The sequence below is a fragment of the Populus trichocarpa genome, chromosome 7 (assembly GCF_000002775.5).
Source record: "Populus trichocarpa isolate Nisqually-1 chromosome 7, P.trichocarpa_v4.1, whole genome shotgun sequence".
Classification (NCBI taxonomy): Eukaryota; Viridiplantae; Streptophyta; class Magnoliopsida; order Malpighiales; family Salicaceae; genus Populus; species Populus trichocarpa.
The window spans coordinates 4,460,350-4,532,438 of record NC_037291.2 but is presented as its reverse complement, the minus strand read 5'-3'; the positions used below and the strand labels follow the sequence as shown (position 1 = coordinate 4,532,438).

Below are 72,089 nucleotides of genomic sequence, written 5' to 3'. Positions count from 1 at the left end.
TGTCTTGATTTGGTTGGTCTTTTTTCATGCTATGTAGTTTGGGTTTTTTTGGGTGTTAGCAAGTGTGTGTTCTGGTTCCATTTTCAAATGTTGCTGATGCTATCTTTGGTGTGTGTTTGTCTTGCTGCGGAGTGTGCTTGAGATCTGTCGGTTGCTGCAGTGCTTCAGTTGGCAAGGATCTTTGTACTGCCCATGTTGATTGTCTATGCACTTCAAGTTTCTTTGGCTTTGCTGAATTCTTGTTTGTTTTATTGGTTTTTTTTTGAAGAACTTAAATGTTGTTTTTGTGATTGGAGAGCATGATTTTAATTCTGGATTTATGAAGACCATTTACATTGTCTGGCATCTGCATTTGTTTGGTTATTTTTATGTCTTGGTTCCCTAATCTTTCTAGGTTTCAATTGCTTGAAGTTTGTCTTTTTCTTTTTCTTTTTTACTATTGCTGTGTTTTTTGAGGCACTGGTTTGCCATGTTTTTTTTTTTTCAGCTTGTGTTTTGTGTTTGCCAGTGTTCAAAGTTTTTAATCTTCTATTGGGGACAGTTCATCGCTGGAGAAGTTGTTTTGGTGTTTGGCTATGCATCAACCTCATCACTTAGCTGGTTTGTTTACACTGTCTTTCATTAATCATATAGTTCATGAGGCGTGAATACACAAGAGCCTGGAATTTCCTTAAGCATCTTATAATAGACTGTATCATCATATTGTTGTGTATATATCAGAATTTTCCACTCATTTTTACTGTATAGCAAAGAGGAACAACCACAACTAAGTTTCAATCCTTAACTTGATTATGTGGTTATTATGTGTTTTCTTGGATTTATATTTTGCTATCATTTGGATGCTTGATTCTGGTTTTGGTTCTGTTGGGATATTTCATGGCGATTGCCTGCTGCGTGTTGATTCTGAGTTGGATTTGTTGGTTTTGTCAAATTTTTTGGATGTTCTTGAATTTTTTCCACGTTCATAAAAGGACCTCAATGCATGCATGGATTGTGTTTCAATCCTGTAGTTTCTCTCCCTGTTCCTCTCCTGTTTTGAATTGGGCTATCAAACTTGAAAAAATCACAAAACACATCATGATCAGCTCTTGCATCACGCTGACCAGCCATATTATGATAAAAGTTTGATGGGAGGAAGGCAAATAGAGTACTCTTAGCTCAGTGTAATGTAACTACTCTTAAAGGAAAAGGAAAGTAATTGTGTTAGGTTGCTCTGATATTTCAAGTGCTGAAAAAATTAAAGCACAGTGAATGGCTAGGCATAACTTAAAGCTCTCTGATATTTCAAGTGCTGGAAAAATTAAAGGACAGTGATTGGCTAAGCATAACTTAAAGCTTAAGTTTTGGGCTGGGTGAACCTATTTGAAAATGATTTTTATATTAATTTTTTCTCATAATCTCACCATTTTTATATTAAATCAATGCCTCAAAAATTTTATATTGATGAAGTATTAGAGATATATTGAAATAAAGGTAAAAAAAACAAGTACATGTCATGAACATCCATTTTCAACAACAAAAGATTGTGCTCCATAGGCTGTAAAATCACATATGCCAAATAAAGACATGTTTGTGATTTAAATATTACTTTTTCCATACAAAATTAATGTAACCCATCATTATATAAAAACACCAACTCTATACTGGAACCCATCATTATTTAAATATTACTTTGTCCATGCAATTTTTTAAAGATTCTGGGTCCATGTTTTTTATAGTTGAGAGTTCTTTACTTTAATCTATGTGGTCTTTTTAATTGGCAAGGGCTGTCATGTGGGATTGCTGTTTGTCATTTTAGTAACTACAGTTCCCCTTATTGTTTTCATTTGCCTCTGCAGTTTTGTTTGTATTTTTTACTTTTCTTGGCATCTTATCTGTATGCCTTTGAATGGGTTCCGTGTTTTTTTTTTCCAGTTTGTTGGGTAATGTGTGAGTTGTATTGTGTTATCTCATTTCTTTGCAACATGAACAGCATAATGCATACATTATCTAATAACAATATTCCTTTTCTGCACTAGGTTCGCACAAAGCCTTAGGTTGCTTCATGTTTGCACTATTTAATTAACTCATGGTTTTGTCTCATTTTAGGCTGGAAGCATGGTTTTTTCTAACATTGTGAGGGCATGTTTTGATATTGTATATGGTATATATTTGTCGTGGTGGTTTAGGTTTGGGTGTATTGGTTCCTAATTTTTTCCCGGTGTTCTGCTAGGATAGAGGTCAGTTTTTTGAGGTCATTCTCTGCTTTTCCTCAGTTTTAGTTTCAAATCAATTTGGGTTGCAAGTTTTTAACTTGGTACAGAGAGGGTTGTTTAAACATCTCAATGCTTATTTCCAACCTATTCCTTTCATGTGAAAGCCAAATTTGTTCATTGTCATTTACTGTTTTTTAAGATTTAGCTCATTTTAGTTGTCTCTAATTTTTTTGCTTTTATTGAACGATCATTTGTAGCATTGTTTGGTGCCCTTTTTTTTGTTAGTATTGTTGTTAGAGTTCACGTTGTTTTGTTCCCTATTAAAAAAATTGTTATTTGAGATGAGGCATTTGAAGTTCATTGGTGCTTGAGATATAAGAAAAACAATTTGTTTGTGGTTTTTTTCCATCTGAATTTTAGGTGCTAATTTGGCTAATTAGTGGATTTATGCATATGAAAATGTTTGTTTTACATGTTGCTTTATCTTTTGTGGACCTTCTCAGAATCTTTAATCGTGTAAGCTATTGGTTTTGCTATCCACTTTCAAGCAATGTTTAACAAGGTATTTTCATGCCTTTTTTTTTATTAGATAGTGTTTTGGTTCTTAGTTGTTTCGTTCTTTCTTTTAAGCTATTTTCTACTAATTTTTTTTAAATATCTTTGTTGTTGTAGAAGGAGCTTAAATTGAATTAATCAATGTTTATTCTTTGTTTGAATGATAGCTTGAGATTGGGGTATTGTTTTGCTTTGCTGGAAAATATATGTTTGCTGATATGTGTATTTTTTAAAAGGTGTTGCTTGAACTCATGCTTAGTGATATGTGTTTTAAAATAGAGCTGATTGAACTCATGTTAGAGGTTATTTAAAGAGATACATTCCAAAATGAAAGATGCTTAAGAATAAGAAATAACATAATGTTGAATATTTTTCCATTTTGATGTTAATTGCTAGGTTAGCTAATGAAATAATTAAGGCAATCAAGGTTATTACTTCAATGCTTGGAAACAGAGAATTAAACTTCTATGCTTGGAAACAGAGAATTAAATTGTTTATTGGTTCGACATGGTTATTTAAGATGCTACATGTTGAATGAAGAATTTTTGACATGTTGTTTTATTTTCCCTTGGCCTTCGCATTAAATTATATATAATTACAATTGAACACATGATTTGTGCCTAAAATGTCTTACAACTTTATGCTTAACCATTATTGTTTTATTGGGTTTTATTTTCTCTCAACGAATATACATTGCTCATATCAAGATCTTTCAATTTAATTACATGTGATTGTTGGCTACTTTTGTTTTCAACAACACTTGCATAAAGAAAATTCTCTTTCTGAAATTATGCTGTTAATTGCCATGACTTTAATCAATTTCAGTTGTATGTAATTGGTGGCTGAATTGTCGCTTTGAAGTGGATTGCCTATAATTAGTCGTTGAATTAGTTTACAACAAGATTTTGGTCGAAAAAAAATTGTTTATTTGGTATCACCTTTGTTTATTGCAACAAATTCTATTCAATTTCTTTATTGTTGCATTTGCTTCTTTCCATTGCAACAACTATTATTTTTGCAGCAGACTGAACACATTTTTCATAATTATTTGCTTTTGATTTTCATAATAACATATCGTTTTCAATTGTTGTTATTGTCCATCTCTAAAGTTCAAATTTCCTTGGTGACTTTCTATTTTTCACCATATGTTACAGGCATGTTATTTCAATTGGTGTTGAACTATCTCCAGGTTGCAGGGAGCTGAAACACCACATTTTTCCTGTCTCACTCAAGTTATAGGTACATTTTTATTTTCAAACTTGACTTGTTTTTTCCCTGCAACTTTGTCACTGGATTTTTCTTTTCCATCCTGTGCTTGCTTTTTTATGAATTAATTTGGATTTTTTCATATGTTCAGGTTTCTTTTATTTCATAATTAACTATTTTGTTGACTTTTTTATTCTTCTTCTTTCATTAAATAATATACTTTTTATTGTTTTCCATTGAAATTTTCAATTTTAGCCATATTATTAAAATTGGCTTGATTGGAAAATTAGAAACCATTTCCTTACGATTTAGTTTTAATTAGATTTTGAATTTAATTGTATATAAGTGGCAGTTGAATTATCACTTTAGATTTGATTACATGTAATATGGTTGAAATGATTGACAACATTATGCTTATTTTTTGTTCTATTTTCTCCACAACAATATACATTGCTCATGTCAAGGCTTTTTCATTCAATTACATATAATAACTGGCTAATTTTGTTTTCAACAATGCTTGTATGAAGAAAATTTTCTTTGTTAAAATTATATTGTTAATTCCCATGATTTTAATTTGAACATGTAATTGGTGGCTGAATTAATGCTTTTAATTCCATTGCATATAATTAGTGACTAAATTGGTTTACCGCAAGAATTTGGTGAGAAAAAAATTTGTTCATTTCTTAGCACCTCTGTTTATTGCAACAAGTTCCACTGACTTTTTTTCTTTTGTTGCATTTCCTTCTTTCTATTGCAACATCTCTAAATTTTACGGCACAATGAAGACATTTTTCACTTTGAATTGAATTGCATATAATTTGTGGCTAAATTGGTTTACAATAAGAATTTGGTGAGAAAAAAAAAGTTCATTTTATACCACCTTTGTTTATTGCAACAAATGCCACACACTTTCTTTATTATTGCATTTGCTTCTTTCCATTGCAACAACTCTGAATTTTGCAGCATAATGAACATATTTTTATAATTGTTTGCTTGTGATTTTTGTAGTCACATGTATTTTTTTACTGTTGTTATTGTCCACCTCTCAAATTCAAATTTGCTTCATGACTTTCTATTTTTCACCATTTATTGCAGGCTAGTTATTTCAATTGTTGTTCAACTATCTCCACGTTACAGGAAGCTGAAACACCACATTTTTCCTGTCTCACTTGAGCTATAGGTGCACCTTTATTTTCAAACTTGGCTTGCTTTTTCTATACTTTCTTTGTTGCTATATTTGTCTTTTCCATTCTATGCTTTATTTATTTCAAATCAATGCGAATTTTTTCATGTGTTCATGTTTCCTCTATTTCATGATTAGGTTTTCTGTTCGATTTCTTATTCTTTCATGGAATTTTTATTTCTTTTCCATTTATATTCTCAATTCTAACCATGTTATTAAAATTGCCTTGATTGACTATTTTTGACCATTTAAATTTATCTTTTAACTTTTAGAAGCAACGACTTTATGACTAGCAAACGACAAAGATTACAACCATTCCATGATGTTGGACCTGTTGTTTCTTCACCATACAACTCAACAATCCATATTTATAGTGAAGGAAATTTGGGTGACAAAAATTTTTCATTAACGCAAGCAACACCATACAACTCTGATCATCTAATCAGTGATCACTCGCTTTTACATACAACTGATGATGGTGCATCATGTTCTACTTCCTTACAAGCAAATTGTTTAATCTCAAATAATAGTACCTCTTCATCAATAGCATCAACAAGTCAGGCACATTTTGCATATGGATTGCCCATCGATGAAAATGTCAATAACAATACTAGCTTTAAGACTAACACCACACATGGACCAATTGCTTATCTAAGCCTATTGGTTGGCCAATCTGAATACCAAAAAAAAAAAAGGTGAGTTTACCTTGAAATTTCCCCAACTCTCATTCATTTTTTTATACCTTATACCATCCATATTCTCTTTTTTTCATTATATTTCATTTTCTTTGTAATTTCTAGGGGAAACATGCGAGTATGTTGACTTTGGTGATAAGACTTTTACATGTCGCCATTGTAATGCGCTTTTTTGGCTCCAAAAACATCTTGCACGTTCATCCAAAAAGAATCCATCTTTCTCACTTTGTTGTCTTAATGGTCGAGTTTCCCTTTCAGCTATGCAACCAACTCCTCCAATTCTTGATTTTCTTCTTGATCCCAACAATGGCTCTGCCTCAAAATTTTTTTGAGACAATATACGAGCTTTTAACTCTATGTTTGCTTTCACATCAATGGGCGCAAAGAATAATACTTCTGTTAATGATCAACCAGCTCCATATGTGTTCAAGATAAGCGGTCATTGTCATCATTTAATGGGCTCCCTCTTACCTGTTGATGGAGAATCACCAAAGTTTGCACAGCTCTATGTGTTTGACACTACTCACGAAGTTGCAAATAGACTTTTACCATTTACAAGAGACTCCAAATCATCATCTCTGGATGAGAATATTGTTGTGGATCTTTTAAGAATGTTTGATGAAACAAACGAGCTTGCCAAATTGTTTCACAAAGCTAGAGACAAAACTCAAAATATTCAATCTGTTGATTATAAACTTCGCTTACTTGGAAAGCAAAACCATGATTCACGAAAATATGATGATCCTACATCAAATGACATTGGTGGATTAGTTGTTAGAGATATTGGAGATTTTTTCTCGGAACGAGATATAATTATTGAATGCTTTTCAGGTTCTTTAAAAAGGATCTCAAAATTACATCCAAAATTCATGGCATTACAGTATCCACTTTTGTTTCCTTATGGTGAAGATGGCTACTCCTGTAATATTATGTTTGCTGATCATAGACATGAAAAAACAAGGAAAAGGTCAAGAGTTCTGATGCGAGCTTATTATGCTTACCTTATCAATGAAAGGCCTGGGTGCGATAATACCATCATTAAAGGAGGTCGTTTATACCAACAATTCTTGGTCGATGCATTTGTTAATGTTGAAGAAAATCGTCTTGATTATATCAGAGCTAATCAAAAAGATTTACATACAGAAGTTTATAAAGGTATCCATGAAGCTGTGCTTAATGGGGATGTTGAAGGTTTCTCAGCTGGGAAAATCATTGTTCCATCTTCTTTAACTGGTGGCCCATGTTATATGATCAATAATTACCAGGATGCAATGGTTATATGTAGAGCCTATGGAAATCCTGACCTATTTATTACATTCACATGTAATGTTAAGTGGCCTGAGATACGAAGGGAGCTTACAAAAGGTCAAATTTACAAACATGAAGACAAGCCTGATATCATTACACGTGTTTTTAGATCGAAGGTTATTAATATGTTAGCCTTCATAAAATCAGGCAAGCCTTTTGGTCAGATAATTGCAGGTGCCTTATCTTTTATCTCATTTCTTCTAAACATTACAACTTTCTATTCTTATTATGATTGTTTGTCTTAGTTTTCTTTTTATTTTGTAGATGTTTGTGCAATTGAATTTCAAAAGAGGGGTTTGCCACACACTCATATATTGATTTGGCTACACTCAAATTTTAAATGCCGTACACCTGAAGATATGTTGATTCCATTGTTTCAGCTGAAATCCCTGACAAATTTACAGATCCAAAATGCTATGAAATTGTTTCAAGATTCATGATGCATGGTCATGTGGTCTTGCAAATCCAAAATCTCAGTGTATGAATGAGGGAGTTTGCTCAAAAAGATTCCCAAAAAAATTCAAGACACAAACTGTTTTTGATGATAATGGCTTTGTTTATTATAGACGTCGTGATCTTAAAGACAATTTTGTTATAAAAAATGGCATTCAGCTCAATAACAGATATGTTGTTCCATATAATATGGAACTCTTATTACGATACAATGCCCATATAAATATTAAGATCTGTTGTCAGTCAATGTTAATTAAGTATCTTTTTAAGTACGTAAGCAAGGGCTCTGACAGATGTAGAGTTGTTGTTGAAAAAGATCGTGCTGATGAGATCCATACATATATGAATTGTCATTTTATATGCCCATATGAAGTGGTCTGGCATCTTCTATAATTTCCAATACATTCAAGATCACCTCCTATTGAGCGACTTCAAATCCATTTGCCATTGCATCAAAATGTTGTTTACTCAAAAATGAAAGTCTACCATCAATACTTAAAAAACCAGGTATTGAAAAAACAATGCTCACATAATGGTTCACACGTAATAGAATTGATCATGAAGCACGTCAACTTTACTACTCAGAATTTCCACATAAATATATTTAGGATCCTGGTAAAAAAGAATGGATTCCAAGATCAAAAGGTTTTAGTCTTGGTCGATTAACATATGTTCACCTTGCTTCAGGAGAGCTCTATTTTCTAAGACTACTCCTTAACCATGTAAGAGAAGCGCTGAGCTTTGATTATCTAAAAAATGTTTCGGGTGTTGTGCATCCAACATTTCAACTTGCTTGCAAGACCTTGGGACTTTTAAGGGATGATAAAGAATGGGAAGACGTCTTTTATGAGGCCATGACTGCTGCAACATCTCCTCAAATTAGGAATCTCTTTGTCAGCGTTATTCTTTTCTGTGATGTTGCTGATCCAGAAGTTTTGTTCAATAAATTCTAGCGCTCAATGTATGATGATATTATCACCCGTTTCAAATCCAGCTTTGCCATGTCTAATCTTAAATTATTCCATGACGAGCTTAAAAACTATGTTCTATATGAGCTTGAGCTTCTCTTCAATGTTGCTGGCACATCTCTTGAAAAACACAAGCTTCCAATGCATGATGGGCGTTTATTGTCAAAAATAAAGAGTAAACTTTTGAGAGAAGAACTTAACTACGATATTGCAGATCTTATATATCAATATTCATCAACTTTCCCACAACTCAATCAATGTCAACTAAATGTTTATGATTGTGTTGTTAAATCTGTCTTTGAAAAAAGACAAGAATTAATTTTTGTTCATGGCCATGGAGGAATTGGGAAAACATTTTTGTGGCATACAATAATTAATCGGTTGAGATCAGATGGTTTGATTGTCCTTGTTGTTGCATCATCGGGTATCGCATCACTTTTGCTTCCTGGTGGTCGCATAGCTCATTCAAGATTTAAGATCCCCTTTACTATTTCTGATACTTCATTGTGCGAGATTAAAAAAAAAACCGATCTTGCACGACTTCTAGAAATGACCTCTCTAATTGTATGGGATGAGGCTCCAATGAATAATCGGTGTTGCTTTGAAGCATTGGACCGTTCGCTTCTTGATGTCCTAACAAATGGTAACGACTTGCCCAATGATAAACCATTCGGTGGGAAATCAATTTTGTTAGGAGGAGATTTCAGACAAATTTTACCTATTATTCCTGGAGGAATAAAGGAAGACATTGTTCATGCATCTCTATGCAGCTCTGTTTTGTGGTCTAAATTTAAAGTTCTCACTCTTACAAAGAACATGAGGCTATCGTCCAATGGACTTTCAAATGATCAAAAGAAAGAACTTGCTATTTTTGCCAACTGGATTCTTGCAATTGGTGATGGAACTCAATGGGATGCTTTATTCCCTGATGATTATGATGCATCCATGATTAAAATACGACAAGATCTTTTGCTTGAAGTTGGATCCAACCCCATATTAGCAATTGTTTCAGCAGTGTATCCCTCTATTCGTGATATCAATATTGATCCATGCTATTTTAGAGATAGAGCAATTGTAACTCCAAGAAATGCTACAGTTTCTAAAATCAACAATTTTATCTTACACATGTTGCCAGGAATGAAGCGGATTTACCTAAGTACTGATACTATTTGCAAAACATCGAGTGATGGTGATAATGCAGATATTTTGTATCTTGTTGAATTTATCAATCAACTTGAGTTCAATGGAGTGTCATCCCACATAATTTCCTTGAGAATTGGCACACCAATAATGCTTTTACGCAATCTTAATTTATCAATCAACTTGAGTTCAAGGGAGTGCCATCCCACACAATTTCCTTGAGAATTGGCACACCAATAATGCTTTTACGCAATCTTAATTTATCAGTTGGTTTATGTAACGGAACAAGACTTATTGTTACGCAACTTGCTGAGAGGGTCATAGAAGCTCAAATAATAATAGGCTCTTTTATTGGCAATCGTGTATTTATTCCCAGGATTGTTTTTCCAATAAATGATGCAAAATGTCCATTCACAATTAAACGAAGACAATTTCCTATAAGACCGTGTTATGCTATGACAATAAATAAAAGTCAAGGACAATCGTTTAAAGTTGTTGGGGTTTTTCTCAAGGATCAAGTTTTCACTCATGGACAATTGTATGTTGCTCTTTCACGGGTTACATCAAGACAAGGACTAAAGATTATCACATGCGATGCTGAAGGAAATCATTCAATCTATGCGAAAAACATTGTGTATAAAGATGTTCTTAGCTCTCTATCAGTGTCTTGATCTCTCGGAACCACATGTTATTTATTTGTCAATCTTTTGCTCCTTGTCTTTTTTTTCTTTTCTAAGGTGATGCTTTTTACAAAAGAAAAAAATTATTTGATTTATCATTTTTAATTTGGACATGTTTCCATTTGTTGTTTTTCCCCATTCATTTTAAATGAAATATTTGCAATACATGTCATTCTTTTAATTAATATTAGTTTTGCTGTTTTTATCATTGCTCCTAATATTTTTTTTATTAATCATTTGCAGGACAATGGCTCTGCCTATAAAAGAGATTAAAAAATACAACTTCTACCCTTCATTACGAGCTAGGGCATGTCGTGTTTGGATTGCTAAATTTAATGGTCAGCCAAGCAGTTTTAATTGTGTTTTTGTTGACAATCAGGTATACTTTATCATGAAAATATAACCACTAATTAATCTTATTTTCTATATATTTAAATTTTTGAATAATACATGTCCACTCATTTCTGAATATTTTCTTTACTTTGGCAATTTAACATTTTTTTTTATTTAACCAAAGGTACTTATTTGCTCTTAAGATTCCCCATGGAAAACCAAGTTTCCTTTCCTTTTTAATTCGTTACTATAGCGCTATAGTTAAACCAACAATTGCTTATTCAACTTATGGAAAAAAAAATTTCATTATTGAAATTGTAAAAAAATATTAACATAACGAATTTTTAGCATCCATTTATAATTTACAATCAACTTTGTTTTCTACATGCTTAAAAAACCAGACAAGCCCCAAGCATTGCATTTACTTTATATAATCCATAGAAAATTTTATGCAGGTGAGGCAAGTTTCATATATTCTATTACTTGACATGATTTAATATAAGAGTTTGAGAAATTTTATGATGCATTCACTGTTAACTACACCAATTCACCATAAAAATTTCAGTTACAATTCCACACTAGAGCAATGGTTTACCAGGTATATTACACCCAATTATAGACAAGCATTGAGAAGTAACAAAGAAGTACATTTATCTTTTATTCTATACATCTTTTATATACAGCTTTCATTTATACAATAGTCTACAATAATTAATTATAATATATCTGCATCCTGCTAGAAATAATGTTTTACCTTCACCTCAAGACACGTTTGTTAACTTAGAAAATCTTCCTTCAAATTCATAGACTTTATACGTAACAACCAATTTACACATTCTAAGAAATATTAAGACATAAAATCTCTTAAATTCATTATTAAAACCAGTCTTTTAACTTAATGTTCCAGTGGTATCAATACCTCACTTCCAATGTCATCAAAACTCTTCTTTAAATAATTTACAAAACCTTGTTACATATTGCATTCAAAATTCTAAACCTTATTGCATATTGCATTAAAATTATAATCAATTTGATTGTTGGCATGGTGAACAATTATTTTTTTTCATTCCAACATTAATCTTTTTTTTATATAGGGTGGAGCTATTCAAGCTTTAGCTAAAACAAGGGATCTCCCAACATTTGCAGCAACAATTATTGAAGGAAATCACTATGAAATCAAAGTATTCTATACTTATGAAAATAGAGCAGTAAACACAGTTGCTGCCCATGATGCTGTAATTGATCTCAAATCTAACACAAAAATTATAGGCATTGAAGCTATTACACCTTATGTTCCTAGATACTACTTCAATTTTATTGACTATACACATATTCTGACCAAGTCAAAAGTCTCCAGAACTCTTACAGGTTTACCATCTACTTCATTCATTTAGCCTATTATAAAACATTTCTATTATTGAACTCAACTTGATAACATCACTTAAAAACATTCATTCATGTTTTTTAAGATGTTCTTGGAAGACTTAAAGCATTACAGCCACTCGAACAAGTTATGGTTCGTGGACAGACACTCGAAAATAAGAGAGAATTCATGCTTGAGAACATTCGGTGAGTTAAAAAATTAAATGCAAATTACCTTACCATTATCAAGCTTATTGATCAAATTTGTTTTGTATTTTCTTTCAAAGTGGTAAGGAGCTTCGCATAACTCTTTGGGGTGATAGTGCCAGAGATTTTGATGAACTCGCTCTTCATAACCTACCATCTCCAGTTATCATTGCGTTTGCTGGATTTCGTGTCACAGAATTTAAGGGTAATTTTAACTTCCATTTATTTATTTTTTTTTCTAAAAATAAAAACTTTAAGATTTTTATTGTCATTCTGATCCAACTAATTCCCCTTTCATTTTATTACAAAAAATTATTTTGTTCACAAGGAAAACCAAATCTTAACAGTACAACCGCCTCTCTTTGGTACTTCAATCTAGACATACTAGAATGCGTAGCATATAAACATTTGTAAGTTATTCCAACATCAACCATCTCTCATATGCTTTACCATTATCAATTTTTTTCTAACTAATTATTTTTTCACCATCTTTTTGAATCAATTGTACACGCAACTTTGCATAACTACCCGTTGAAATACAACAACTCCCTTCATCATCAAATGTTGTTTTATCGAAAGAGGAACAAATCAAAGAAAATAGGAGAACAATACATGAGATTCTTTGCATGAATCCTTATGAGCACAAGGTTATTTTTTAAACCCTTTTATTATTAGCTTTGATAACATGCTTTACCTTTTTCATATAATTAGTTTTTTTAATTTCATTTAACCACACTCCTAAAACATATATTTCCTTTCTATTACCAGCATCTAAGATTCACCTGTCAAGCTTTGATTGTTGACTTTGATTTTGCCAATGGCTGGTGGTATCCAAGCTGTCCAAATACAACAAAAAACTTAGTGGGGGCGAAAACAATTACACATGCATGGATCATGATGCTATCACCTCTCTTCTAGTTCCATGGTAACTCATCTAATTTCACAACTAAAGCAATATTAAGTTGTTAAATAAAAAAACTATGTTCCTCAGATATATTATCATACACTTCTCATTAATGAACATGTCATCAATTTTATATTATAGGTTTTGCTTAGAATGCATTCTTACCGATGGAGAAGATGTCACTAATTTTTTTCTATTTGGGAAAACTGCTGCTAACTTTTTTGGATCATCAGCCCAACATTATGTCTATGATAAAAATTTTATTGATCCCTCAGTTATTCCTCCTACCATGGCTACAAAGTTAAACAAAAGCATGATTTTTCAGCTTCGATTTGGTGCTTTCAGATCCACCACCAACAGATATGAGATTATCATTACAAATATCTTTGACAACACCACAAATAAGAGCATCCATCCTCTAGAAACACCAACTACAGAAGCTAAATCAACTGCTACATCCAAGACATCTACTCCATTATGCTCTATAAAACAGCTTCTCATAGCTCCATCAACTCCACAAAATACTGTCACACAACTCAGGATTGCTCCTAATTCCTTGGAGACACCACCTCAGAACATATCACCAAGCAAGGAAACAAGCAAAAATAGTGAAGCACGACGTGCACTTGATTTTGAAGCTACAACACAACAACTTAGGCAAGTTTACATTTCCCCACACTTTCTTTACACTTTTTTTTTTCCTTGACACATGCTAAATTAGATGCTTCTTAACCTATGATTCTTCTACCATGCATCTCTTTAACTTCTTTGATTACAATAGTCATGAAGATGAGCATGGCAAAGCAATTGAAGTCCAAGGAAACCTGGGAAACATAGCTACATCTGAGACATTTGATCACTCACTTCCACCTTTGAAAAAACTACGGACAACATCCTCATCATCCTCAAAGGTTTGATTTTTAACCTCACATTCTTATAAATCATTGTCCATTTTGTCCAACATGCCTTTTATTTGTTATTTATTTTCTAATTTTATTTCTCTTTTATTATTTTACATTTACCTGTTTCTCTTCACTTCACAGCCTATAATTGATGAGTTCTTCTCTTCTTTACATGCTAATTATAACATTGAATACAATTCTTAAAAGAGAAAAAATCATTCCCTGGCTAATTTATATATCAATATTAATAATTTTCATTAAAACCAATGAATTAGTAAAGGATATATGTATATTAACAAGAATATGATATTAAAAAAAACATAATTATTATGTGCACACAATAAATACTCAGATAAAGAAGAAACCATTACAATTATATATGTGCATATGTTACTTAAACAATTGCAACAAATATGGTTACTTTCTTGGTGAATGCTGTAAAACTTGAAATCAAAAGGGCTTTAAAAAAGGTTTTATAATGACTACATAAACTGTATATACAGTAATGTGAAAAAAAAAACATGGTCAATTTTTATATCTTGCTTCATCCACACATTTAACTTCATCTAATACACAAATGTTGACAAAATGTTCAACCTTCAATTGCATCTATAACACAAAACAAAAAAACCAAAAACATTTTTGTGAAAGCTATTTAACATGTCTAAAAATACAAACAACAATGACTTGGATTTATTGTCTTTACATAATTTATTTTATTGTCTTTACATCGTAGGAAAACTAGCAATTTCTCTACGAATGACTTGGATTTGGATTTCTACAGCAAGAACATGACTGCTACCTCTGTAATTTTGATATATTTGCAAACAACAATGTCCTTTAAGTGCTCAGCAATCTGGCAGCTTATTTCCACTTTTGATGTTGTTTATAACTTAATCTATATTATCAAACTTTTGATACTAGACTTGGCTTTAATTCTCTTCATCATTACCTAGCAATCACTTCTTTCCAACAGATGTTATTTTCATTCTTGCAAAAAAATTACGTCTCCATACACGTAACCTAAAATCGCCCGCAGCAAAGCGCAAGGGCTCTACAATGTGTTCAATTTTTTTCTTTTCTATCATTGGTTCGTTATGCTTGCAAGCTTTAGTTTGGCTCATGAACATGTTGCCGATGTTGTTGCATGTGGAGCTTGCATTTTTCTCTTCTCTATCAACTTTGCTTTGCTTTGACTGTGCTGTTGATTTTTTTCTTGCCTAATACGCTCTTTTGGGTTATGTCAATTTGTCTTTGTTGGAGTTATGTTCATTGCTGATTTGGATCTTTGTGATCTTGGATTTAAGGCTTTTTCATGTTCTGTCAATGAACTACCAGAAATTCGCTTAATACCAACGGAATTGCCAACGGAATAATTCTGTCGGTAATTTGGGGTCGCCATTACCGACAAAATTTACTCCTTCGGTAATTTCATCGGTCGATACCGACGAACAATTTCCGTCGGTATATACGGACGGAATTACGGACGGAATGTTGAGAATTAAAAAAAAGAGGGCGGTTCGCTGACGTGGAGGTTATTGCGAGTATTTTTTACTGACGGAATCACCGAGAGATTCAAAACATCAGCTCCGTACGGTGACGTGATCAATTCACCGATGAAAATGCCGATGGAATCACCGAAGGATTCAAAAAGTCAGCTTCGTCCGGTGATGTGATCGATTCACTGATAAAAATGCTGACGGAATCATCGAGGGATTGAAAACGGCAGCTCCGTACGGTGACGTGCCCTGTTTGCCGTCAGACGAGCCGACGGAATCACAGACAGAATAGGTCCGTCGGTGAAGCTGTTGGCAAAAGTTAATATATCCCCTCTTAATCGACCCTCTCCTCCCCTATTTCTCCTTCTTCTTCCTCATCTCAACTCTCCCCAACTGCAAACAACCAGCGCCCCCCCCCCAAAAAAAAATCTCCCTCTTCTCAGCACAACAAGTCAGATATCTTGAAGTCTTCTTGTCAAAGCATCCGTGTTCTGATTTACCGACAGATTTTTATCAGTTTTTGCAAGTAATTCTATCTTTTTAAATTTTAACATTTAAATGTGAATTTTTTTTTAGTATATGTATTTTGTTAGTAGATGTACATGTTTTATTGTTATTTCTCAAACAAACTTGCAGTATATGAATGTATAATTTTATACTTGTTATGGTTTGTTTCAGATTTTGTAAGATTATATTTGTTTGTAAATTGTTGAAAATTTATTGAATTACCGAATTACATGTGTTATTTTGAAATAATTAATAGCTTGTTTAATGGGTCCGTTTTAATTTTTATCATCAATGGTATTGTGGAGTTGTAATTTTCATAAATTGATATATATGTATTAATTTGTATGGACGTTGATAATTGATAATGAATATTTAATATTTATGAGAAGTTGTAATTGGTTTGTTGGATAATCTCAAGGTAAACTAATATTTTTGCAAATTTATTTACCTAACATAGTTAATTAATACATGTTGTCATGATAATTTTATAGAGGTTTGATAGAAGTCATGGATGATCGTTCATGGATGTATCGAGATTCACCCCAAGGATTGTGGAAGATGGATTATTGTAATGGGGTTCAGGGTTTTATTAATTTCGCAACATCTATTCCCAGAAATTTTACTGGAGGCGGTATTAGGTGTCCGTGCAGGAAGTGTCAAAATAAAAAGTATCTGCATCCAGATGTTGTAACGATGCATCTTCTACACAAAGGGTTTATGAAGAATTATCAGTGTTGATATGTACACGGAGAAGTATTTGTTAGTAAGAGGAGAATGGAAGAAAGGGTGGTTGGGTCAACTTCTAGTGCTAGCAACGTGCATGAAGCAGCAAATAACAACACTAATCCTTACAGGAATATGGTTATGGATGCAATGAGAATGAATCAAGGTAATGTCAGTCAATGTCCAATTATAAAAGAAGAACCTAATGGAGATGCAACTAGGTTTTTTGATTTGTTGAAAGATTCTGACGAACTATTATGGGATGGTTGCACGAACCACAGTAAATTATTGGTCGTAGCATAGGTGTTCACCATCAAGTCAGATCACGGGTTGAGTGAGGTCGGGTATGAGAAGATTATTGAATGGGCGAGAAGCATTTTACCTAAAGGGAACAGGCTGAAAGAGAACTTCTATGCGGCGAAGTCCATGATGAAACCCCCCGGTTTAGGATACCAGAAAATTGACATGTGCCCTAACTTCTGCATGTTATACTACCTTGAAAATGCTGAGATGACCGAGTGCATGACATGCATGCATTCCCATTACAAACCCAGAACTGGTAGGGGAAAGACTCTAGTGGCATATAAAAAACTTAGATACTTCTCAATCACATCTAGACTACAGAGGTTATTCATATCACCAAGGACTGCTGAGCACATGACATGGCACCAATCACATGATGCGGTTGATGGAGTGATGGTGCATCCTTCTGACGGCGAAACGTGGAAACACTTTAACAGTGTGCATCCTCACTTTTCAGTTGAATCAAGGAACGTGCATCTTGGGTTGTGTACAGACGGATTCAACCCATTCGGGTCATTTGTTGCTCCTTATTCTTGTTGGCCGGTCATACTGACGGTTTATAACTTGCCACCGGGGATGTGTATGAGGCCGGAGTTCATGTTTTTATCTATGGTCATACCAGGTCCGAGCAGCTCGGTCTGGAATATAGATGTTTTTCTTCGACCATTGATTGATGAGTTGGCGCAGTTGTGGTCCTCTAGAGCTTTGACTTATGATATATTGAGGAAACAAAATTTCCTTATAAGGGCGGCTTTGATGTGGACTATCAATGATTTTCCAGCTTATGGAATGCTTTCTGGTTGGAGCACGCATGAGAAACTAACATGTCTATACTGTATGGAAAACAATAAGGCATTCACGCTAACACACGGAGGTAAAGCTTCTTTTTTTTACTGTCACCGTCGTTTCTTGCCACATAATCATAGGTACAGAAAGAACAAAAAAGATTTTTTTGTTGGCAGAGTTGAAAAGGATGTTAAACCCCCGCGTCTTTCAGGTGAAGAATTGTATGATGTTGTATCAGAGTACGGTGACATTGTGATTGGTCTCCAATCAGGTAAGCAGAAGTTTCCTGGTTTTAGTTTGACCCATAATTGGGTAAAGCGAAGTATCTTTTGGGAGCTTCCTTATTGGAAGACCAATCTTCTTCGCCATAACCTTGACGTCATGCACATTGAAAAGAACGTATTTGAGAACATTTTCAACACCGTCATGGATGTGAAGGGGAAGACAAAGGACAACATCAAGGCTAGATTGGATGTAGCTTTGTTCTGTAACCGTCAAAATATGGAGTTGGTTTGTGATGAGTCACGGGTCGCAAAACCAAGAGCAAACTTCGTGTTAGAGAAAAACGCACAACTACTAGTCTACAAATGGCTTAAGAGTCTACGTTTTCCGGATGGACATGCCTCAAACATATCAAGGCTGGTTAATATGGAGGAATGCAGATTGTATGGAATGAAGAGTCATGACTGCCACGTGTTTATGCAAACACTCATCCCATTAGCTATTCGTGATTTGTTGCCAAAGGGGAAATGGGATGCACTCACGGAGATCAGTCATTTCTTTATAGATATATGTTCCATCAAGTTGAATGTTGATCACATTGAGAGGCTTGAAACGAATATCGTCGAGGCACTATGCAAACTTGAGATGATATTCCCTCTATTATTTTTTGACTCAATGGAGCATCTTCCCATACATCTACCGTTCGAGGCAAAAGTTAGAGGACCAGTCCAGTATAGATGGATGTACCCATTCGAACGGTTAGAAATTACAGTTGCAATGTAATTCATATATAAAAGTATTTTATTTGTTTTTCTTAATTGAAAATATTTGATTAATTCAATGCAGGTACTTGTTCAATCTCAAGAAAAAGGTTAAGAAAAAAGGCGCATGTTGAGGCTTCGATATGTGAGGCCTATATTGTTGAGGAGATCTCAACATTTATCTCGTACTATTTTGAACCTCATCTGAGAACGAGAATCAATCGCATTCCACGGCATGATGATGGCGGTGAAGTGTCTTCCAATGGGAACTTGTCAATATTCTCCAATCCTGGACAACCCACACATAAAAATACCGTAAGAGAAAGATATTTGTCAGAAATAAAGTTCAAACAAGCACACAATTATATTCTATTTAACTGTGATGAGCTGAGACCTTTTATTCAGTAAGTGTATATATGTGTAATACTAATTAAACTTTGTCAATAATATACTGTTAATTATATATTGTAATATAATACACTCATTACCACTTGCAGGGAACATCGACAATATTTGTTATCCAATAACTCACAGCTGACCGAATCCCAGATCTTTCAATTACAAGATGAACAATTTGCCACATGTTTCAGAACACATGTAAGCACTATCACAAACTCATTTTCACTTGCAAAATTATTGTATGCATGTCATTACGTGATTCTCGTTTCCTGTTCATTGATGTACATTATATACAAGGTTTATCAAATGAGAAGAAGTGTTGTTAAGTCATTGTCTTCATTAAGCCTGGGCCGTGAAAGAAAAGTTAAGTGCTACAACGGGTATTTTGTCAATGGATATGTTTTCCATACTGAAGAATACGGGAATGGAAGAAAGACATACAACAACGGTGTTTGTGTTAAGGGATCGACTAGTAATGAGTTAGAAGTTGACTACTATGGTAGATTAGAAGAGGTCGTCGAACTGCAATATCATAGCGAGCAGAATATAATGTTTTTATTCAAATGCTATTGGTATGACACGACTAACAGAGGAATCAGAGTTGATCCGCACTATGGTCTGGTCGAAATCAACTCAAAAGCTAGACTCCGCAACATAAACGATGTCTTTGTTTTCACAAAGCAATGTCAACAAGTTTATTACACATACACACTTTCTTTTAGAAAGAATCGATCAAGAGTAGATTGGTTGTCCGTTTTAAAAACAAAACCCAGGGGTTGTGTCGAGCTTGTTCAGGATGAGAACGAAGACACAAGTGTGCGAGATGAAGTCTTTCAAGTTAGTGAGTTGGTTGAACCATATCGAGTTGCTCCTTCGATTGACTTGGAAGAAAATTCAAATTTTCGTGTTTTCGATGATAGTCTTGTTGATGTTAACACAGAGGAGTTGAATGTTGTTTTGAGCTCTAGCGGACAAGCAAATGTCGATGAAGATGATGATATCCATATTGAAGATTGTGATGAAGGTGATGACTATTCAATTGACGAGGAAGAAGAAAATTCGGACTAATTATCAGAATGAAGCCCTATGTAAAAAAAGAAATTTCATGTAATAAATATTATGGATGATATATTTTGTAACATGAAATATTTATTTTATAAGTTTATGTATTGTTTAAGCACTGTTGTTATTGTTTTGTGCGATGGACAGTTTCGCAATCAAAATAATTACTTGAAATGCCACTATCACCGACATCCATACCGACGGACAAACATCCGTCGGCATTTCACAGAGAGTTGAAAAATAATTACTTGAAATGCCACTATCATCGACGTCCATACTGACAGATTCTAGTCCGTCGGTATGTTGTCAGCGGGTCACTATTACCGACAACATCACCGACGGACTATGCAAATTCCAAAGAGCGGTGCATTAAATGCATCTCTGACCGCGTCATTTTGCCGATGGAATTACTGACGGATTGCGAAAATTATGGAGGGTAATACAAAACATTGGTGCGAAATTCAAAAATTACCGACAGATTTTCAAAACTTCACCGACGGAATAAATTAAATAACATTATTTTTAATTTTCGTCTATGAATCCGTCGGTAAAACTACCCTATAAATGCCAGCGACCGCCCCTTCAGTTCATATTTCATCTCCTCTGTTCTTAATTTCCCCTCTTCTTTGATTTTTTTTCCTCTCATTTCGTTCAAGATTTCTGCAAAAGTTACTAGTTTTATTTTTGAATCTTCATCAAATTAAAAGTTAAGTGTTTCCTCTATTTCATTTTACTTTAAGGATTTTTTTTTATTTTAGCTATTTTTATTTTTGTTATGTTTTTTGTTTTGGTGTATTTTTATAATGTAGATAAAGTCTTGAAATAAACACATTATTAAGGTATGCATATTTCATTCCTAAAGTCTATAGTTTTTTTTTTTTGAATTTATTGAATATATTTTATTGTTGTATTGGCATAATTATTGAATAATTTGTTGAATTATAATTGTTAATGTTGAATTTACCTTAGAATAAGTAATTGAATATGTTGGAATAATTAGTAATTTTACTACATTATTGCATGATTTGTGTTTAATTATTTGCATTAATTTTAATTGTTAGTCTAGATTTTTTTTTGAATTTATTGAATATTTTTTATTGTTTGTATTTATATAATGATTGAATAATTTGTTGAATTGTAATTGTTAATATTGAATTTACCTTAGAATAAGTAATTGAATATGTTGGAATAATTAGTAATCTTACTACATTATTGTATGATTTGTGTTTAATTATTTGCATTAATTTTAATTGTTAGTCTAGAGTTTTTTTAGAATTTATTGAATATTTTTTATTGTTTGTATTTATATAATGATTGAATATGTTGTTAATGTTGAATTTACCTTGTAATTAGTATGAATGTTATATGTATAGATGTTATGTTATATACAATATTAGTATAGATGGAGTCAATTGGTTGTGGATTTGGGTAGTATCTAGTATAGGGGAGGTGCTATCAAAATTTTTTTAACATTCGAATTTAATTATATAATTATTCGTATACAATTGTGTAGATGTGTAGAACGAAAACCACAGCTCGTCGCTCACATATGGTCGCAGTTAGTTCTTCTAGCAGCGAGGATGACGTATCCTTAGGTGCCTCTCAAAAAGAGGCACCTACGCCACCTGCGCCGTCAACTGATGCTGCCTCTTCCAGCACGGGTTCACAGCGCAGAGGTGACGTGCCTTCACAGCAGAATCAATTCACCCGCAAGTACGAGGCACAGTGGAAGGACGACCTTTCAATGTAAGCTTGTTAAGGTTTTAGTTTTTTCTTTTAAATTATAACATAATTTATGAACAACTAATCAATATTTCATTAATTTAATTTATTTTCAGGTTCACAAACATTGAAGCCTCCCGAGTAATATCATCGGTGTTTAAATCGTCGATGGAGATTCCATTATTTCAATGGAGTCAGGTATCCAGACATCCTGAATGGATATCTCAAATCGATGCATGGTTTAACAGATTTGAGGTTGGTGTTAATTTCTAATTTCCAGCTTATTTCTAATAATTTATTAATATAATTGTAAATTGACACGACCAAAAGATTGATGTCTTCTCCCAAGTGCAGGAGTGTCGAAGTAATAAATAACCCGGCAAGACCGGGGTCGAACCACAGGGAGGTTAATTGTATAAATTATAGATAACAATAATACAACAACAACAATAACAACAATAATAATAATAGTGAAGAAGAAGAGGAAGAAGTTGATGAGGACTTTGAGATGGAAGATTAACGTAAGGATTAAACAATGATAACAACAAATGTCAAGGTTAGAGGATCCACTAATGGTATTTCAAACAAGTATAGTATAAACTCTTTTTATTCAATTGGAAACCACACATAAAGGAGGTTCCAATCAGATTATAAATTGTTAACATTATTACATTAGTTATCTTATTCGAATAATGCTAATACTTGTAAATGTTGTCAGGCATTCATGATTATAACTTATGTTAACAACAAATCAAGTTCCTTTCATAGCTCAGGTGTCGGTTATACCATACAGTATGGGCTATGAAAGTGCCAAGTATTTGTTGTACCAAGTGTTATACAACATAAATCTAGATTAACCATTTAACAAGCAAAGTATTAAAAGTGAACAAGATAACAAATATAGACCATGTTAGTATCCAACATTAAGGTCCATGTTAAGTTTATATTATACTTATTCTTACACCATTAGTGTACCCTTTTCACCTTGACATAATTAACTTAGCAACACATAATGAAAGAAAGAAACATAAATAAACAAGGAAAGGAAATGAAAAGCATAAGCAAGAAATTAATATAAGCAAAACTTAAGCATTACAAAATATAAAGAGAGAGCAAGAGCATGATCTTGATCTGAACACCAAGATCCTTAATACATGGCAAATGCCTCCTTTTATAGGCCAAAATTCAGAACTATTGATTTGTTGACTAATTGATGAGTGGGTGGCCACATCTTGACTTGGTGACAATCCTTATCTTCTTGTCTGCCAAAAACGTCATTGATGACATCATAATTTGAACAAACTTAAATCATGAAAGTTCTAGAGAATTGTCTCATCTTTCCAGGGTAAAAATTTGAGATCATTTGGACTTCTAGAACTCGAGATATGGGCTGAACACTAAACAGTGTCTGGGCTGTAGGACAGATTCGGACTTCTTTGTTGCTGCTGCAATTTGGACTTGAAAACGGCCTTTTTAAATCTTGGGCTTCACATGAAAGTTGTAGGCCTATGTCTTATCTTTCCATCCATATAAAATGGACCTAAATCCAAGATCTACAGCTCCAGATATGACGCAATTACCGAACAGTGTTCCAGTTTGGACTGCACCAGCATCTCTTTTCTAAGTTTGGCCATCTATTTGTCCTTTCAATTTCAGTACTTCAACTCATCAATCAATTCTTTCATCTATGTGATAGGCCTGCATTTAAGATGAACATTTACCATAAATTAAAGGTATCTTATATTATTAGATATGTTATTATAAAACATGCTTTAGTTAAGGAGTTATTGATACTTCAAGTGCAAAATGATGATATAAAACCTTGATAAAAATGCACTTTTAAGTACTAATCACACCCCCCAACCAGCTTATTACTAGTCCCTAGTAATCAAAGTGTTAAAATAGAAAAACTATTTGCAAGTTCCACAAAGCAAGGCATTCATCATTCAACTTCCATTAATCTATCCAGATAAACAAACTCTCATTAAATTTATATATCTGCTCAATACCTCTTAAACAAGATATTAATAAACCTTCCTTTTTATGTGTTCAATGTATGAAAACATAGATGATGAGGCTTTTATTGGAAGAAAACAATATTATGTTCTAATGTTTAAGGTTAACTTCCTTGGGTTGGGATTATTATCTTCTTTTTTTTTTCTTTTTTTTTTTTAATATATATATATACACAATGCATCTTTAACCCATGTAACGAGCTTTCGGCTAATGACTCCCAGACCAGTTGGTCTTAGGGCATTAGGTGTTGAGACACCCTTACGAGCTTAGTAACTCGGGTTGCAGATACTGATACGTAGATAGTGCAATGTTTGATTCCCATAAGCTTTTCTCCTTAACCCATGTAACAAGCTTTGGGCCAATAGCTCCCAAGTCAGTTGACTTTAGGGTATTAGGTGTTAAAACACCCCTTCGGGCTTAATTGCTTAGGTTAGGGAGGCTACGAAATCAAACTTATCTACGTTTTTATTATCATCATTTTCTTTTTTTTCTTTTTTTCTTTTTTTTTTTCTTTTTTTTTTTCTTTTTTTTTTTGTTTTGCAAATTATAGACTATCCCTATCCCTTAGTTGTTACCTTTAACAAAAGAACATAAATAATGTAATAATCCAATGTGCAACCCACAATCATATGTTAAAGTGTGTGTGTGAAAATGAAGGTTTAAGAATACTTGTTAAATGAGTATATGAGCAGAATCAAGTGATAATAATGCGAGAGTTTGTAAACCTGAATATTTCAAGAAGTATTCTAATAGGCCTTGTTATGAATATTGCAAATGACCATTAGAAAATGTTTACTAAGATGCGTCTCAAGAGTCAATAAAATTCCTCCTTACTCTGCCATCCTAGTAAGAACAGTTTAGCCAAATGGTTTTTTTTTTTTTTAAAAAAAAAAAATACTACTACCCTCTCCCCCCAACCAAAACGAGACATTGTCCTCAATGTCCTAAGGTAGAAAGATAGAGTATAGAAGACATCACCTGAAACAACGAACACTGACAAACCTGAAACATACTTAAACAAATATAAGAAATAACAAAACAAAATAATTTGCTAATAATAAAACCAAAAGACACAAGGATTCACAAACGAAGGCTCAAATCCAATCTAAGCTTTTTACGGCTTTCTGTAGTTGACCAATTTATGCGACTCATGGAAGGATCAATTACAGGGGTGAAAGATTGTAGTTTGTCGATCAATTGTTCAGCAGTAGCAGCAGAGATTATGATTTGTCGTGCCGAAGATGTTAGAAATTCCTGTTCCACAACTTGATCAAGAAAAGACAACAAATTATCATAAAAACCATTAACATTGAGCAAACCTATAGGTTTATGGTGAATGTGAAGTTGGGCCCAAGAGGAAATATGAAAGATCTCTTCCAATGTGCCCAAACCACCTGGTAAGGCAATGAAGGCATCAGCATGGTTAAACATTGCATTCAATCGATCAGACATTGTGGAGACCTGTAGTTCCTCTCCAATTGTTCTGCCAATGATGTCCCCTTTTGTTAAAGCTTCGGGGACGACCCCCAAAACTTGACTACCTCCTAAAAATGCAGCTATTGCCACACCCCCCCATTAACCCAAGGCTGCCTCCCCCATACACTAAATGAATCTTTTTCTCAGCTAGTACCTGACCAAGATGATTTGCTGCTTCCAAAAAAGCTATTTCCTTCCCAGGACTGGATCCACCGAAAACACAAATATTTTTTATGTGATAACTTGAGGGACCTGCCATTTCTACACACTTCTATATCTGTCTAATGTAAGGGTTGAGTAGAAATGAGGGGAAGGAAGAGAAGATTTTATAGATGAGGATTTGAAAATGCAATCATATCACCTAGATATAGGCCAGCTGGAGTCTCACACTCTCTCTCTCTCTTTATGTATTTATTTATTTATTTATTTTGAAAAGCATGTGTATGTACAGGTAGTTGTGATTGTGGCTCACATCTTCCCTTGGTTTTACGTCCAAGAACGGCTTAAACGCCCTCTATGGGTCGGGGATAGGCTTCCCATCCAGTTTTCTTAAAAACTGGCAAACAGGGTCTTTTTTAGTCAGATTCCCAAGACTAAGTCGATCATGTTCTTTATGGAATTGTGGCCATAAATCATGAATAGCACGATGCACATCTCCACTAGGATGCGTCTCAAGGGTTAATAGAAGATTATCTAAAGACCCCTTACTCAGGCCATCCTTAATGAATTGTATTTTATCTTCACGATTTATAGATACCATTCCTAAAGAACGACATGTTGCATTACAAGTCCATCTGGCACATCGGTGACAGACTTTCAGTCGTTTTGCACGACGTTTCTTTGCAAAAGTGCTTTTACCTGTTCCAGGCATGTGTGAAATGAAAGAATTAGAGGACTCACCTGATAATCGGACCTTTGCTTCAATCAGCCAACGAATATCTTCAGGAATTCCATGATTCATTAACAACCTTAATCTTGCACACCTAGCAAGGTAAATTTTTGTAATCGCATTCTGAGGCAGAGCGGGAAAGTACTTTTTCAATTTTTCAAGAGTGGTGTCCATTTTCAATGAGAATTGGAGAAGAGAGTCAAAGAAGAGAGAAAGAACCAAGAATTGCACAATATATACAAATATCAGTTATTATGGGAAACTGAAAGAACCGACTGAAGTCACGGAGTACCGTTATCCGCCATTTGACCGGGGTGAGAGAGACTAGCAAAACAAAATTCACACCAAAACAAAACACAAAAACAATGTGAGAAAAACAAAATAATCAACCTTTATCTACAGGATCATTCAAACCAATGGATTCATTTTCACTAGGAAAATTATCAAAGTAAGCTTTTAAACGATGTCCATTTCCCTTAGAAACATTGTCATTCTTTGGATTCTCAATATCAAAGGCCCCATAAGGATACACATGTTTCTTAATAAATGGACCGCTCCATCTTGATCTTAGCTTTCCAGGACATAAATGGAGTCGAGAATTATAAAGCAAAACTTTTTGACCAGTATCAACTTTTTGACAATTTTCACAAGTTTTGCAGAATGCATGTGTGTCCTTGAACATGGTGGGCCAATAAAATCCATTTTGTAAAATTTTCGCAGCTGTCTTTTTTGACGAGAAATGACTCCCACATGCTTCAGAATGACAAAGTTTAATGACATTACTTACCTCATTGTCAGGAATGCATATTCGAAATATTTGATCAGGACAATATTCGAATAAGTAAGGGTCATCCCAATAAAATTTCTTCACTTCGTTCAAAAACTTACCTTTGTCTTCGGTACTCCAATGAGTTGGCAAATCTCCTGTAGCAAGAAAATTGATATTTTTAGCAAACCAAGGCATTGAACTAAGAGAAAGTAAGGATTCATCAGGAAAGTAATCATCGATTGGTGTGATGTCGGATGTCGAATCTGTTGTCACTTTTGACAAAAGATCCGCATCAACATTTTCGGTGTCTTTTTCATCCGTGATTTCTTCCTGAGAATAAATCATTTGCAAATCTTCAGATTCATCCAATTCAATTTTACTCAAAGTAGATTCAAGTTGATCATAAACTAATTCTTCAATAGAATCTACTTCTTGTAAATCATTATCATCTCCAGGTTGCTTGCAAATGTTGAAAATATTCATCTCCAATGTCATGTTTCCAAAAGATAGCTTCATCAGTCCATTCCTACAATTAATCAATGCATTAGAAGTTGCAAGAAACGGACGTCCTAAAATAACAGGAAATGAATTACATGCTTCAACAGGTTGTGTGTCCAAGACAATAAAATCTACAGGGTAAATGAATTTATCGACTTGTACTAACACATCTTCAACTATTCCTCTAGGCACTTTTACAGATCTATCGGCAAGTAAAAGAGTCACAGAAGTTGGTTTTAACTCACCTAGATTGAGACTTTGAAAAACTGAATATGGAAGTAAATTCACACTAGCTCCAAGATCAAGTAAGGCTCTTTCAATTTTATGTTCTCCAATAAAGCAAGAAATTGTAGGACAACCAGGGTCTTTATATTTCAATGCATTATTGTTCTGAAGAATGGCACTTACTTGTTCGGCTAAAAAGGCTTTCTTTTTCACATTCAATTTTCTCTTCACAGTGCACAGATCTTTCAAAAATTTAGCATAAGAAGGAACCTGTTTAATAGCATCCAACAAAGGTATATTGATCCTTACCTGTTTGAAAGTTTCAAAGATTTCAGAGTTGTGATTAACTTTTCTTTGTTTGGTCATGGCATGAGGAAATGGAAGTGCTGGCGGAGAATCAGTCTTTTCTTTGCAATGATCAGATTCAACCCCTTCCTTACCCTCAGAGATTGACTCATCATCATTCTCACAAGGTTCAAGAATGGGTTTTTCAATAACCTTACCACTGCGAAGAGTGATGACTGATTTTACGTGATCCATGTGTTGGCTTCCCGAACTACTTGCATTTGCATGGTACTTCCCCTTGGGATTTTATTGTGGTTGAGATGGAAACTTACCTTTCTCTTGGAAACTGAGAGCAGATGTGAACTTTGCAAGAGTATCTTTAAAATCTGTCATGCTTTAAGCAAGTTGAGTGTTAATTGCCTCTTGCTTTTCCATAAATGCATGCAATGTTTCCTCAATATTTCTTCTAGGAGGCGGAGCATAAGGAGGTGCATATCCATGAGAATTTTGGAAATTATGGTGTGCTTGAAACGGTGGCTGTGAAGTTTGAGCATTATTGTTCTCACTCTTCCAATTGAAATTTGGGTGATTTCTCCAACCAGGGTTGTATGTTTGCGAGTATGGGTTATGATTGGGCCTTTGGAAACTGTTTAATGCGTGGGCTTGTTCATGGAGACATTCTTTAAAAGAAGGCAAGGTTGGACAGTCATTGGTTGAATGTTCGTTGGTTTCACAGATTTGACACGCAATGTCTTGAACAGATTTTAATTGACCACTCTTTTTCAATTCTAGTGCCTCGACTTTTCTAGCTAAGGATGCAAACTTGGCTTGGAGGTCATGATCTTCCCAAAGGTTGTACATACCCCCACTAGATGTATGAGGTTGGGTTTTACTTGGTGCCTCATAAGTACCTGTGGTGTCCCAATTTTGTGCATTTTCAGCTAGCAAATCTAAGTACTCCATTGCTTCATTAGGGTCTTTATCTTCAAAAGTTCCATTGCACATCAATTCAACCATTTGCCTATCTCTAGGTGTTAATCCTTCATAGAAATGTGAAACTAATCTCCATGTTTCAAAACCATGATGGGGGCAAGTATTAAGCAAGTCTCGATATCTATCCCAACATTGGTAAAATGTTTCTCCTGGTTTTTGAGTGAAAGTGATGATTTGTCTTTTGAAAGAGTTTGTTCTGTGGGACGGAAAAAACTTCTTTAAAAATTGTTGTTGCATTTCATCCCAAGCACGAATGGATCCAGGTCTCAAATTTTGTAGCCATGTTTTAGCTTTATCTTTTAGTGAAAAAGGAAAAAGCTTTAACCTAATGGTGTTCATGCTACAATTTGAGTCATTATACGTGTTGCAAACCTCCTCAAATTCCCTTAAATGCAAGTATGGATTTTCTAAATCTAAGCCATGAAAAGATGGTAAAAGTTGAATAATGCCTGTCTTAAAATTAAAATGAGATGCATCAGGAGGAAAAACTATGCATGAAGGTGCACTTGTTCTTGTGGGATTCATGTGGTCTCTAAGAGTTCTAACCCGAATATTCTCATTATTCTCATTGTGAAGCGATTGGTTATCTTCTTCGGCCATATTTTCTGAAAATGATGAGGATACCCTACAAAGTCTACCACTTAATGTACGTGACCACACTCTCATGCACGTGCAGGAAGAGAATAAAAGAAAGAAAAGAAAAACAATAGAAAAAGAAACAAAGTTAAATACAAGAAAAGTAAAAAGAGAAAATAAAATAAACACTATAATTTGTACAAGAATTTACCTCCCCGGCAACGGCGCCAAAAACTTGACACGACCAAAAGATTGATGTCTTCTCCCAAGTGCAGGAGTGTCGAAGTAATAAATAACCCGGCAAGACCGGGGTCGAACCATAGGGAGGTTAATTGTATAAATTATAGATAACAATAATACAACAACAACAATAACAACAATAATAATAATAGTGAAGAAGAAGAGGAAGAAGTTGATGAGGACTTTGAGATGGAAGATTAACGTAAGGATTAAACAATGATAACAACAAATGTCAAGGTTAGAGGATCCACTAATGGTATTTCAAACAAGTATAGTATAAACTCTTTTTATTCAATTGGAAACCACACATAAAGGAGGTTCCAATCAGATTATAAATTGTTAACATTATTACATTAGTTATCTTATTCGAATAATGCTAATACTTGTAAATGTTGTCAGGCATTCATGATTATAACTTATGTTAACAACAAATCAAGTTCCTTTCATAGCTCAGGTGTCGGTTATACCATACAGTATGGGCTATGAAAGTGCCAAGTATTTGTTGTACCAAGTGTTATACAACATAAATCTAGATTAACCATTTAACAAGCAAAGTATTAAAAGTGAACAAGATAACAAATATAGACCATGTTAGTATCCAACATTAAGGTCCATGTTAAGTTTATATTATACTTATTCTTACACCATTAGTGTACCCTTTTCACCTTGACATAATTAACTTAGCAACACATAATGAAAGAAAGAAACATAAATAAACAAGGAAAGGAAATGAAAAGCATAAGCAAGAAATTAATATAAGCAAAACTTAAGCATTACAAAATATAAAGAGAGAGCAAGAGCATGATCTTGATCTGAACACCAAGATCCTTAATACATGGCAAATGCCTCCTTTTATAGGCCAAAATTCAGAACTATTGATTTGTTGACTAATTGATGAGTGGGTGGCCACATCTTGACTTGGTGACAATCCTTATCTTCTTGTCTGCCAAAAACGTCATTGATGACGTCATAATTTGAACAAACTTAAATCATGAAAGTTCTAGAGAATTGTCTCATCTTTCCAGGGTAAAAATTTGAGATCATTTGGACTTTTAGAACTCGAGATATGGGCTGAACACTAAACAGTGTCTGGGCTGCAGGACAGATTCGGACTTCTTTGTTGTTGCTGCAATTTGGACTTGAAAACGGCCTTTTTAAATCTTGGGCTTCACATGAAAGTTGTAGGCCTATGTCTTATCTTTCCATCCATATAAAATGGACCTAAATCCAAGATCTACAGCTCCAGATATGATGCAATTACCGAACAGTGTTCCAGTTTGGACTGCACCAGCATCTCTTTTCTAAGTTTGGCCATCTCTTTGTCCTTTCAATTTCAGTACTTCAACTCATCAATCAATTCTTTCATCTATGTGATAGGCCTGCATTTAAGATGAACATTTACCATAAATTAAAGGTATCTTATATTATTAGATATGTTATTATAAAACATGCTTTAGTTAAGGAGTTATTGATACTTCAAGTGCAAAATGATGATATAAAACCTTGATAAAAATGCACTTTTAAGTACTAATCATAAATAAATTATTATTTTTATTTATCTAATTATTTATACACAGCACAAATTCGCCTCGGACAGGGCACACGACAAAGTTGTGAGGAGGGTATGGAAAAATCACGCGGCAACTAGGTAACATCGAAAACAATACAAGATTGTTTTAGAAAAAAATTTATGTTTCAACTTCTAATTTCTCGCTATGGAAGTAGGTTGCATGATTTTTGGTATGAATCACAAAAAAAGGCAAAAAAAACCGCGAGAGATAGGGGTCTCCAAGGTTGGAACGACTTGGCAATTTGGACGGATTTCAAACCGATATACATCCCGGAAGATATATGGCCGCACTATCATGAGCACGTGACGTCTGAGCGGTTCACACGACGCTCACAGTCCGGTGTTGGCAACCGGAATCTGCCAATTCATGGCTCGGTGACAACGCACACCAGCCGCTCCGTTCCGTTTGCTGCACATGCGAAACGGATGGTAAGATTAATTTAAATGAAATATATTGTTAAATTAATTTGTTGTTAATTAATCTTTTTTCATTATAGGCTACGTCTCTTGGACGTGAGCCAAGCCCGATGGAGCTGTTTGTGGAGACGCACGTGCGGAGTCAAGACCGCCAAAAGGGGGCGCAACAGTTCGTTGACAACCGTGCTCAACACTTTGTGGTATGTTTGTTCAACCATTTTATTTTGTAATTTATTATTTTTATTGAATTGAATACGATGATTACTTTTTTTATTTTCAGGAGACCTATAATAGCCGGTTGAGGGAGATATATGGGGACAATCCTTTGACCCATCTGGAATTCGATCCGAATTTGTGGATGGAGGTTGGATCGTTTGGTGGACCGATAAAAATCGGGTTTACGGGCTCTCCAACACTACGACCGAGAACTTGCGGGCGGCCCGTAGTGTTTCAACCGTTGGGAGCTCCCAATCAGTATCGAGCACCCAATCTAAGGAGTTCGTGGCCTTGCAGCAACACACGGCTCAGCTCACCGAAAAATACGACCACCTATCAGCGGAGTATGCACAACTCAAAGAGGAGCATGCACAACAAAAAGCCGAGTATGCACAACAAAAAGGCGGATCATGAACAGCTTCGCGAAATGGTCATGAACATGGCATCACAGAGTGGTGATACATGTGCGCCTCCTCCTTTTTGGCCATATAACAACCAGCCTCCTCCTCCTCCTCCTCCTCCAGCTCCACCATTATGTTAATTTGTAATGAATATTATTTAAGTTTAATAGTTAATTTAATAATTTTTTGTTAAACACATTCAGTTTGTAATGAATATTATTTAACTTTTTTTTTATGTTTAATAAAAATTTTATTTGCATAATTGGTTTTTATTACCATTAATTTATATAATTTTATATTATGTATTCTAAATAATTTTTTAAAAACATATTTAAAAATAATCACAGATGGTTTTACCGACGGAATATATCTATCGGCATTTGACAGTAGCTGCCACAGTCACTGACGAATTTACAGACAGATATATTCAGTCGGTATTTCACACTCACCGACAACTTTACCGACGGACTTAATATGTCGGTATTGGACAGTACCTGCCACAATGATCGGCGAATGTACAGACGGAAATCTTCGGTCGGTATTCCAAACACTCTCCGACAAATTTACCGACGATATGTATCCGTCGGTATGTCACACTATCACCGACGGGATAAATCCGTCGGTATATTTCAAGCGGGAAACTTTTTTTTTGCGTGCAATTTCCGTCTGTAAAACCATCGGCAAATGTTTTTTTATTTTGCCGACAGATATAGCGACAAAAAGAAAGCCGACAGACATATTCCGTTGGTGATGACGTCGTTAAATAAATTACCGACGAACTCTTAATCACATACCGACGGAATATTTCCGTCGGGAAAACTGTGATATCTTATAGTGATGGTTGTTATGTTGTTCTTTGCTTCTTCTTGTTTTCTTATCTTTATTAGCGATCATGCGATCTGATTTCGTCAACATATATTAGTATAACGATAAAAATAAGATGTGTAACAATAAGATATGTAAAAAAATAAATATGCTAAATTTTTATTTTCTTGCCTCATCCACACATTTAACTTCATATAATTCATAAATGTGGACAGAATTTTCAACCTTAAATTGCATAAAAACCAAAAATATTTTTGTGGAGGCTATTTAACATGTCGAAAAAAAAGACATTAGCTAAAGCATCAAATCAAATTATAGCAAACTTTTTTTCTTTTATTTTACAAGTTATTCTTCTATGTTATTTTATGTTACACATGCTTGCAGCACACACCTTTGACATCCTTTCCTTTTTTTTTTGACAAAATTTATTTCATTGTCTTACCAGAACTAGCAATTTCTCTACTAATAACTAGGATTAGGATATCTAAAACAATAAGATAATTGTTGCCTCTATAATTTTAATATAATTTGCAAATAACACTGTCTTTTCGGTGCTCAACAATCTATCAACTTATTTGTATTTTGTTGTTGTTTATAACTTTATCTATATTATCAAACCTTTAATACTAGATCTGGCTGCAGTTCTTTTTATTATTGTCTAGCAATTATTTTTTTTCATAGATGTTATTTTTATTCTGGTAAAAAAATAATATTTTCATTCATAATTTAAAATTAGCCACAGCAATGTGGGCAGTCAATCTAGTAGGACTTAAAAAGTCTCGTTCAAACTCCTCTCTTCTTGTTCCAGTAATAAAAGGTCCTTTTCTTATATTATTTTATGTTCAATTAGAACGCTATCTATAGCCACCTCTTCCCTGGCCGCATCCGCATCAAATTAATTTTACAGCTGGTTGGCCAAGATTTTGGCTCAGAGGCCTAGATGTAGAGCGGATCCTCAACCCAAAGCTCAGCTGGCTAACCATCTCTTAGGTGGATGACCCATCTCTCTCATCTTTCCTTTTTATTTAATAATTTTTTATATCTTATTATTTTGGATAACATCAAGCTATAAATTTTATATTTTTCAATTGTTACATGTAGAAATTATGATATTTTATATATAAAAAAATTAACGGTGCTGATCCACCAGTTTTTTTTTTTAAAATGCTAATAAACAAAAATATCCTTTTGCGATAGGGTGCCTAAACTTTTTCTAACTCTTAATTTTCTTTTTTTAAAAAAAAATTACTCAGGCCTCGTTTTGCTTTGCTTTTTTCTCTCTGCTACATTGAATTGCCTTTTTTCACTGTTTGGGTTCTGGTTCTTCGTCTACAGCTTTGGTCTTACATTTTGCGTTGGTTTACCTTCTTTTCTGCCCTAATAGTTGGACTATATATTATTACATAATATATTATTCCTATTTTACATATATATTATTACATCTATATATGTAAAATCTACAATATTCGCAGCCCTTTTACCAACAGTCCTGCTTGATGTTATATATGTAGTAGATTTTACATATATAGCTCTGGAAGCAATAATAGTCGGACAGACGGACAGTTGATTCAACAGCTTATAATTGTTTTGAGTATGAGTTTTGCTTGTGTTTGTGCTATCATGTGGCATTGATCTTCCATGTTCTTTTCCAATATTTGTTCGTCTTTTTTATTTTTTTTTAATAATCCGGGGTGTCCAGGTCACACTACAAGATTTCACAGTTTTACCGACGGACCAATTCCGTCGGTGTATGATTATAAGTTCGTCTGTGATTTTTTTACCGACGTCATCGCTGACGGATTACGTCCGTCGGCTTTCCCTTCGTCGGTGATTCCCCATTCCGTCGGTATATCGGTCGGAAAAACAAAAAAACCATTTCCCGATGGTTTTACAGACGGAATTTGCGCGCAAAAAAAAAAGATTCCCGCTTGAAATATACCGACGGATTTTTATTCCGTTGGTGATATTGTAATTACCGACGGAAAATATCCGTCGGTAATGACGTCGGTGAGTGTATGAAATACCGATCGAATCTGTCCGTCTATAAATTCGTCGGTATTGGTGGAAGCTACTGTTAAATTCCGACGGATTAATTCTGTCGGTAAGTCGGTCGGTGAGTGTTTAAAATACCGACCGAATTCATCCGTCGGTAAAATCCTTGGTAATAGTTTTTTTCTTAATTTGTTTTTAAAAAATTATTTAGGATATATAATATAAAACTATATAAATTAATTGTTATACAAACCAATTATGCAAATAAAATTTATATTAAACATAAAAAACAAAAAAACAAAGTTAAATAATATTCATTACAAATTGAATATGTTTCAAGAAAAATATTAAATGAAGTTTTAAAGGTAAATAATGTTGATTACAAATTAATATAAAGGTGAAGCTGGAGGAGGAGATCCTGGAGGAGGCTGGTGGTTATACGGCCAAAAAAGATTAGACGCACATGTTCCACTATTTGACATGTTCATAATCATTTCGCGAAACTGTTCATAAGCCGTTTTTTGTTGTTCATGAGCCGCTTCATACTCCGCTTTTTGTTGTGTTTGAGACGCTTTGAGTTGCTCAGACTCTGCTCTTTGTTCCGCTCTTTGTTGTGCATGAGACGCTTTGAGTTGTGCGTACTCCGCTTTTAGGTTATCGTATTTCTCGGTGAGCTGAGCAGTGTGTTGCTGCAAGGCCACGAACTCCTTAGATTGGGAGCTCGATATTGATTGGGAGCTCCCAACGGTTGAAACACTACGGGTCGACCGCAAGTTGTCGGCCGTAGTGTTGGAGAGCCCGTAAACCTGATTTTTATCGGGTCCACCTGACGAGCCAACCTCCATCCACAAATCCGGATCGAATTCCGGATGGGTCAAAGTATCGTCCCTGTATCTCTCCCTCAACCGATTATTATACGTCTCCTGAAAATAAAATAAAAAAAGTAATCATCATATTCAATACAATAAACATAATAACTTACATAATAACTTACAAAATAAAATGGTTGAACAAACATACCACGAAATGCTGAGCACGGTTATCAACGAACTGTTGCGCCCCCTTCTGGCGGTCTTGACTCTGCACGTGCGTTTCCACAAACAGCTCCATCGGGCTCGGCTCACGTCCAAGAGACGCAGCCTATAATGAAAAAAGATATATTAACAACAACTTAATTTAACGATATATTTTATTTAAATTAATCTTACCATCCGTTTCGCATGTGCAGCAAACGAAACGGAGCCGCCAGTGTGCGTTGTCACCCCGCCATGAATTGGCCGATTCCGGTTGCCAGCACCGGACTGTGAGCGTCGTGTGAACCGCTCAAACGTCACGTGCTCAAGATAGTGCGGCCATATATCTTCCGGGATGTATATCGGTTTGAAATCCCTCCAAACCGCAACATCGTTCCAGCCTTGGAAACCTGTTGCGATGTCGCGGTCGCACAAATTAATTACCCTAGCTTCAAACACAACACACAAGATAGTATAGAGCAAGCAAGGGGTCGATCCCACAAGGAAGTTTCAAGTCAGATTTTTATGTTGTACGTTATGTAATTGGGGGGATTTGGTTTGTGATTATCTAAACTATGACAGCAATTAAAGTAGCAAACAAAATCAATTAAAACCGAAACTTATCAAGAAAACAAAACTTGGTCGCAAGCACACATCCACCTACAGAAATCAGAACCGATCCTTGAAACGAAACTTCAGCTTATATTCTGAATTTTTATCTTTTCTTAACATTGGTTAATTAACGGATCCGTCGTATAACTAACCCTAACCAACAAATAATCACAGTGTCTGCACTAATGATTTAATCCAATGGCAGCCTTAAGATCTAGATAAATTCATTAATCTTAACAACCAAGTTGTCAGCTTGTGTTGCTTTGATCGAATGTTCTCCCTAAGTTTAATAACGTAGTTCCGCTACAATTATCAAGCTTAGTTGCTTCACAAGTTTATATACCACAACTCCGGTTTTGATATCAAACTTAGCAATAGATTGTTCACAATAATAACTTAGAGTCCGCTCTAGCAATTAAGATAAACAATCATAGGAAATATGCATAGGAAAACAAACATACTCATTCATAATACAAACCGAAAATAAATGGAAGAATAAATCTCACAGTTCTTGAAATCTGAAGGTGTTTGCGTCCTTGCAACCAAGAAAACGAGCTTAGCCTTGCATATCTATTGAAAAACTACTCCTAAAGATGAAAGAATACATGATTTCTGGGTTGTAGAGGAGAGAGTTCGTGTTTCTTCTTTTATGGCTGCCACCCCTCTTTCTTTGATTCTACTGCACTCTCTCTCCCTCTCTCTTAGCTCTTTTAATATCATGAACTTAGCTGCCTATTTATACACAAATTGTAAGTAAGAAAAATCAAAGTTCAAGTGTGAACATCAAGAGATGGTGGTAGTGTGAAGGCAGCTGGTGGCTGGTGGCTGGTGGCTGGTGGCTGGTGGCTGGTGGCTGGTTTGAGGCTGGTGGCTTGAGGTTGGTGGCTGCCTTCCTTGACCTTCTGGATTGATTTACTTGAGGAGCTAAATTGCTGAAATTAAAACTTGGATGTCGGTTTTGATGCTTCGGGATGTAATTTGGATTCGTTTCTTCACGAAACCTGTTTGCCGGCAGAATTCAGTTGTCATCTTTGAAAACTCATATCTCCCTCATATGATATCTTTTTTGGCTGAAATTTGGAGCGTTTGTAGGCATTTGAGTCAGGAATCCAAAACAATTGAGTTTGCATCCATTGGATATCTACAGCTCCAGATATTGAATTTTGAATGGAAAAAGGTCAACACTGGCAGAATGCAAGTTTTGACTTTGAAGGATGTGATTTCCATGCTCTTTGTATTTTTATTTTTCTTGACTTAGATTTCCAGAAAGGTATGGATGTTAGCTTCCTAATGCCACTGGAATCACTTCGTTTCGACTTTTAGAGCTCACGCTCTACACAAAACATCGACTGAGGGTCAAATCTGTCAATTACCTCCAATTTACTCCTTTTTGCATTTTTCATCTAAAGGTGCCTTCAAAACATAAAACAAAGAATATCAAGACATTTTATACATAAAACAATAGGCAAAACACTAGTTAAATGTGAGTGAAACTATCGAATAATATGGTTACATCAAAACCCCTATCCCTCGCGGTTTTTTTTGCCTTTTTTGTGCTTCATACCAAAAATCACGCAACCTACTTCACGCAACCAAAAATTACATTTCGAAACATAAATTTTTGTCTAAAAAAAATCTTGTATTGTTTTCGATCTTACCTAGTTGCTGCGTGATTTTCCCACACCCTCGTCACAACAGTGTTATGCTCACTGTCCCAGCAGAATTTGTGCTGTGTATAAATAAACAAGTTTAAATAAAAATAATAATATATTTACAATTATATTAATAAGCTGAAAATTATAAATTAATACCAACCTCAAACCTGTTAAACCATGCATTGATTTGAGGCATCCATTTAGGATGTTTGGATATCTGACTCCATTGAAACAATGGAATCTCCATCGACGATTTAAACGCCGATGATATTACTCGGGCTGCTTCAATTTTTGTGAACCTGAAAATAAATGAAATAAATTCAATAGTGATTACTTCATAAATTATGTTGTAATTTGAAAAAAAAACTAAAACCTTAACAAACTTACATTGAAAGGTCGTCCTTCCACTGTGCCTCGTACTTGCGGGTAAATTGATTCCGCTGCGAAGGCACGCCGCCTCTGCGCTGTGAAGTACTGCTGGAAAAGGCAGCATCGGTTGATGGCGCATGTGGTGTAGGTGCCTCTTCTTGAGAGGCACCTAAGGAAATATCATCCTCGCTGCTAGACAAACTAGCTGCGACCATACGTGAGCGACCAACTCTGGTTTTCGTTCTACGCATCTACATAATTTTATACAAATAATTATATAATTAAATTCAAATGTAAAAAAAAATTCGACAGCACCTCCCCTATACCGGATACTACCCAAATCCACAAACCTGCACATATTAACAATAGTCAATTTACCCAATCTATACTAATTATTCCAACATATTCAATTACTAATTCTAAGGTAAATTCAACATTAAGAATTACAATTCAACAAATTATTCAATAATTATGCCAATACAACAAAACAATAAATTAAAAAAAAAAACTCTAGAATAACAATCAAAATAAATGGAAAAAAATTAAACACAAATCATGCAATAATAAAGTAAAATTAATAATTATTCCAACATATTCAATTACTAATTCTATGGTAAATTCAACATTAACAATAAATATTCAACAAATTAACTAATAATAATTATGTCAATACAACAATAAAAAATATTCAATAAATTCAAAAAACAAAACTATAGACTTTAGCAATGAATTATGCAAAAAAAACTATAGACTTTATCTACATTACAAAAAAATACACCAAAACAAAAAAAATAACCAAAAAAATAGCAAAAAAAAACCATTAAAGTAAAATGAAATAGAGGAAACACTAACCTTTTAAACTGATGAAGATGATGAAGAAAACTTGCTAGAGATTGGAGGTGAAAGCTTTGAAGAATGGAGAGGAAAAAAATCGAAATCTTAAGGTGAGAAACGAAGGAGAAGAAAAAATGAACTGAACGGGCGGTCACTTGAACTTATATGGCAGTTTTACCGACGGATTCACCGACGGATATAAAATTAATTATTATTTTAATTTATTCCGTCGGTGATGTGTTAAAAATCCATCGGTAAATTTTGAATTTCGCACCAATTTTTTCAATAACCCTCCATATTTTTCGTGGTCCGTCGGTAAATCCATCGACAATATGACGCGGTCAGAGATGCATTTAATGCACAACCCTTTGAAATTCGCGCGGTCCGTCAATAATTCTGTCGGTAAAATTGACCCGCCGACAACATACTGACGGACTTAAGTCGTCGGTGTGTCCGTCGGTGATATGGTGGCATTTCAAGTAATTATTTTCGAACTCTCTGTGAAATGCCGACGGACTTAAGTCGTCGGTGTTTCCGTCGATGATATGGTGGCATTTCAAGTAATTATTTTCGAACTCTCTGTGAAATGCCGACGAACTTAAGTCGTCGGTGTGTCCGTCGGTGATATGGTGGCATTTCAAGTAATTATTTCATTTTACAAAATATATCATCCATGATCAATAATTATTTCAAGTAATTATTTCGTAATTGTGGCATTTCAACTAATTATTTCAAGTAATAAATATTTTGTGTTTCAAAATATATCATCTATAATCTAAATTACATGAAAAAAAGGGTTTTACATAGGGCTTCATTTTGGTAGTTAGTCAGAATTTTCTTCTTCTTCGTCATCAATTGAATTGTCATCACCTTCATCGCAATCTTCAATATGAATATCATCTTCTTCATCGATATTTGCTTGTCCACTAGAGCTCAAAACAAAATTCAACTCCTCTGCGTCAACATCAACAAAACTATCATCGAAAACATGAAAATTTGAATTTTCTTCCAATTCAATCGAAGGAGCAACTCGATATGGTTCAACCACCTCACTAACTTGAAAGACTTCATCTCGCACACTTGTGTCTTCATTCTCATCCTGAACAACCTCGACACGACCCCGGGGTTTCATTTTTAAAACGGACAACCAATCCACTCTTGATCGATCCTTTCTAAATGAAGGGGTGTATGTGTAATAAACTTGTTGACATTGCTTGGTGAAAATAAAGACATCGTTTATGTTGCGGAGTCTAGCTTTTGAGTTGATTTCGACCAGACCATAGTGCGGATCAACTCTGATTCCTCTGTCAGTCGTGTCATACCAATATCATTTGAATAAAAACACTATATTCTGCTCGTTATGATATTGCAGTTCGACGACCTCTTCTAATCTACCATAGTAGTCAACTTCTAACTCGCTACTAGTGGATCCCTTAACACAAACACCGTTGTTGTATGTCTTTCTTCCTTGCCCGTATTCTTCAGTATGGAAAACATATCCATTGACAAAATACCCATTGTAGCACTTACATTTTCTTTCAGGCCCCAGGCTTAGTGAAGACAATGACTTAGGTGCACTCCTTCCCATTTGATAAACCTTGTATGTAATGTACATCAATAAACAGTAAATGAACGAGAATCTCGTAATGACATGCATACGTACAGTAATTTTGCAAGTTAGAATGAGTTTGTGATAGTGCTTACATGTGTTCTGAACCACGTGGCAAACTGCTCATCTTGTAATTGAAAGATCTGGGATTCGGTCAGCTGTGAGTTATTGGAGAGCAAATATTATCGATGTTGCCTGCAAGTGATAATGAGTGTATGATATTACAATATATAATTAACAATATATTACAAACAAAGTTTAATTAGTATAAACTTACTGAATAAAAGGTCTCAGCTCATCACAGTTAAATAGAACATAGTTGTGTGCTTGTTTGAACTCTATTTCTGACAAATATCTTCCTCTTACGGCATTTTTAGGTGTGGGTCGTCCAGTATTGGAGAATATTGACAAGTTCCCACTAGAAGGCACTTCACCGCCATCATCATGCCGTGGAACGCGATTGATTCTCATTCTCAGATGAGGTTCGAAATAGTACGAGATAAATGTTGAGATCTCCTCAACAATATAGGCCTCACATATCGAAGCCTCAACATGCGCCTTGTTCTTAACCTTTTTCTTGAGATTAAACAAGTACCTGCATTGAAATATTAATCAAGTATTTTCAATTAAGAAAAACATATAAAATACTTTTATATATGAATTACATTGCAACTGTAATATCTAACCGTTCGAATGGGTACATCCATCTATATTGGACCGGTCCTCTAGCTTTTGCCTCAAACGGTAGATGTATAGGGAGATGCTCCATTGAGTCAAAAAATGATGGAGGGAATATCATCTCAAGTTTGCATAGTGTCTCGATGATATTCGTTTGAAGCCTCTCAATGTGATCCACATTCAACTTGTTGGAGCATATATCTCTGAAGAAATGACTGATCTCTGTGAGTGCATCCCATATTCCCTTTGGCAACAAATCACGAAAAGCTAATGGGATGAGTGTTTGCATAAACACGTGGCAGTCATGAATCTTCATTCCATACAATCTGCAGTCCTCTATATTAACCAGCCTTGATATGTTCGATGCATGTCCATCCAGAAAACGCAGACTCTTAAGCCATTTGTAGACTAGCAGTTGTGCGTTTTTCTCTAACACGAAGCTTGCTCTTGGTTTTGCGACCCGTGACTCATCATAAACCAACTCTATATTTTTACGGTTACAGTATAAAGCTATATCCAATCTAGCCTTGATGTTGTCCTTTGTCTTCCCCTTCACATCCATGACGGCGTTGAAAATGTTCTCAAACATGTTCTTTTCGATATGCATGACGTCAAGGTTATGGCGGAGCAGATTGGTCTTCCAATAAGGAAGCTCCAAAAAGATACTTCGCTTGACCCAATTATGGGTCAAACCAAAACCAGGAAACTTTTGCTTACCTGATTGAAGGCCAAACACAATGTCACCGTACTCTGAGACAACATCATGCAATTCTTCACCAGAAAGACGCAGGGATGCAACATCTTTTTCAACTCTGCCAACAAAGAAATCTTTTCTGTTCTTTCTGTACCTGTGATGAAATGGCAAGAACCGACGGTGACAGTCAAAAAAAGAAGTTTTACCTCCATTTGCTAGCGTGAATGCCTTGTTGTTTTCCATGCAGTATGGACATGTGAGTTTTCCATGCGTGCTCCAACCAGAAAGCATTCCATAAGCTGGAAAATCATTGATAGTCCACATCAATGCCGCCCTCATAAGAAAATTTTGTTTCCTCGATATATCATAAGTCAGAGCTCCGGAGGACCACAACTACGCCAACTCATCAATCAACGGTCGAAGACAAACATCTATATTCCACCCCGGGCTTTTTGGACCGGGTATGACAGTAGATAAAAACATGAACTCCGGCCTCATACACATTCCCGGTGGCAAGTTATAAACTGTGAGTATGATTGGCCAACAAGAATAAGGAGCAGCAAATGACCCAAATGGGTTGAATCCGTCTGTACATAACCCAAGGCGCACATTCCTTGATTCAGCTGAAAAGTGAGGATGAACACTGTTAAAGCGTTTCCACGCTTCGCCGTCAGAAGGATGAACCATCACTCCATCAACCGCATGGTGTGCTTGGTGCCATGTCATGTGCTCAGCAGTCCTTGGTGACATGAATAACCTCTGCAGTCTAGGTGTGATCGGGAAGTATCTAAGTTTTTTATATGCCACTAGAGTCTTTCCCCTGCCAGTTCTAGGTTTGTAACGGGAATGCTCGCATGTCATGCACTCGGTCATCTCAGCATTTTCAAGGTAGTATAACATGCAGAAGTTAGGGCACATGTCAATTTTTTGGTATCCTAAACCGAGGGGTTTCATCATGGACTTCGCAGCATAGAAGTTCTCTTTCAGCCTGTTCCCTTGAGGTAAAATGCTTCTTGCCCATTCAATAATCTTGTCATACCCGGCCTCACTCAACCCGTGATCTGACTTGATGGTGAACACCTGTGATACGGCCGATAATTTACTGTGGTTCGTGCAGCCATCCCATAATGGTTCGTCAGAATCTTTCAATAAATCAAAAAACCTAGCTGCATCTGCATTAGGTTCTTCTTCAACGATTGGACATTGACTGCCATTACCTTGATTCATTCTCATTGCATCCATAACCATATTTCTGTAAGGATTAGTGTTGTCATTTGCCGCTTCATACACGTTGCTAACACTAGAAGTAGACCCAACCACCGTTTCTTCCATTCTCCTCTCACTCTCGCTAACAAATACTTCTCCATGTGCATACCAACACTGGTAATTCTCCATAAACCCTTTGTGTAGAAGATGCATCATTACAACATCTTGATGCAGATACTTTTTATTTTCACATTTCCTGCATGGACACCTAATACTGCCTCCAGTAAAATTTCTAGGAATAGATGTTGCGAAATTAATAAAACCCTGAACCCCGTTACAATAATCCATCCTCCGCAATCCTTGGGGTGAATCTCGATACATCCATGAACGATCATCCATGATTTATATCGAACCTCTATAAAATTATGATGACATAATGTATTAATTAACTAGTTAGGTAAATAAACTTGCAAAAATATTACTTTACCTCGAGATTATCCAACAAACCAATCACAACTTCTCATAAATATTAAATATTCATTATCATTTATCAACGTCCATACAAATTAAAATATATAAATTTACAGAAATTACCACTCCGCAATACCATTGACAAAACTTTAAACGGACCCATTAAGTAAGCTATTAATTATTTCAAAACAGCACATGTACTTCGGTAGTTCCATAAAGTTTTAACAGTTTACAAACAAATACAATCTTACAAAATCTAAAACAAACCATAACAGGTATAGAATTATACATTCATATACTACAAGTTTGTTTGAGAAATAACAATAAAACATGTACATTTACATTTACTAACAAAATACATATACTAAAAAAACGATAAAATTGACATTTAATTAAATGTTAAAATTTAAAAAGAAAGAATTACTTACAAAAATTGATAAAATCCTTCGGTAAATCAGAACACGGATGCTGTGACCACAAAATTTCAAGAAATATAACTTGTTGTGCTGATATGAGGAAGATTTTTTTTTTTTTTGGGAGGGGGGGCCGGTTGTTTGCAGATGGGGAGAGTTGGGATTAGGAAGAAGAAGGAGAAGGAGAAATAGGGGAGGAGAGGGTCGGCAAAGCTGACATATATTAACTTTTACCGACGGTTTCACCGACGAAATATCCGTCGGTGATTACGTCGGTGATTTTGACGGAAACATAGACACGTCACCGTACGGATCTGCCATTTCAAATCCCTCGGTGAGTCCGTCGGCAATTTAAACGGCGAACCAGTCACGTCACTGTACGGGCTGTCGTTTTGAATCCGTCGGTGATTCCGTCAGAAAAAAATAACCCGCCAAAACCTCCACGTCAGCGACCCGTCTTTTTTTTTAATTCGGAAACTTTTCCGTCCGTAATTCTATCGGTAAGTACCGACGGAAAATTTCCGTCGGTAATTACCGACTGAATTACGGACGGAAAAGGGTCCGTCGGTAGTTACCGACTGAATTACAGACGGAAAAGTTTCCGTCGGTAATTTCGACCTCAAATTACCGACAGAAATATTCCGTCGGTAAATCCGTTGGTATTTAGTGAATTTCTGGTAGTGTCAGCTTACGCGCACAACAACTAATTCTCAGATCCACTGAACATCCTACAAGCCCAGTGAACATATTAGGCACCGCGAGAATGACAGACGTTCACAATAAAGCTCTAACCCAGGTGCAGAGAAAAGGTTTGAAATCCCTTTCACCACTTAGCCACAACCTCAGGTACGTCTTTTGTTCTCATGTGTCATTGCATGCTCGAAAGAAAGTAGTAATATTTGTTTTAGGATTCGTGACAAGGTAAAGCGACATGTGGAGGTGTTTGCATGCTACAAGGGCCCTTTCCTTGGCCTAGCTTATCGTCCCATGAAGACCAAGTAACAAATGGCCAACTTTACTTGAAAAAAGAAAGAATCAAAGAGAGACCTTTCCTATTTAAACATTTATTAGGAATGATAATTCCTCCTAGCATCCCCACATTAAGGCTTCAAGAGAATCGATCGCCGTGATCTTCAAATGAATACGCACACAAGAAAGGTACTCTCTCATTAGCTTGATTTGTTTTGAATATAAATGAATGGCATGGCCTTTGTAATTTCCATCTAATTCTTAGTCTTCCCTTTCTTTCAATAACAACCATGATGCCTGCCAGGAGACAGAGGCTACCAATACACAAGGTGTACCGGAAAAAAGGGTAGAAACAGTAGATTATAAGTCATCCCCAGGGCAAGGCCAAGAGATGAGGAGGGTGGTGGTGATTCACCAGTCCAATCACCATGACAATTCAACCACAAGTGGTGGCATCTTGGCCGGTGCTGCAGCTTCTGTAGCATCCACCCTGGAGTTTGCCAAGGATGTTATCTCTGGAAAATGACAGCAAAGAGCAGAAATGATTGCATGAGAACCGAACCTCTTCAAGGTTCTGTTTATTATTATTCTACAACTTCGACTTCAGCACTATTTGTGTATTGATCAATCCCCTAATAAATTTTGTTCTATAAGCGGGTGTTTCTTGGCGAAAACTATATGAAATCATTAATCAAGCAGTCATTATTTTCACTTTGGTTCGTTATCTCCATTTCTTTTTTTTTTTAGTTTAAATGGGTGTTCGAGCCAGCTTGCGCGCACCTCGACTAATCCCACGGGCCCTGAAGTTAATGACCATGTAAGCCTCCAATGGCCATCATATGAGCAACCACAGGGCTCGAACCTGAATCCACAGAGGGACGTTAACTCCATTTCTTTCTATCTAGTCTTCACAGTGAAATTTACCTTCTTTTCTTTCTTCTGTTTTCCGTGGAAAGACTAATCATGTCACAGAAAAGCAAGAGCAATAACAGCGAAATCTACCTACAGCCCACGCGGCATGAGCAAAACATCAAATTTACTATGGCAGAATACTTATATATTACCATGCATGATGTAGCATGCCAGCATGCAATACATGTACAGCAGCAACAATACTGTAAAATAAAATCAATTTTCTTCATATTTAACTGGAAATTAATGGAGTTACTGTTTTATTGGTTGGAAACTTTTGAATACAAAAATGTTAGCTTCACTGTCTGGGATGTTGGAGGATAGGATAAGGTACCAACAAGATCTAATGTACATATGATCCAATGTTTTTCAGTTGGAAGAATTTATTAATCAGAGGTATTATTTATTTACTTTATTATGTGTTATATTGAACAAATCATCTTCCCTTTTTTTTCTTCTAATCCTTCATTGTGTAGATTGGACCGTTCTGGAGACAATACTTCCAGAACACCCAAGCCTTGTATTCGTGGTGGATAGAAATGATAGAGAAAGAAAAGGACACATGCAGTGGTTTTTCACTTTAGCCAACAGAAACAATGGCGTCATGAAGAACACGTTGGCCGGGAAGAAGCCAATGTATGTCAAGAAGTCGAGAGGGAGATGGCTAGTTATAAGATTCATTGGGATAGTCAATCTTAGAGAAGGACCACAACTAATCTGGAGTTGTTCCCACTATTAGAGGGTCTCACATGAAGTAAACAATAAACTGAACTCGAATGAGGAGAATAACTATGTTGTGCTGGCCTAAACTTTAACTTACTTTATTATGATACCAAATCTTGTTTTATAGGTATAAGGATAACTCTCGTTTATTCAAATATCAATTAATATATATTTTTTTTATTGGTGGTTCATAAAATGTGTCGATGATTTTTTAGTTTTTCTAACACAAACAACATTCTCTAGCTATAGAAATGTGAACAATCTTATTTTTCAGTTATGCTAATGAAGATGATGAGTCACAATTCTCCACACTAATTGTCGTCATTATCAATAGAAGAACATGTACTAAAAAAATAAAAATAAAAACTCCATGAAATTAAGGATATGGAATGGAAAAAGGATGTGCATTTTCTTATCATTGTCACTAAATTGCTTAAAATCCTTAAAAATTCAAAACAAAAAAAATTATATTAAGGTCACAAGTAGACAAGAAATTTGAAGATGGCAAAAAAAGGTTAAATAGGGATTTATTTGCATAAATTAGAAGTCAGAGGACCAAATTGAACTAAATAGCAAGGGTTCGGAACTTAATTATAGCAATGGAGGGCCTAGTTGATTTAATCAAAAGCAAAATTAAGTTTGAAAGTTGATTTGATTTAATCAAGGGACTTAATTAAGCTTTTAATGACTTTAATTGACTTAATTAAGGACTTAATTGAAGGGAAATTAAGTTTGAAAGTCAATTTGGCCAACTTTAAAAGAATTAATTAAGTTCAAGGACTTAATTAAACTCTTAATAGGTTTAATTGAATTAATTAAGGACTTAATTGAAGCAAACTTAAGTTCGAAAGTTAATTTGGCCAAAATCGAAAGAATTAATTAAGTTCAAGGACTTAATTAAACTTTTAATGGGTTTAAGTAAGGACTTAATTGAGAGAAAAATACGTTTGAATTGGGTTAAATTGCAAGAAATGGAAGTTCTGAGGACTATTTTTTAATTCTAACAAACTCAATTGGTCAATTTGAGGGCTTAATTATGAAGAAAAGAAAGTTTGGAGACAAATTAGGGGTGGACCTACTTTAACTAATAAACATACCAATTATTAGAAAAACACAACAGAACCTTAATAATAATTAGATAAGTGTGCAATGCAACTTACCTTAGGTAGAGTATACTAGGTATGATATTGTTCTTTCTATAAACAACCAGTCCTCTTATCCAGACTTTAAAGACTAGTTAGGGTTCTAGTGACCAAAATATTAGTTGGCCACTCCAAATCTTTCAAACCTTAAAAGAACAAGAATTCATTGTTCTTTCCATACCACCAAAATTCTAATTAAGAAGGATGATCGTCGTGACGTTGCACACGTGCGACAAAGAGGATGGAAAAATTTGGAGGTCCAATTAATTCAATTGGAAACTTAATTGAAGAAAAAAAATGATATTTAGAGTCGATTTAGCCAAAATTGAAAGAATTAAATGAACAAGGACAAAAATAAAGATTTTGACAAAGTTTGGAGGTCCAATTAATTCAATTGGGAGCTTAATTGAAGAAAATAATTAACATTTAAAGTCAATTTAAATAAAATTAAAAGAGCCAAAATGGATAGGCACTAAACTTTGGAGACCCTAATAATTCAATAAAGAGTTTAATTGAAGAGAAAATCTGATTGAAAATCCAAGGACTGAACTAATTACTGAGTCCAGTTTCTTGTTGGCTGATTTAATGAACTACTTAAAGTTGAGAATAAAGCATGGATAGCTAGCTAGACAAACAATGTTCATAAACAGAGTTGTGAGTAAATGCAAGATATACAAAATCTCTGCTTTCTTCTTTCATTCTCCTTTAATTCAAAACATATTGTATTGAAATTATAAGTGTAAATCAATGCTGTGTGGAAATCATGCATTTTGGCTGTACATTATGTACTGAGCCGCTTAATTCTTGACCAAATTACTATCTTCTGTTGAAAATTATGCATTTTGGCTGTAAATTATGTGCCTCATGATAATACATCTTTTAATCATAGATGTTTTTGTCTACTTCTTATTAAGTCCTGTCAGATTGGTTGGCACAGGATGGCCAACTGCCCTACTCAGCTCTGCTCATGTGAAGCCCTTTTCTATACTTTTTTACCTCACCGCCATGAATTTCCATTCTAGCAGAGCCGACGAGACCTTGAATCCAGTGGGGTCCTACCTGAGATGCCCAATTTCTTCATCCTGATTAGACCACAGCAATCAAAACGTTAGCCATTTAGCTAATCAAGAGAGGGTAACTGTAATTCTTGTGACCATTACCCGCCTTCATACGTTACACTGGCTCTTGAGCTAGTGCAATGCTGGGAGATTGATTTATTTTACCTTTTTTGAAAGCAACTCCTTTACAGGCAGGGAGTAGCTGAACTTTCGCCCACTGGTTCTACAATCTGCACCGTCCAATTTCAGATTCAGCACCAAAGAAGAAGACAAGGGCGTACTAATGTTTTGACAATTTCTCCTCATAAATGTTTTCTATTTCCTAATTAAAATATCATCTGTTGAGCTTTCACATGGCAAAGATTAAACATCTTGTCAGTAGTCTTGTTCCTGTAATATATTTATACTCGAAATGATATATTTATGAGAATTTTCTTTTTCAGAGCCACTAACTGAACTCAAAGCCGATTGAAAACACGATGAGTATATACCCAATTACCACCCTTAAATCTCCTCGTGAGGTTTTGAATACAATCTTAAACTGTTTCTGATAACCTTACTGTTCTTTCACTGCCATGACTCATGTCCCCTGCTTCCTCATTGGTACATCAAATATTCATCCTTTAAGCTGCTATACTTTCAATGTGCTTGTTTCTTTCCTCCTTTTAGGACTCTTCTTTTCCAAGTTTGACATAATGAGTTGAGCAGGTGAGGAAGAAGTTCTGCAGGAAAGACCAGCGTCCCTCCTCGTTCGTATTTTTGTTATTTGCCCGTGCTTTCTTAGAAAAGATGTCTTGCCTCAGATCATGCTAAGAGATTGTTACAAGGCTTATTCTCCTTGAGAAACAACGCAAAACCATCAACGACAATTGGGTTGCCGCCATCATTATATAGGTTTCCCTCGATATTTGCAACTTTTGCTTTAAGAGATTATCACTGTGGTTCCCAAAAAGGCTAAATCCTTGGAACTGTTTTATTTACAGTAAATGCTGCATTGTTAAGCTTTAAAACATTAATGTGCTCGAGTAGACTTTACAGAGAACATTAATTCTGACTTCTGAAACCCCAACCACAAGGCCGATAACTGCACATGCACACGGGTAGAATTGCCATTTAGTAAAGCCTGGGGGATTTTAATAATTTGGAGGTCAAGTTGGTAATGCATGCCATATGGTCTTTTACTAAGAAATCCAAATTTTCAAACTACAACCATTTACAGCTAGGTTTTAACTATCACATGATTCCAGAATCATATTATCGAGAGGGGCCAGGTGCCTTCGCTGTTGCATTGCAAGTTCTCCCCTTCTTTTTTCTCTCTGGAATTTGAACACAACAAAGGCATTATCGTGACCATTAATTACCAAACTATACGATAGTTAAAAGCGAAAAAAAAAAGAAAATAAAGGGGAGAATTTGTTGGGACAATATGTAAACGCGAGAAAAACTTGCAGTATTCTTACCAATGCTTTTGGTTGAACACACCAAATATTTTACACAATAATATGCCAGAGTGTCAATATGCAAGGACTGCGTTTTGGTCTTACTGTTCACACATACAGGAGTCCTTCTCATTGATCTTGGAGCACAATAGACAAACAAAACACTAGAAGCACAGTTGTAAATGTAATGTGCTATTATATCACCTAAACAGTTATTCTCAGAGAGAGATTGGTGTTGTCTTATGAACAGCCCAGCAAGAACTGTCTTTAGTTGAAAATCTCAAACCATCAATCTATTTTTCTAGAAACAGAAACAAAGATTCCAGTAGTCCAACTCTATCTATGGTTGGACTTCTAACAAAACTAATGTGGTTGAGGTGAACAAAAACAGGATAATCTTGGGTTTATTTAGGAAACCACGTAACATGTAATAGAGGAATGGTTCAAATACAGAGATCATGTTCATACCTATAGGAAAAACGTCGCCACCTCCTCATTCCTTTCTCAAACAAAGAGATCGCAAAAGATTTGGCCAGAAATGGATTTGTTAATTCATGCAACATAAAACGTCTGCGCCTCTTACACATACAACAATTAATATGCTAAAGAGTAAAATTATGATAGCTTGAGACATTAAGACAGAAAGATTAACGAGGACTGCTAAGCACATCCACGCACATACAATTTAGTGAAGGCAACCGCATCTGCTGAACCTGGGCTCTGCTTCTTTTGAATTGAGGCACTGATGACGATGAGACAGATGATGCCACAGCCCACGAATTATTTGAGATATCAGAGCTGAAAGATGCATCAATGACACCATTTGGGCTGCTGGGTGTGGAAAGATACTTGCGCTTGTGGCGTTGGTTTTGACTGCCTGATGGCTCTATAATGAGCTTGTAACACTCATTCACTTCATCCTGTTAAAATGTAGCAACCAGAATTAACCAACAGATCACCAAGTCCAAAACTTCTTCACAAAGCAGAGGATTTAGGATCACAATGAAACAGAGGAACCAAGTTTATAGCACACAAACCTCATTGGTTTTGAGCACAGCCATAAGCTGATTTTGGTATTCCAGTTGATTACGTGGATCACCCTCCTTAATAACATGCAGCATTGTCACAGTAGCTAATATAGAAGGGAGATAGCTCATGAACCTTGAATCTGAAATCAAGATCCAATGTCGGAAATCATGAGTTTGGAAGAAACTACAGCATTAGATAAGATTCATGTCCGATGGATTGAGTGTTTGATACAAGTGAATCCATTGAAGGGCAATCAATCAATTGACTTTTCAATTGCTTACCAGAAATGACAGAAAGAAGTAAACGCTCACACCTCCATAAAAATTCCCAATGCAACTGGGTTTTTAATCCAAGTCTCCTTATAATGTGATCAAAGAAAGAAATTGAGGTTACAGGATTCATCCTCCATTGAAGAGTTGACAGTACCAGCAGCTCCATCCTCTTGATGGTCTTGGCTTCAAAAATGTACTTTGCATCCTCCACCTGAAAAAACAAAGAAAACACAAAACCCCATCATTAATAACTGAAGAAAGCACAAAATCAAACATTGATAATTGGTTCAATAAACACACAATGAGGACATTTTAACAAACACCAAGATTGCAAATTTTGCACATACTTGCAAGTCTAAAAGAAGTGGCACATGGGTTTCCTCCACTTTAGCAGCCAGAGACAAACAAGCCACAGCAGCAAGTTGACCCATCCATGACTTATCTCTTTGAAACCTTGAACTTGAAATGAACCTATCAAAGTAATTGACAGCAAGAACACCAGTCAAAGCACTGAACCCATAATGTGCCTTTACCCTCAAAAACCACTCAACAGCCTCTCTACGAGCCACCATTAAAGATCCATCTATAGAGCCTCCACCATCAAAACGAACATGGGTCTCTTTTTCTTTGGAGATTAAAGACAGTAACTCATTATCTTCCCAAAACAAGTCTTGCTGAAGCAAAACAGATGATAAAGTTTGCTCCTTTTTTATATTTTGATCACCAATTTCATCATCAAAACCACAAGAATAGTCCTCTCCAAATCCTTCCTCTTCACAATAAAGCCCATCAAGAACCAATGCTGGGCTTTGTCTATGCGTATCTTGTTCTTGTAAGAAAGACATCTTCTTCATAGAAGAAGAGATTCAATCCTCTTCTCATTATAGAAAACCATGAAAATGAAAAGGAAGGTAAAATCTCTCAAGCTTCTCTTTGTATATATTGCATATCTTTCTCTCTTTTTAGGCCCTACCGAGAGATGGAGTAATAGAGAGAGACAAATACAGTAGGGAAGGGAAGGATTTTATCTGAGAACCCTTTCACGCCTGTCCTTTTTTTTTTTTTCGTTATTAATTTCTTATTACCTTTCCTCTATTACTTCGCTACCAATATTATTTTTGTATTTTCGTTATTATTAGTACAACTAAATTTCTTCATTTTTTTTAACAAATGTTTATATAATTAAAAGGTCAATAAATATTAAAATCAATGGAAAACCTAACCCTTACCCAACCCCATTATCAGATTGGGTGGCCTATATCCGATGTGGCTAGTTTTTGCAAGATGAGAGGAGAAAGTACACTTATTATGTATTGTCATCGGCGATTCGACTATATTTAAAAATTTAAATATAAAACAAAAAACTTTGAAATTAAAAGAAATAAATCATCATAATTTGTATATAAAATTAAATTGTAATCACAATGACAAAGGAGTTTCTTAAATTGAAAATGATGTACATGCAAAAAAAAAATATATATATAATAAAACTTCATCTAAACATATATGTAATGAGACAATGTAGTCGAGATTGTAAAAGCTGAAATTTTGAGCATTTGAATGAGGTTTTGTCCCAAACAAACTATATGGATGATCTAATAAATGTTTTTATGGATAATTGAGAAAAGTCTAGGTCAAAAAAAAAGCTTGGTTATGTCAGACCAAAATAATAACTAAAACAAATCATAACAGAAGATCTGATCGTTGAATCGATTTTAAATTTGATTAGATAATTCTAACGGCCATGTTCATATAAAAAAATGATTTGTCGTTCATCAAACTAATGGATCTCCCAAAATTAGATCTAGAAGATGTTATTTGGGCCAATTTTGTAATTTTTTCTTGATTTTTTTGGATTTATTATTTTATTTTGGATTTTATGTTAATTTTTCTTTTTCAAATTTTGATTTGTATCCTAATAGAGATAGGGTTTTCTGACATATTTAAATATCTTATATAACCTCTTAGGAGGTAGATATTATTAGACTTTATTTTAGAATAATAAATTATGAATTTAAGGCTTATATCTGCAGCCTTTTCACTCATCAAAAATTCTATTTTTTTTATGCTTGTTGTTGTCTATTGTGATTTTGCTAGTATTAATTGGTATCAGAGCCTAATGATCTCAGGTTCATTGTTTGTTGTGTTACAATCTTGTGGATACTTATTTATTTGTTGTTTGCTATTAATAACCATGAAAGGATGAGGTTACGAAGTGTGGCATGATCAAGGAGGGGATTAGGAGGTTACCTCATTAGAGACAAACATTTAGAAGGTCATCATTGAGGACATACGGAGGCAGATTGCAGAGTTGAACGGCAGGTTAGAGAAGAGGGACCTGGGAGACCAAGACTAGAAGAACAACCATGGGTCCCTAGCCAACACTAAAGACCAAAGGCAGAATCAGAGGAGACAACCTCTTGATCAAAAAGAGAACATATTGAAGGATTTTGGATTTCATATCAAAATCCTTGAGTTAGTAGGAATTTTACAAATAGAGGAATTCATAAATTGGTTGAACGAGGTTGAGAGAAGTTGATACTACAAGTTGAAATGCAGTTGGGAAAGAGGACAATGTTAATGACATTTACAATTAAATGCATGGTATGCTAACAAAATTTCTAGATTTGATGTCAAAAGAGTTGCCCTAGAAATTACCTTTCATGAGAAAGATACAACACCATATTGATCTAGTACTAAGTTTTAGTCTATTGAATATACTAACTTATAGACTAGCCTTAAAAAAGAAGAAAATTTGTTGAAACAAATGGTGAAGTTGCTAAAAAAGGAGTATATTTAAGAAAGTATGAGCTCATGTAAAGTTTTAGCTCTCTTATTCCCTAAAAATAATGGTTCATGACGTATATGAGTATGGGGTTGAGCCATTAACAGGTCACAATAAAATACTAGTACTCAATATCATAACTAGATGACATGTTTGACTAACTGGCAGGTTCAAAGGTGTTTTCCAAGATTGATCTCAAGAATGACCACCATTATATCAAAATCAAGTCGAGGATGAGTAAAAGATAGCCTTTAAAACACAATATGGTTTATATGAATGGATGGTTATGCTATATGATATGTGCAATACTCTCAGCACTTTCATGAGGTTTATGAGTTAGAAATTGAGACCATTTATAGGCAAATTTGTTGTGGTTTATTTTAACGACATCCTGATTTATAGTTATATTCTGAGGATTTAAGGGCTATTTTTGGCACTTTAAGGAAAGAACAATTATATGTCAAACGCAAAAAGTTTAAGTTCTTTACTAGTATTGTAATTTTTCTTGGTTTATTGTGTTTGTTGATGGTATTCAGGTTCAATAATCTAAGATTTCTACAATTATAGAGTGGTCAACTCCAAGGAATATTCATGATGTTTAGATTTTTCATGAATTTACATCCTTCTATAGGAGATTCATCCAAAACTTTAGCTCTCACACTTATTATGAAGTGTCTAAAGTGATGTATCTTTGAGTGAATAAATGAGTTCAAATTCAGCTTTTGCTAGTGAAGTAGAAGATAAGTAAAGCTCATATACTAGCACTTTCAAACTTTAAAAAATTGTTTGAGATAAACTATGATCCATCCAGATAAACATTTGAGGAGTTCTTAGCTAGAATGAGCGACCACTTGCTTTTTTTCATAAAAAGTTATCAACTCAAAGAAGAACTACTTTATGTATGATATGGAGTTTTATGCTATTATTCAGAGTCTCAAGCATTGTAAATATTACCTTGTGCAAAAAAAAGTTTGTTTTGATCATAGGTTATAAAGCGATGAAATACATAAATAGCTAGCATAAGTTAAGTCATCGACATGCAAAGTGAGTATTGTTTATGCAAGAGTTTACCTTTTCACTAAGATACCAATTGAGCAACCTCTACAAAGTATTTGTGCAATGAGTATGTGAGTTACTTTGCTAAGTACCTTTTGTAAACGAGATAACTTTATACTCCTAGATAGTTATGTATTTCATGGTTTACAATTATGTATTCCAGATTACTCCTTACAGGAATATATTGTCTGGGAATTGTACTCTAAAGGACACTTTGGATGGGATAATAGATTGGCTTTAGTGTCAGCAAATTATTGTTAGTCTAAGTTGTCAAACCAGGTATCTAGTTTTTCGAAGAGATGTGTTTTTTATTAGATGTCCAAGGAAATCTTATCAAATGTTGTATACTCAATTACCGGTTTTTGAAGCTTCGTGGCTAGATACTAGTATGGATTCTTGGTTAGGGTTACCTCATGCCCAACAATCCATGGATTCTATTTTTCTAGTTCTGAATAGGTTCTCGAAGATAACCTATTTCATAGCCTATTAAAAGTTTATGGAAGCATCCTAGATAACCCACTTTTATTTTAACAAGGTGGTTCATTTACATGGCATTCCTAGGTCTATCACTTCAGACAAATGTGAATTTTATAAGTGATTTCTAAAAGAGCTAATAAGAAAAGATGGGTACTCAATTAAACTTTAGTAATGCTTACCATCCTCGAACAAGTGAGTAGATAAAGATTGTTAATATAACCTTGAAAACTTATTATGAAGTTTGGTGGAAGACAACCAAAATAGTAGGATATATTCTTGTTATAATCTGAGTTTGCTTATAATAGGTTTTAGAATTAGACCACCCAATTGAGTCCAATTAAGATAGTCTATAAATATAATTTATATGGAGTGTTGAAGTTAACACATATTTCTTTTATTGGATGACCAAGTATCCAATATAAAGATATGACAAATTACTTGTATGGTATTCATGAACATATCAAGAAGATAATCATTGAAATAATGTAGAGTATAAAACCCTGATCGATACTCATCGCAGATTAACTGTGTTTGAGGTTGGTTTTCTAATATGGGTAGTACTTACTTGTGATAGGTTTATAGTAGACATCATAGTTTTGAAACCCGGACTGGCCCGGCGGGTTGACTCGAGGTGACCCGGCTAATCCGGTGGGTTGACCCGGCTGACTCGGCAAGACCCGGTTAAAATCTCGATTGCAACCCGTTGACTTTTATTTTTTTACTAATACAACATCGTTTTGATTTTTTAAAAAATATCAGAATTGACCCGAGAGACCCGGTTAAAACTCGGAACCCAGGCCTTGGGCCGAGTCGACCACCGGGTCGGGTTTAAAAACTCTGGTAGACATGTACAATAAGCTAAAGGAAAGAAAGATAATTCCTTGTGAGGTGTTGCAGAAGATTAAAGACAATGCATACATGCTTCTCTTTCCTACCTATCTAAAAACTTTTAATGTCTTTAATGGTCAACACTTCACATCTCCAACCAAGAGGGAATGATGTAGATGAGTTTGTAGAAAATAAAGGTTTTGAGCATTCAAATGAGGTTTTCCCCTAGATAAACAATATGAATGGCTTAATGAATGCTTTTATAGACCAATAGTATATGTTTAGGTTTAAAAGGAGGTTTGTTCGTGTCATACCAGAATAATGACTAAAAAAGATCATAGCAGAATATCTAATTGTTAGATCATACTCAAATTTGGTTACATGATTTAACATGTTGTTTCCTAATTATGATTCATTTTATTGTTAATCGAACTATAAGGTCTCAAAAAATTAGGTCAGGAAGATATTGTTTAGGTCAATTTTGTTATTTTTCTAGATTTATTGTTTTATTTTGGATTGTATGTTAATTTTTTTTTTTTTGGATTATGATTTGTTTTCTAATCGAAATAAAGTTTTTTAGCCTATTTAAAGGTTTTGTAAACCTCTTAATAAGACATGAATCATTAGACTTAATTTCAAAATAATAAATTATAAATTTAGGATTCATATGTAGTTATTTTTTCTCATTAAAATTTATGTTTTTCTGTTCTTCTTGTTGTTATCTATTGTAATTGTAAATTTTATGAATATTAAATGATTGGTTGAGTATAAAAAAGTTGTCACATTAATCTGTATAAATAAAAGTTTATTATTCTTTGGAGAGTAATTATTTCATAGATCCATTTTAAATGTTGGGCTATAGCTTATAGATATATGAATGGGAGACAGTCATATTAAATCCATGAGAAGTGATTTTATTATTGGTAAATGGCCTAATTTCACTCATGTATTTATGTTAATTACTCATTTGTAACTCTATTTTTTAATTTTGTCAATTAATCTTGTATTTTTTATATTTTTTTCAATTAACCTTTGTGTTCTTTAACTGTATCTAATTAACTAATAGCTATCTTCTATCATATCTCTATGTTAAATATGCATGCTAATTACATGAAAATTAAATTAGATGATTTTATATTCATGTTAGGTCTATATTATTAAATAAATTATCTTCGAAAAATAGAATCCATTCAAAAGATAATAGTATGTTTTAAGAAATTTCAATTGTTCTTGTACATAATTAAAATAAAAATAAAGAGGACTAATAAGAAAATGCATAGCCAATTTCAAAGTTTTCATAAATTTTAATATTGTTCTAAGAGTTCATTTTATTTATTTTTTAATTGTTAAATTTAAAAGAAGAGAGAGAAACTTGTTTAAAAAAAAAAAACTATTAATTGGTCATATTTGGACATTAAAATGGAGGGTTTTTGTGTCAATGATTTGCTTTTCTTAAAGGGAGTTCAATAAAAGTGGTTTTTTTTTTTAATTATGGCTGGAAAATTAGATTGTGTTCTATTTGATTTATTTTATTCAGTTGATTTTTTTTAAAAGTAATTTTGGGGTTGTTAGGTGTTTTTTTATGTTTATATTGTGTTTTAAAGGTGTTTTGAAATTAAAATAAGCTAATAAATTAAGTTTTTAGGTTCAAAAAGCATCGAACTTGATTTTAAAAAAGATTAGTCAGCAACAAGTTACTTGCCATGGTAAACAACATGTTACCGACTTTAAAAAAAATATAAAAGTGGACCTAAAGAAAAAACTCAGGTGTAGGCTTTGACTTTTTTTAATAAGACCAGATACGTGGGCTTGACCCATGAGCGCCCACCCTCTTTATTTTTGTTTTTGTTTTATTTTTATCTTTTTTAATTAATTATTTCTATTTAAATATTGATTTATACCCTCTTTTATTTTTTAAACAAATTGAATTATTATTATTTAGATAGTGATTAATCTTTTATATTATTTTTAGTTGCATGATACTTGTTTTTGTATAAATTTTATATAAAAATAAAAATTATTTGTTATTAACAAGAATCATTGGCCGCTAAAATAAAATTAATAAAACAATTTCTTTCTTCAAGATAAAAAAAAAAAAACAAAAACAAGTTAGTAGTATTCACACTAATGAGGTTTTTTTAATGTTTAAAAATTATTTTTCTAAAATGTTTCGAACAATATGAACAATGAAACGCCTCCAAATCTTTTTTTTTTCTAACAAATTACAGAACTTCTCCAAAAAATCTTCAAAGACCGACAAAAATCATTTAAAAAAAACTAATTAGACAACTTCTCTAAAAAATCTTTAGTGATCTCCAAACTTCTTCAAGACTAAAAAAACACTTTAGTGAAATAAGGTTGCTCCAAAACAAACTTGAAAACCGAAACGAGTACTACTTCCAACTTTATGTTTTTCAGGTCAGTCTTCAAGTATTCCAAACATGTTTTTGAGTCAGCAACAAGCAATATTTTTTTAAAAAAAAAAGTCAAACAATATAATTTTAACCCAACAATAACTAAATTAAACTTGCGAAACCTAAAATAATTTCTTATTTTAATTCAAATCTACTAAAGTCAAACAAAGAGTGAAATGTTAGTGTTTTATGAAGAAAAACAAATTAGAGTAAGAAATAAATCATCAATTGTGAAATTTAAGAAGATAGAGCAATGTAAAAAGAATATTTGACAGAGGTCAAGAAAGATGGGGTCAATGTTGGGTTCGTTCAAAGAGTGAAGAAGGAAATAAATTTGACTCAATATTGTTGAGGATAGCTCAAATATGGCAAGTGACTATGAGTAAGAGATAAATTAGGGTTTTTATATTTTTTATTTTATAATGAGAAAGAAAACAAGAGACTTGTGGTTTCGAAGATTTACGCGAAAAGCTAAGTGAGAGAGAGAGGGGGGAAGTTGAATATTTTAGAGTAGTAAACAAATGTTGTGTTTGTCGGGGTTACTCGTCGATCACCATTTTTTATGTATTTGATTAAAGTGATTGTTTAGCTTAAAGGTGTGGTTGATTTTTTAAAAAAATTACAATCTTTTAAAAACACAAATCACACCTTATAAAAATAAAAAATACATGTTTTTTTATATGGATTCCACCAAAAAAGTCAACCACGCCTCTATCCCAAACACTCTCTAAACACGCCCTTCAACTTTTTGATAAAAAAAACCAATTTCAAGCCAAAACACACATTGACTATGCTTGCATTATTTTTATTTTTTATCATTGAAAAATAATTTTTAGTATGACATGCAATGGATAAATTGACTTGGTTAACTTACTATTAAGAAAATATAAAAGGGATCAAGGTTTTACTGTGGATACAAACTTGGATTATTGTGGATTGGAACATTGAAATCATCATTTTTCTCTTATAAAAAAAAAGCCTCAAAAACTTTGGTCTTAGAAGTAGAATAGTCTTTTTACAAGGGTTCATTCATCATTATCAAATTAATCAGGAACAAAATGGTCTTCTCATATTTTTTTTTAGTACGGTAAAATAACTTAATTATCTTTAAAAGTTAAAAAAATATTAAACATTTGTTCAGGGGTATATTTATCTGTTTATTTTTTAACACAGTAAAATAACTTCAATATTCTTAGAAACAAAAATTACTAAACTTTCTTCTAAGGGGGGCATTTTAGTAATTTCATCCAGTGTGGAAAAGTTACGTAACATTCCATGTAAAAGGAGGCTATTTATATAGTTATCCCACATAAAAAAGTTAAGAAACATTACATATGGATGTAAGTTATAAATATAGTTATCCACATGAAAAAGTTAAAAAACATTTCATGGGGATGTAGGTTATAAATCAAATATGTGAGTTCAAGTATTCACAAATTAATTTTATATTTTCTAGATTTATTAAAAATATATATAAAAATATTCGGGTCTCACCCAGGTTATGTCGGTTCAACCGTGTTTAACCGAGTCAATTGCAAGCCCGAGTTTTGACCATTTAAAACATGGTCAAGGCCCCAAGTCACCCGATTTCCGGGTTAATCTGTCGAGTCGAGCCGAGTTTTATATCTATAGTGATGGTTTGTTGTTGCCAACCTGTTCTTTTCTTTTCTCCTCTTTTCTCTATCTTCCTCTTAAAATTCATGATGTCCGTTCAAAATTTCAAAGTTATCATTTCATTTACAACTATTTCAATTTTTTTCCTTATTTTTTTATTTGTAATTTTCATTCTTTGCCATTTTATCAAATTTTATTTTGTTTTTTTGGTCTTTGGGTCCATAATTGTGATTTGTTATTTTTTTTAAAACTTGTTCTCATTCTTTTGATTTTGATTTTTTGTTTTGGATTATCTTGTGAATTTAATTTTTCTTTTCAATTTCACCATTCAATTCAAAACTCTAAGTTGTAATCTCATTTATGTTTTTATTTCATTTTTGGTACTCATTCTCTTAATTGATATTTTTTGTTTTTTATCCTTTTTATAATTGATTTTTTTTATTGTGAATTTGATTGTTGTTTTCAATTTCACCATTCAAATCAAAATCCTAAACTGTCATCTCATTTATTTTTTATTTCACATTTAGTCTTCATTCTCTTAATTGCTTTTTTTTGTTATCATTTTTTATAAATTGTTTCAATTTAATACTTAGATATTTGATTTGTTGGAAATTGAGCTTTGTGGTTGTTTCAGATAGGGTGCTTTTGGTTAAAAAGTTAACACGGGTCACGAGTTTGAAAAGTTAACACGGGTTGACATCATTTCTTTTCTTTTGCACTTATTTTTTGTTTCAATTTTATCCTTCAACGTTCTTTATTTTAAAAATTGGGCTTCATAATTTTTTTTAGTTTTCTTTCAATTAAGTTATCTCAATCGTATGATCTAAGCAGGAGGTTTGACCGATTAACTTAAGAATTTTTTTAGGGTTATTTTTTTTATTTATTTTTTTCTATTTGGCCCTTCAAAATTGGGTTTTTTTTTTCAAAATTAAACTTCATTATTTTTCTCATTTTGCCTTCTGTTAGTTTATTTTGTTCGCATGATCTGGCTTACGAGGTTTGGTGGCCACACCTGAGTTTGCAAATGTTTTATATTTTTAGGATTCTTTTTGTTGACTTTTTTTAAAAAAAAAAAATCAGCCCTTTTCATTTAGATTGTTGGAGACTGACCATTAATATTTTTTTAAAAAATTTGTTTTGTATAACGTTGGTTTAGCCTCAAGATCTGAATTGCGAGTTTGACATGCTAGCTCGAGTTGACTTGAGGTACTTTATTTTTTTATTTTTTCACAATTTTTTCCGTTAACATTATAACACTATCTAAATGGTGCGGGGGAATCACTGTTCCCCTACACACAAAACACTGTGGATTACAACAGTAATCCCCAGTGCATTCCTCTTTTTTTTTTTGCTAACTTTTCCCTTTTTTCTTTTTTTTTCTTTTTTTTCTTTTTTTTCAAAATTACTATTTTTTTCAACTTTCCTATTTTTTCATTTTTTTTCTTTTTTTTTCCAAATTATTTTTGTTAATTTTACTTTTTAAATATTGACCTGGTTAAAATTTTTGCTTTGTAATTTTTTTCTTTAAAATACTGTGGATTGCTGCGATGTTTTTCCACATAGTTTTTTTTATTTTATTTCTTTATTTTTTAAAATTATATTTGTCGATTTTTTTTTAATATTGAGGTGATTGAGAATTTAGTTTTGTAATTTTTTTTCTTTAAAACATTGTTAATTGCTATAGTGTTTCTCCGCATGGTTTTTTTTTATGATTTTCTCTGAAATTATCTTTTTTTATTTTATTTTTTAATATTGAGCTGGTTAAAAATTACAGTTGCAATATGTGAGGAAAGCACTGTAACTTTCCTCGAAAATTACTGTTGATTGCTAAAGTGTTTTCTCCCACATGGTTTTTTTCTGTTTTTGTTATGTTTTTCCCTAAAATTATTTTTGTCAATTTTATATTTTAAATATTAAGCTGGTTAAGAATTGCAATTACAAGTAAATACAAGTTTTTCCTCACAAAACACTATGGATTGATACAGTTTTTCCTCACATGGTTTTTTTCCAGTTTCTTTTGTGTTTTCTTTTTTTGTAATATTTTTTTCCAAAATTATCTTCATCAATTTTATTTTTTTTAATATTAAGTTTGTTAGAATTGAACTTTGTAATAATGTTTAATCATGTGGGGAAAGCACTGTAGCTTTGCTCATAAAACATTGTGAATTGCTACAGTGTTTCTCCGCATGATTTTTTTTTTGTTATAAGTTTTTTCAAATTATCTTTTTCAATTTTATTTTTTTAATATTGAGTTGTTTGCAAATTACAATTACAAGTCATTACAAATAATGTTAAATCATGTGGGGAAGCACTGTAGCTTTCATCACAAAACACTGTGAATTGCTACATTGTTTCCAACATGATTTTTTTTCCTTTTTTTGGTGTTTGTTTTGTTATTTTTTTTTCTAAAATTGTCTCCATTGATTTTTTTTTTTTTAATATTGAGCTGATTAAGAATTTAGGTTTGTAATTTTTTTCTTTAAAACACTATGAATTGTTGCAGTGTTTTCCCATGTGATTTTTTATGATTTTTTCCAAAATTATCTTTGTCGATTTGTTTTTGAATATTGAGTTGGTTAAGAATTATAATTACAATAAAGCTAAATCATATGAGAAAAGCGTTGTAGTTTTTCTCACAAAACATTGTGGATTACTACAATATTTCTCTAAATGATTTTTTATTTTATTTTATTGGGAAAAGCGCTATAGTTTTCCTCACAAAACATTGTCAATTGCTACAACGTTTTTTTCTCATGGGTTTTTTTCCTTCCAAAATTATCTTTGGTGGTTTTTTTTTTAATATTAAGTTGGTAGAGAATTTAGCTTTGTAATTTTTTTTCTTTTTATTAACTGAAAAGCTAAATCATGTGGCGAAAGCACTGTATCTTTCCTCACAAAACACTGTAGATTGCTACAAATGATTTTGTTCGGTCTCTAAGTTTTTGATCACCAACACAACTTTTTTTTTCGTCATGAAATATTTGCTTCATCATACCTTTAATTTCTATTACTTATCTAGCGCTGGTTCATAATTATAACACTATCAAGTACATTTGTTTTATAAGCTCACGGCAGCGCGCGGGCATGTCATCTCGTTATGTTATATTGGAATTCAACTTTGATTTTTTTCTTTTGACTTTTTTTTTTCTGGTTATCATTATTACCTTTTCTTTCAAATTCAATTTATTTACTGTCGATTTTTTTAATCAAACATTGATTTTTTTTTTTTACTTTTTAAAACATGCTTACAGTGTTTAAACATTGTTTTTTATTTTGCAAAAAAACTGAACACCTATCTAGGCTGCGTTTGTTTCCTGGAAACTGGTTTTCAGGAAAACACTTTACAAACTTTCATCTGTTTGTTTGCCATTAAAAAAGTTGGTCAACGGAAAACACTTTCCAGTCAAAGAAAAAATTGGCTTGGTTTCCAGGAAAGTGTTTTCCTTTTATTTTGGGCGGAAAACACTTCCTGGAAGTTGTGAAAAATTTAGAAATATCATATTATTTGCTAATTATATCAAATTTGGTCCTTAAACTTTTGATTGCTACATATATTTTGTTTTGAATATTTGTTTTTCAATTTCATCCCTTAGAATTTAATTTTTATATTAATTTTGGTCCCTATTTTTATAATTATTATTTGCTTTTTCCTTATCATTTTTTAATTGAAATTTTTTATCTATCAAATTTGGTCCTCATTCTTTTGATTGTTATTTTATTTGAAATAATTTATGAAATGTTAATTATTATTATTTTAATTTCTTCATCTTTTAATTTTTTAATTTTTTAGATTTGATCTCTATTATTTTTATTATTATTTATTTTATTTGAGATCATTTATGAAATTATTATTATTTTTTTAATTTCATTCTCATTCAACTTTTTAATTTTTAAGATTTGTTTCTTATTATTTTAATAAACTTGAAAAAAATAAAACATTAATAAGTTACTTTCCAACTCATTTTCTATGACATAACAAAACACTGGAAAGTGTTTTTCAACTTATTACACTACCAAACATCGAAAAATAATTCACTTTTTTGGAATTCACATTCCCGAAATTCACTTTCCAAAATAAAACTACTTTCTAGCAAACAAACAGGGCTAGTAGTATCTAAGAAGTAAAAGGTTTTGTCTGCAGTTAATGATATGTTTCGGACACGTTCGTATTGGATATTTGATTTGTTGGGAATTAAGTTTTGTGGTTGTTTCAGATAGGATGCTTTTGGTTAAAAAGTTAACATGGGTCACGAATTTGAAAAGTTAACACGGGTTGACATCATTTCTTTTCTTTTGCACTTATTTTTTGTTTCAATTTTATCCTTCAACGTTGTTTATTTTAAAAATTGGGCTTCATAATTTTCTTTAGTTTTCTTTCAATTAAGTTATCTCAATCTCATGATTTAAGCAGGAGGTTTGACCGATTAACTTAAGCATTTTTTAGGGTTATTATATATATATATATATATATATATATATATATATATATATATATATTTTCTTTCTATTTTGTCCTTCAAAATTGGGTATTTTTTTCAAAATTAAACTTTATTATTTTTCTCATTTTGCCTTCTGTTAGTTTATTTTGTTCGCATGATCTGGCTTACGAGGTTTGGTGGCCACACCTAGGTTTGCAGATGTTTTATATTTTTAGGCTTCTTTTTGTTGACTTTTTTTGTTTAAAAAAAAATTCAGCCCTTTTCATTTAGATTGTTGGAGACTGACCATTAATATTTTTTAAAAAAATTTGTTTTGTATAAGGTTGGTTTAGCCTTAAGATCCAGATTGCGAGTTTGACATGCTAGTTCGAGTTGACTTGAGGTGTTTTATTTTTTAATTTTTTTCATAATTTTTTCCTTTAACATTATGTTATATTGGAATTCACTTTTTTTTTTTACTTTTTTTCTGTTTATCATTATTACCTTTTCTTTTAAATTCAATTTATTTACTGTCGTTTTTTTTAATCAAACTTTGTTTTTTTTTTTCCTTTTTAAAACATGCTTACAGTGTTTAAACATTGTTTTTTACTTTGCAAAAACAACTGAACACCTATCTAGTAGTATCTAAGAAGGAATAGGTTCTGTCTGCAGTGAATGATATGTTTCGGACATGTTCGTATCGGATATTGGATGTGCTTGACACGTGCTGATGCAAGTTTGGTTCTGGAAACAGGTAAAAGCGTTGACGGTATCTGAACGGAGAGTGTCAGGATTTGTAACGGTAGACATATGCATGCGCTAAACGGTGTTTTTGGTAATAAAATTCGTGGAGGCGTAGGAGCTGGCTAGCACTGGTTATACAGTGACCAATGGTGTTGTCATATTCTTTCTTCTGATTGCTGACACGTCGGCCACCAAAAGAATGTAATTGTCTTTCTATAAGATCTCCCACCGTTCCCTTTTGGTTCAGATTTGTAACAGTATTATTATTTTACTTTCAACTTTTTTTTACTTGAATTTTAAGATTAATATATTAAAAAGATTTATTTTCTTAAATAGATTAGATCGATGTTTCAAAAGATATTTAATTTAGATTGATGCATGAACCTATCACAATAATATTTTTACCTTCTAATAAATAAATAAATAAATAAAAAGGCATTTTAAATCCCCGTGAAATGTTACTTTTGTTATACTGAAATTATATGCATAATTTTAATCCCTACTTCATGTCGTCCGAGCTAGAAACAAGCTCATTGGCTCTCATGGTCAAAATTAATTGCCTAGACATCGTACTACTCTGCACAAGTTATGTGCTGAGAGTAGCATGTAATATCTTATTAATTATTATTTGAAGTTGAGTTTTACAAAAATAAATATAAAAAAACAGGTAATATCTTATTAATTATTTTTTAAAGTTTATTTTAAAAGCTGCTATGCTATGCTGCAAGAATGCAAGCCTGGAATTCATACTCAATTTTTTACAAATATTCGTTGAAAAACACAACCAATAGAATGAATATAAAACTAATAAATCTTACTCATGATGTTTTTTGCAACTATTTCTATGCACCCGAAAAGAAAGCAAACAAAGAGCTAAAAATATTAAAGAAGATATTATTTTCTATTAGGGGTGATTATTTTCGGTTCGGTTTGGTTTTTATCAAAAAAAGTAACCAAACCGAAATTATTTTTTTAAAAAAAAAAAACCGAAACCGAACCGAAACCGGGTCAAACCGACTGGTTTCGGTTCGGTTCGGTTCGGTTTTTTTAGGGCAAAAACCGGTTCAAACCGGTTTGGCTCGGTTTTTCCGGTTTTGGCTCGGTTTTTTTCGGTTTGGCTCGGTTTTTTCGGTTTGGCTCGGTTTTTTTTCCGGTTTTTTGTCGGTTTCGGTTCGGTTCGGTTTTTTCGGTTTTTTGTTTATAAAACCGAACCGAACCGGCCGGTTTTTTCAAAAAATTAATCGGTTTTTTTTTTCGGTTCGGTTTTTTCGGTTAATTTTTTTCCGGTTTTCTCGGTTTAATCGGTTTTCCGGTTTTTTTGCTCACCCCTATTTCCTACATTTAAGTTTATATAATCTAAAATTTGTGTCATTGGTAATAAATAAATACAAAATAAATTGAATAAAAAAAATGCAACAATAGAAATTGAAGGGCATTCATTTTTTTATGATTCTTTCTTCTTAAACCTCTTCCTCTATGATTCCTTCCTTTTCCTCGACCACACTTGGTGAATATAGCCTTTTATTTCGACACCTATAGCCAGGAACAAACTTCTCATCACACTAGAAACACAACTCTTTTAGCCTTATCTCCTCAAACTCTTGATTTTTGATAGATTTCATGGGTTTAATGGGGGTTTTATTAGTGATGTTGAAAGGGGTATTGGTCTAGTGGGCATGATTTGATTTTAGTAGGGTGTATGAAGGGTTGTAAGGTTCTTCTTGAGGTTTATTGAAGGGGAAGATTTGATTTGGTTAGGATGATTGTTAAGCGATATATAGAAGATCTTCTAGTGAAGCTTGGAGAATTCTTATAAGTTAAAGTATTGTCTTGTAATCTGGCCAGAGTATAAGCATGTTTAAGGGTCTTAGACTCAAATATTTTTACTGTGTTTTTTATTTCTTTCTCCAGACCTCCCAAAAAGATAACTAAAGCTTGTTTTTTACTGATTTTAGCCTTATTCCATAGTATATCGAAGTCTTGTATATACCCTTTCAGGTCTTCAAGTTGCTTCAATTCCATCAACTCCTCTAAAGGATTATGCTGCCCTCCAAACCTATAACAAATAGCTTCCACATACTTTTCCCAAGTAACCCTCTGGTTCCCCAAACTCCTTAGAAAATGTTGATACTAGTAAAGAGCAACACCATCTAGATAATAAGATGTTATTTTTAGTTTTTCAAAGTCAATAATACCTTCAATCTCAAAATGTTGTGTACATTTGTACAACTATTTATGCACATCTTCACCATCAAATATTGGAAATAAGTGTTTGAGTTTGTGTGCCTTATATGTTAAGATTCTTTCTTCCTTTAGCAGTTTATTTCTAGAATCTGATTCCTCCAGGTTATAAGTTTGTTTATGGCCTTGGACAGAACCACTTAGAACTTAAGAGAGCCTTTGCGAGGTGAATTCTATTTCTTGTGCCTTATAGGTTGGGATTCTTTCTTCCTTTAGCAGTTTATTTCTAGAATCTAATTCCTCCAGGTTATAGGTTTGTTTATGACCTTGGACAAAACCATTTAAAACTTAAGAGAGCCTTTGCGAGGTAAATTCTATTTGTTGTGCCATGGTACTCATCATGCTCCTGATATCACTAATCTGAGCCTCTTGGTTTTCAATAGTAGGATCTAGTTTCAGATTTTGTCTCTTTAGCAGGTCCTCCAGTTGCTCATACTTATAACTAGTTTCTTGCTTGACTGCTTCAATGGAATCCTCAAGACGTTTGAAATCAACTGCCCTTATGTTTGGTGTCATGGTTAGGGTTCGTGGATAGTCTGTACTAATACCATTTGTTATGTTGGTTTCAAGAGTTACAATTATTTATAGTATCTAGTGATTATAAGGTTTAATATAGATTGGATGAAAGAAAGAAGGAAACTTAAGCTAACATCAGTAATGGTGGATTGAAAGGTAGAAGGAATAGAAAAGAATGGATTCACCCAAACCCAAGTTTCTTTATTTTCTCATCATGTTTTTTCATAACAAATTCTATTGTAAAAAGCAAAATATATAGCTACAGTACATCTCTGTAGTAACTAACTTTGTCCTTTTATTTTTCTTCTATAGCCATTCAAAACGGTGTGTAGAGAACTTAAGTGATATACTGTGTAGCAAATTAAGGTCATTTGGCTTTTAATTTTAAATGCTCACATTCAAATCCTCTTCTTCTTTTCCTTATGACAACTATCTAACAAATCTACAAAATCAAGTCAACGATTGAAGGTGAAAGATCAAACGTGTTCTTTCACTTTCTAGGATCTTCTGTTTATTATAGCTAGTTAGGAAGGAAGGTTTCTCTTGGTTTATTTAATAGATATATGCAAGGTTGTCAAACTCGCGAGTTAACTCCTAAAATGATACGATTTTAGGAGTCAACACAGATATAACATGCTAAATCGGGTAAAAAACTCGAAAACCAGCAAACTCGGTCAAACTCGGTAAACTCGGATCGATTTTACCAAGTTTGACAAAATTAACAAAATTTACCGACTCTTCTCAATCCTCTCCTCTCCATCTCATTTGTCTCATTATCTCTAGTCTCTAGTATACAAAACACCCATGTTCATGGGCACCCACCCACCACGAGTGAAGTGCAGCAGTCACCAGAGAAGAATAGATTTGGGATGGGCTGAGGGGCTGGGTTGCTAGGAGGAGCTTTTGGTGGGTTTTTTTTTTATTGCAGACATGGTGTCTGATGCTGCATCTTATGATGTGGGATTTGGTGATGCCGATGGATTTGATTTTTGAGGGTTTTTTTTTTCCTCCGTGATAATTAAGATTGTCAAAAAAAACTTGAACCAGATGTAGAATAGGAATACACAGTTCACGAAGAAGAAAGCTAAAGAAATGCTTATATCAGGGCTAACAGGAAAATCCTGAACACCGTCTTCAATAGCTGCTGATTCGAGAAGAAGAACTATGGCATTCGATGCAACCTTGTCCCACCTTTGTCCTAACAGCTGAGCCAATAGCAACGCATTCAATAGCAGCAACAACCTAGGTAATGGTTGGTGGGGAAAGGTGGTCTTGACTTTTCTAGATCTTTTATTTTTTTCTCTTTGAATAGGTGTGGACCATACCGTGTGGTTGTTGCCTTGTTGGAACAAGAACACATAGGGCATGTTTGGTTGGTGTTGAAATAATCAGGCATGTATGGTATCTCATTTTTTAAGAGTAAATGTCTATCTCAAAACAAAATTTTCCCATAGAAATCATAATTTTTTTCATTAATTAGTAGAAAACATTACGTGGAGAATAGACATAATATAGGATACAACTTCTGGTTTTCATGATTTTAATTGTTCAAGATCCTTTGTAAATATCTAATGGTTTCGGCAAATAATTAAATATATAAATGAATCCTCTAAGCTCTAACAGAAGTGATCCCGTAATAATTAAAAAATTACATGGTTTCATGATTTTATTGGTTTTTGAATTGCTTCAACACTAGTAGATTGTTTGTTTTAATTTTGTTAATTATTAGTTAATGAAAAGTTAAATTATATATGAATTTATATTTGAACCATGTATTTTAAGGTATTTGAACCATGCATGAATTTTTATTTGAACCGTGTATTTTAAGGTGCTTGAACTCTATATGAAAAAAAAATTCCTTGCGATTTTATGATTTTACGATCCGTTTTTACAATCCGAGTTTATTTTGTATTTTTCATGCCGTGTCAAAAATGTGTTTTTGACAACCTTGGATGTATGTATGGAAGGAAGAGAGAGAGAGAGAGAGAGAGAGAGAGACTGGGATGAGAGAGACGTCTATGCTGATGATCGATGATGCATACTGTCAACAAGAGAGAGAGGTTATGCCACTACAACGAAGAGGAAAAATAGAAGAGAGGAAGAGAGAAAATAAGGAAATGAAAAATATGGTACGGTGATTGTTAGAAATAGAGAAAAAAATAAAAGGAAAAAAATCATAAAAGACAAGCAACCATGTCTTTAAAAGAAAAAAATAATTTTTTTTTTGACATTGTGTGTATTCATTGTTGCCATGTGTCTGCATTCATAGTAAAAAATCCATAGCTTTTATTTTATTTTTTAATAAATCTAAAAGATTAAACTAATACTAGTATTACAGGGTTATTATTATTTATAGCAAGGGGGATGGGATAAGAAAGGAAAATGGAGGGAAAGAGTAACTTGTAATTCATAAGAAACATGTTGTTGGAGACATT

The 72,089-nt window shown here is 33.7% G+C and overlaps 2 protein-coding genes and 1 pseudogene across 2 annotated transcripts; 2 read left to right on the top strand and 1 right to left on the bottom strand.

Moving 5' to 3' along the window:
* Positions 1 to 12,805: 12,805 nt before the first annotated feature.
* LOC18101172 (uncharacterized) lies at positions 12,806 to 14,106 on the top strand (annotated as a pseudogene).
* A 31,905-nt stretch (positions 14,107 to 46,011) lies between these two features.
* On the top strand, positions 46,012 to 46,697 carry LOC18101173 (uncharacterized). Its single transcript, XM_006380629.3, has 2 exons — positions 46,012 to 46,175; positions 46,291 to 46,697. The coding sequence occupies exons 1-2, from the start codon at positions 46,155 to 46,157 to the stop codon at positions 46,510 to 46,512; spliced, it is 243 nt and encodes an 80-aa protein (XP_006380691.2). The 5' UTR covers positions 46,012 to 46,154; the 3' UTR covers positions 46,513 to 46,697.
* Positions 46,698 to 51,638: 4,941 nt separating this feature from the next.
* LOC7462589 (cyclin-D3-2) lies at positions 51,639 to 53,606 on the bottom strand. The gene is made up of 4 exons (XM_002310668.4): positions 52,909 to 53,606; positions 52,571 to 52,772; positions 52,298 to 52,428; positions 51,639 to 52,180 (listed from the first exon to the last, which is right to left on the bottom strand). The coding sequence occupies exons 1-4, from the start codon at positions 53,413 to 53,415 to the stop codon at positions 51,908 to 51,910; spliced, it is 1,113 nt and encodes a 370-aa protein (XP_002310704.3). The 5' UTR covers positions 53,416 to 53,606; the 3' UTR covers positions 51,639 to 51,907.
* Between the last annotated feature and the right edge of the window lie 18,483 nt (positions 53,607 to 72,089).

Excerpts from the sequence above, each read along its gene's own strand:
- LOC18101173 (XM_006380629.3), top strand. The coding sequence starts at position 46,155 with ATGAATACGCACACAAGAAAG. Across the intron at positions 46,176-46,290 it reads TGAATACGCACACAAGAAAG|GAGACAGAGGCTACCAATAC; the intron begins GTACTCTCTCAT and ends GATGCCTGCCAG.
- LOC7462589 (XM_002310668.4), bottom strand. The coding sequence starts at position 53,415 with ATGAAGAAGATGTCTTTCTTACAAGAACAAGATACGCATAGACAAAGC. Across the intron at positions 52,773-52,908 it reads CACTTCTTTTAGACTTGCAA|GTGGAGGATGCAAAGTACAT; the intron begins GTATGTGCAAAA and ends TTGTTTTTTCAG. Across the intron at positions 52,429-52,570 it reads ACTTCTTTCTGTCATTTCTG|ATTCAAGGTTCATGAGCTAT; the intron begins GTAAGCAATTGA and ends TCTTGATTTCAG.